Raw genomic sequence first — 72,089 nt, forward strand, 5'->3', positions numbered from 1 at the left:
CGCCATGCGGCCCCGACCACCGCGCCGCCTGCCGGGAGGGCTCCGTGCCGCTCCGGTCGGCGGGGAAGGAAGGACGCGGGCTGCCCTGCCGGGCTTGCTACAGACCTGGCACCAGCTGGGGCAGACGGAGTGCGCAGTCCGCTCCCAGCAGGGCGCTCCCCTCCTCCGCGCTGTCGCCCCCTACAGGGCGGCCGGATTGGCAAACAAAAACAAAACAAAAAGCGGCCGTGCCGCCCTAGGATTGGGCGGAATGCCGCCCTGTAGAATCTGCCACCCCAAGCACGAGCTTGCTCGGCTGGTGCCTGGAGCCGGCCCTGGCGTTATACAAACAAATACTGATAGACAGCCCCTGCCTTGAAGAGCTCACAGTCTAAATAGACATGGCAGACCAGGCTGGCAGGAAGTATTATTATCCCCATTTTACAGATGGGGAATTGAGGCACAAAGATACTAAGTCTGGTATTTCCAAAGAGTTGTAAAGGAGTTTGACACCCAACTCCCATTTAATATCATTAAGATTTGGGTACTTAGTTTCCTTAAGCTCTGAAACTTCCAGCCCAAGTGACTTGCCAAAGGTCACACAGTAAATTGGCAGAGCCAAAACTAGAACCCAATTCTCCTGAGTGCTAGACTTAACCCCAAGATCATCCTTCGTCTCAAGTGTTAGATATTCCACTCCATACCAAAAAGATTAGACATTCAGACTAGTGTTTAACCTAAGTAGAGAAGTTTTATTTAGTTACTTATCAGTTAAAAATCGGATGGTACTTGTAAAATGTAGTTTCACTTGTCTTTTTGACTAGACTTTTTAGGTGTGAAGATTTTCTCCTACAGGGCACTTTCGGACAGTTTATCCAAATCCCACTCATAATCTCAGTTGCATGACGGGATTACTTATGATGGCGGGGGGCGGGGCAGGGCCCCATAGACCTGGACTCACTTCTAGTTTATATCTGATGTTCTGAAAGCTCATGCTTCAGGATTTCAGTCAGCCACCTGCAGGGCTCAGGAAGAGATTCCCCTCCTCCTACCCCACTGTATTCTGAGATGGGTTTCTTTTCCCCTCTCCTTCCTCGGAAGCATGAGCGAGGGCCAGAGCTGGAGACTGAGCAGTGCACCAACACTGAGTGGGCTCTGAGGTGGCACTGAGCATTCTCTCTCTCAGGTGCTTGGCTGGCTGGTTCTTCCTCAGGGTCTAACAGTTTGCCATATGTGGGGTCAGAAAGGAATTTTCCCCCAGGTCAGATTGGCAGTGACCTTGGGGGCTTTTTACCTTCTTCTGCAGCATGTGGGTGTAGGTCACTTGCCAGGATTATATGGATATTTCTCACTTAATCATTCCCCTGTCATCAGGCGTTGGTGCACCTCAGGCCTTCCTATTCTCTGCCTGTGGCACATAATAGTCTAGTCTCCTGTAGGCTGTGACACTTCAGTCTGATTTCAGTTGCTGGGTTTAGTGTGGGGATGTTGGGTGGTGGTGGAGGCCTGTGGTACACAGGACGTCAGACTAGATGTTCTGGTGGACCCTTCTGGCTTTAAAGTCTATGAGTCTACTCCAGCTTTTTAATCTCCTTTCAGTGGCTGCTTCCAGCCTTGAACTTTGTTGCAGTTATCAATAGGTTAAGCAGGATTCACTGAAGAAACAGCAGCAAGGAAATCCAATACTCCACTGATTTCATCTGTCAGCCCTAGGGACCTGTAGGAAGGACATTAAAAAGTGAGTGATGTTACTTTCTTTCATTGCCTGTCAACCAGGTTGGATTGTCAAAGGAGCTGAAGGGAGTTAGGCACCCAGCTCCCATTGAATTTGGATGAGATGAGGGCACCTACATTCCTTAGGACCAGATTTTCAAAGATGTTTAGGCACCTATAGATACAGATAGGCACCTCGTGTGATTTTTGAAAAGCACTGCAGTGCCCAACTCCCACCAAAGTTAATGGAGTTAGGAACCTAAGGGCTTTTGAAAATCTTACTAGGTGCCTATCTGAATCATTAGGCTCCTAAATACCTTTGAAAATCTGTCCCTTAGACACCTCTGAAAATCCCAGCTTCAGTGTAATGATGGAAGTTGTATACCTGGGCCCTGGAAATTCAAACCCATTGCATCATGAAAAGGGATTCTCGAGCCACTGGAATCAGGGGTGGCTCCAGGCACCAGCGCAGCAAGCGCATGCCTGGAGCGGCAAGCTGCAGGGGGCGGCGTGCCGGCCACCGTGAGGGCGGCAGTCAGGCAGCCTTCAGCAGCACGCCTGCGGGAGGTCTGCCGGTCCCACGGCTTCGGCGGCAATTCGGCGGCAGGTACGCTGAAGCGCGGGACCGGCAAATCACCAGCAGAAACGCCACCGAATCCGCATGACCAGCAGACCGCCCGCAGGCATGCCGCCGAAGGCCGTCTGACTGCCGTGCTTGGGGGCGGCAAAAAACATAGAGCCGCCCCTGACTGGAATGTAAATCTGGATTCTTTTGTTTCCATAGGGCAATGGCTGGTAGAAGTGTTAATGTAATAAAACACACAACTGAAAAAAGCTCATTAACCACTCAAAAATCAAATTAAAATCCAGGCAGTTGTTTATGGGACTAAATATAGTACTCACCTCAGTAGAGAAGGTATTTAGAATCCATTCATAGTGAATTTAGTAATGGCAGTGTTTATCAGTGTGCAGATCAGTTTTCTGCATGCATGATTCGCAGCACGATAACTGACATGCAAGCTAAGGGAAAATGTATCTCTGCTGTAATTCCATCAAAGTCAACACAGTTATGCCAGGAGTAAATTCAACCTTCAGTCTCCAACCGCCCTAGAAAATAAAAAAAAAAGCACAAGCAAAGGCCTCTCTTATTCAGAGAAACTCTCTTCTCAGAGGCAAGTCACTTTATCAGTCCCCAGCGTCTGTTCTGTCCTCATTCCCTTAATGTTCCAGAGAAGCTCACCAACACAAATAATGAATCACACATACTCTGTAAAACCTCCCTTGTTGTTGAAACTGTGACTAGTGTCTTCCGCTCTGTGGAACAGACAGTGTTCCTCTTGTGTTGTGATGTGAAGCTGGAGATTGACCAGAGGCCTGTTTAATGGTGCCTCTATCTCCCAGGGGTGGGCTCAGCCAGGAGGCAGCCTGGTGCCCTCCCTCTGTTCAGTGTTTCTCTCAGGGATGACTAAGGTTCAGCATGGCCCACTTTGATGGAACATGGTCTCAGTGAGGCAAGGAAGGAAGGAGTTACTACTGGGAAAAAAATTGGCCCTGAAATTATGGGGAAGGGGGGACACCAAGTCCTCAGGCTTGATCACACCTGAACCTCCTCTCATGTCTTTGAAGAGCACAGAAAAGCAGCCTTCTAAATATAGGATTTTTTCATGACTCTACTGCTCATGAACGGTACCTTCTTGACAGCCCTGGAGACCAAAGTCCTCTCCCCACAGAACAGGAACAGCATGGGACCCAGCAGTACACATACCTCTCAACCATCTGGTGGCACCTCACTCATTCTAATCACAAAGTTCCCTGTGATCCACATGTATGTGGTACCCCAGCACTTTGACTGATGAAAATTATTTACCTCCAAATTGCACTCATAAAACGAGTGTACTGAGTTATTTACACTAAAGGAATGAAGCCCACAGCATTAGTCTCTTACCTGAATCAGTTTTGAGCCTCCTCACTGTGTGTCTCTGTCACACATTGCAACCGGTTCCCGGGCCTTGGCAAGTTGTGAGGTATAGTGGTGCAAGCCTCCTCCATGTGGCCTTGCTGACATGCGTCAAGCCTGGCTTGGGCAGGCCAGCTCTAGGATTAGGTGCAGTCTCCGTGCCTATTCAGTCCTTGGCCTCAGAGCTAAGAATGACAGCCATGGTCCCAACTGGGCTGAGGACACTAGCTAGAAAGGGTCTCTTATTTTATTTTAAATCTTGCATGATCTAAAAAATAAAAAGAAGTCATATAAAAAATGGAAACTAGGACAGATTACAAAGGATGAATATAGACAAACAACACAGGAATGCAGGGGCAAGATTAGAAAGGCAAAGGCACAAAATGAGCTCAAACTAGCTACGGGAATAAAGGGAAACAAGAAGACTTTTTATCAATACATTAGAAGCAAGAGGAAGACCAAAGACAGGGTAGGCCCACTGCTTAGTGAAGAGGGAGAAACAGTAACACATAACTTGGAAATGGCAGAGATGCTTAATGACTTCTTTGTTTCGGTCTTCACCGAGAAGTCTGAAGGAATGCCTAACATAGTGAATGCTAATGGGAAGGGGGTAGGTTTAGCAGATAAAATAAAAAAAGAACAAGTTAAAAATCACTTAGAAAAGTTAGATGCCTGCAAGTCACCAGGGCCTGATGAAATGCATCCTAGAATACTCAAGGAGCTAATAGAGGAGGTATCTGAGCCTCTAGCTATTATCTTTGGAAAATCATGGGAGACAGGAGAGATTCCAGAAGACTGGAAAAGGGCAAATATAGTGCCCATCTATAAAAGGGATATAAAAACAACCCAGGAAACTACAGACCAGTTAGTTTAACTTCTGTGCCAGGGAAGATAATGGAGCAAGTAATTAAGGAAATCATCTGCAAACACTTGGAAGGTGGTAAGGTGATAGGGAACAGCCAGCATGGATTTGTAAAGAACAAATCATGTCAAACCAATCTGATAGCTTTCTTTGATAGGATAACGAGTCTTGTGGATAAGGGAGAAGCTGTGGATGTGGTATACCTAGACTTTAGTAAGGCATTTGATATGGTCTCGCATGATATTCTTATCGATAAACTAGGCAAATACAATTTAGATGGGGCTACTATAAGGTGGGTGCATAACTGGCTGGATAACCGTACTCAGAGAGTTGTTATTAATGGTTCCCAATCCTGCTGGAAAGGCATAACGAGTGGGGTTCCGCAGGGGTCTGTTTTGGGACCGGCTCTATTCAATATCTTCATTAACGACTTAGATATTGGCATAGAAAGTACGCTTATTAAATTTGCGGATGATACCAAACTGGGAGGGATTGCAACTGCTTTGGAGGACAGGGTCATAATTCAAAATGATCCGGACAAATTGGAGAAATGGTCTGAGTTAAACAGGATGAAGTTTAACAAAGACAAATGCAAAGTGCTCCACTTAGGAAGAAAAAATCAGTTTCACACATACAGAATGGGAAGAGACTGTCTAGGAAGGAGTACGGCAGAAAGGGATCTAGGGGTTATAGTGGACCACAAGCTAAATATGAGTCAACAGTGTGATGCTGTTGCAAAAAAAGCAAACATGATTCTGGGATGTATTAAGAGGTGTGTTGTGAGCAAGACACGAGAAGTCATTCTTCCGCTCTACTCTGCTCTGGTTATGCCTCAGCTGGAGTATTGTGTCCAGTTCTGGGCACCGCATTTCAAGAAAAATGTGGAGAAATTGGAAAGGGTCCAGAGAAGAGCAACAAGAATGATTAAAGGTCTTGAGAACATGACCTATGAAGGAAGGCTGAAAGAATTGGGTTTGTTTAGTTTGGAAAAGAGAAGACTGAGAGGGGACATGATAGCAGTTTTCAGGTATCTAAAAGGGTGTCATAAGGAGGAGGGAGAAAACTTGTTCACCTTAGCCTCTAAGGATAGAACAAGAAGCAATGGGCTTAAACTGCAGCAAGGGAGGTCTAGGTTGGACATTAGGAAAAAGTTCCTAACTGTCAGGGTCGTTAAACACTGGAATAAATTGCCTAGGCAGGTTGTGGAATCTCCATCTCTGGAGATATTTAAGAGTAGGTTAGGTAAATGTCTATCAGGGATGGTCTAGACAGTATTTGGTCCTGCCATGTGGGCAGGGGACTGGACTCAATGACCTCTCGAGGTCCCTTCCAGTCCTAGAATCTATGAATCTATGAGTCTATGAAAAAGCTCCCCTTTGCAATGAGGCTTCAGTTCCCAAATCACCTGCATCATCAGCCAAAGCCACCAACAATGCCCAATTGAGTAGCGGCTTTTACATTGAAGTCACAGATACCAGTGGAATCCCACCAATTTTTATTTCACTCGTGACATTTGAACTCAGATCTGCAGGAAGTACAAGACCAACTTTTTGAGTCACATACCCCACTGCAATAGCTGTCTCAGTACCGTGTGATGGATCTTGAAACTTTTTATATATAGGCTGATTTTTTCCCCTCCCTACCCCATGAAGCAGTGCAAAGGCAATTGAGTGCTTAACAGTATAACACTTTAAACAAACTCTATTGTTGGCAGGGTTCAGCTGTGGTCATTCACTCAGAATCCCCTTTCCTGGCTTTCCACTTCTGCATGATGGGATGCAAGTATGCCACAGGCATCCCTGTTCTAGAATGTTGAGACCTTAAAAAGCTCACCACTTCCAATTTCCATTTTTCCATCTATTTGCTTCCCTTCCAAGCTGGAAAAAAGACTGATTTAGTCATAAGCATCTCTCCTCTCACAGAATCGCATTCCTCGCCTTCACATTAAAGGGATTTTTAACAATCCAGAGCAGAGTCAAAATAACAAACACAAACAATAACAAATTATGGCATACTCAGTAGTTTCTGTGACTCGTGTGTATGGCCTAGTGAGATCTTGGTTCATTGCCTAATCTTGGACTCCGAGAAAGACATCTTTAAGTTTAAAGCATTATTGGCCCAACTACAAAGGATAAACTTTCCCTTAAGCATTTGCCCAGGGCCTAACGCTGACTCCAAAAATAACAAAACTCCCCGAGGTTGGAAACTTCAGTTCAGAGGGATTTTGTTCGTGTTTTTGTAAATGATACACAAATATTCATCCAAGTGAATGGAAAATGCTTAAAAGGTTTAAACATGATGTAGTGAACAAGACCAACACTAAGATGGAAATAATTTACTTAATTCTTTGCAGTGCTGCTGTCATTTCCAGGCAGCTCTTTGCTGAGACTTCACTGATAATCTATTACTAACTTGGGAGATGGAATTCTATGAAAGCACAGATCACAGACAGTTCATTGATTTCTCTCTAGTAGAATAGGAAGTGGGAAGGGGGATGGGGAAGAGAAAGAAAGGAAGAAAGAACCATACAATTCATGCTGCTTCAGTTTCGGGGGTCAAAGAATTGCACTTCCTTTCAGAGTGAGACAGCTGCTGATTGCCTTCATAGGTAAAAAGTGACTTTAGAGATAAGAATGTAGGATTTGCCATTTTTGATCAGACCAGTGGTCTAGCTAGTCCAGTATGATGTTTCTTGACAGTGGTCAGTAACGAAATGTTTCAGAGAAGGGCGCAAGAAATGCTGTAGTGGACCATTATGGAATGACTTGCCCACGGGGGAAGTTTCTTCCTAACCCGGTCACTAAATGGGTTGTTCATACATTGAGGCATAAGGGTTTATCCTGCTGAGCTCTTGGTCTCAATGATATCTTGTGGCAATGAGTTCCACAGGTTAATGTATGCTGTGTACAAACCATTTCCTTTTGCACTTTTAAATATGCTGCATTTCGATTTCATTTAATGTCCCCTTGTTTGTGTATTATGTGAGAGGGAAAATAGGAACACCCAATTTCCCTTCTCAGTTACCCCATTTATTATCTTGCATACCTCGATAGCATTTCAGAAATACACAAAACTAATTCCTCGAATTTTGCTGACCAAAAATAGCTGGTATATGTAACACTGACCATTGTCTGTTGATTGTCTAAACACAGTATCCATACCTTGCAAAAAGTAAAAGTTCAAAGCATAGAAAGTGAACAGTGAAAAACCTTGTTCATCAGAATGTCCCTACATTCCATGAATTGCATAGCACACTCCTACAGTCTATAGGCTGGTAATTCACTCCAGCCGCACTCGTACTGAAAAGTGAGGATTACATTTGCTATTGTAGAAACATCTTTAGACTGTGGTCTTAATGCTGGGTCACACGTGCAGAGTGATCGCTACAGTTCTGCAAGTAATGCTGGAGTAAATGACCATCCTGATGCTGCAGGAAGTTTATTCCAGAAATGAACAGGTGCCTTTTTTTAAATAAAGGGATATCTGATCTTATGACATTCCATTTACTCCTTCAGCATATAGAGCATCAGGATCATTCATATTCATTAGAGAAGAGCAGAAGTTTTGTGCCCCTGGTACATCCCTATTGGTCACATAAATTTCCATAATAGAGTCTCTTTGAAATGGATTCAATTCAGGACACATTACTGGGTAATACTTCCCTATTTCTAACCAACATGGAGTTACATTTCTCAGCTAGATTTTTGTAACACAAAATTCTGATTATCATGATTAGACAGCCAATTAAAAAAGCCTCCGGAGACCAGATTGGATCACAAACATGCAGATAGCTATATTTTTGCTCTTAAATATTTTACATCCCGAACAGGGAAAGCAATGAAAAAGAGCAGCTAGGAGAAATAAGTATTTAATAGCATTTAATGGATTAATTTTATAATGTGTATAATTTTTGTGGTTAACAGAAATCAGCATACCAGTCACTCTTTACTTTAGGAAATGTACTGTCATTCATAGATAATGTCAAATATAAACACACACAAACACAGGCAAGGAGAGAACAACAGTGGAAAAACAAATGCCAACCCAAGTCTAACCTTAGACTTGGGTTGGCATGTATTCTATGTGGGTCTAAATTATACACGTTACATTGTCAGCTTCAAAAAAGAGTTTTTATTTCAGTTTTCATGTATTAGGAGATACACTGGAAATAGCAAAGTACAGAAAAATGTCAACCCAATGTACATTTTATTATTATTATTATCCATTACCTTTCAATAATGAACTGAGCAGCCTTATTGTACCTGGACAAGGTGAATTCTAACTAAGCAATAAATATATTGATATTTCCACCACCTTTAAGAAACAAACAAAACACAGCTATGATCTCTCTTCATTTGCTGCCTTACTATATAACCTTATCAATATTTCACAAAAGTTATCTATTTTATTCTTTCAGCAGCCAGTAGAGGGTGGTGTTAAATTTGGCAATGATTTCCTTTCCCAGAGGCCAAACAAACCCTGCAATATACCTCTCTTTATTTCTTCCCTCATACCCTAAAGGGCATGAGATTTGAGCTAATCTGCAACTTCTAGTTTTGACATGGCAACTGCTCATCTGCCAGGTCAGCTAAAACAAAAGTATTATCTATTATTGATTTAAAGCAGGGGCGGGCAAACTTTTTGGCCTGAAGGCCGCATCGGGTTTCGCAAATTGTATGGAGGGCTGGTTAGGGGAGGGGGTCGTGGCCTGGCCCTTACCCCCCATCTGCCCCACCCCAGGACTCCTGCCCCATCCAACCCCCCCTGTTCCCTGACGGCATCCCCGGGACCCCTGCCCTATCCACACACCCCGCTCCCTGTCCCCTGACCGCCCCCGGACCCCCGCCGCCCCATCCAACCTCTCCTCTCATTCCTGACGGCCCCACCGGGGCCCCTGCCCCCATTCAACCTCCTGTTCCCACCCCGACTGCCCTGATCCCTATCCACACCCCCACCCCCGACCACCACCCCGAACTTCCCTGCCCTCTATCCAACCCCTCCGCCCCCTTACCGCACTGCCTGGAGCACCAGTGGCTGGCAGCGCTACAGCCGTACCGCCCGGCTGGAGCCAGCCACGCCGCTGCCGCCACGCCGCAGCTCAGAGCACGGGGTCAGGCCGGGCTCTGCAGCTGCGCTGCCCCAGGAGCTCACAGCCCCGCCGTCCAGAGTATTGCGCCGACGACAGAGCGAGCGAGCTGAGGCTGTGGGGGAGGAGGGACAGCAGGGGAGGAGCCAAGGGCTAGCCTCCCGGGCCAGAAGCTTGGGGCCCATCAGGACGGTCCCATGGGCCGGATGTGGCCCACAGGTCGTAGTTTGCCCACCTCTGATTTAAAGGCTCTTAGACTTTATCTTAATAAAATCGTTATAGTTTCTATGCTGCAACAATGAAAATTCCTGAACCTGCTGTCAAGACATTGTATTAATTATTAGTAGTATTACTGTAGCACAGAGGCGTCCCAGTTATGGACAAGGTCCCATCATGCTAGTTGCTTTACAAGCACATAACAAACAAAATGGTCCCTGCCTCTCACCTCCAATTCACCAGTTTAATGTGGTAGCCAGGTACTGTGTTTGAAACAAAAGGATGCAGGAGGAATGCAGTGGAATCAAGGAAAGGAACAGAGACAAAGAAGGTGAGGTGCAAGAAGTGCCTCGTGGGGTTCATCAGTGACCCCTATTGCTATTTAATGAAAAGTATTCACTACCTCTGAAGTGAGTCCCAATCTAGCTATCTGCAAATCTAAAATGTCCCCATCACAGTAGTATCTAGGCACCAGAAATGTTGGTGATGGGAAAGTGAGAGGACACAGGCTCCGAAGGCCTGAATCTAGAAAATGGGCAGAGGGGCACATCTTACACTGCAGCATCCTCCTACCTAACTGGTATTTAAAACATCAAACAAGTATCAACACACAGCTCTTGCTTATTTGTAAATGAGTCTCATTTTAGTTCAGAAACATATGTGAGGGTAGCCATTGGGAGTTTTGGAAAGAGTTAGCTCTTATGATTCCCATGTATTTCAGACTATGTCACTTAGAGAATTGGGATGGAGATGTGAAGCTTGCAGTCACTGTTCGAATTAAGGTTTTATGCAAATGGAAATTTACATTGTTTTAGATCCATGCAATTTGTATCAGCCTCTTACTGTATAGAAGGGATCTGTACATGTTACAAAATTAATATGGTAAGTGATATGCAGCACTAACCCAATGCAGCTTGTTTGTTGTCTATTATTACTTATCTGTCTTGTCTTTCAGACTGCAAGCTCTTGGGGCAGGGACTGTGTACCACTTAGCATGATGGGAGGGGTTCCCCCAACTTGGGACCTTTCAGCACTACTCTAATGTAAATAATAATAATAACGAGAATTATAAACCAAAGTCCAAACTCTAAATGTTGGCAGATTTCATCTTTCCTGAGTTCCAGGGGCTTGGTTTGGGCCCATCACTCAAAAGATTTGATAGGCAAACATTTGGACAAAAGCTAAATTTCATCCAATGCCACCCTTCCTCTAAAAGATTAAGAATAAAATGCACTTTCTAATCATGAACATGCTGAATCTGGCCAATGATTTCAGCATGGGAAGCCCAGCTCATTCCATCGAAGTTTAAAAAATATTTTTGCATAAACTGAAAAGTTTAAGTAAGTCCTGTCAAACAAAAATAAACTGATATATATGACCTTAGAAGTAGATTGTGGGTGACATCTTGGCTCCACTGAGGTCAGTGGGCCAAGATTTCACCCTGTGTTCTTTTGGGGGTAGGATGTAGTGGTTACATAACCAAAAATTATTTTAATTAGAAGATCTAGTATGATAACAACTGGCTGCAGAGGGGGATTATAACTACTCACCCAGTCCCCAATGCAGCCAAGCATTTAAGCATGTGCTTAAGTACATTCTTATTCAACAAAGCATTTAAATACGTGCTTTACTTTCAGCATGTGCCCACGTCCCACTGAAAACTGATGAATCATGGTCCTAAACCTTTGGTTCTGCCATTTTCTCCTTTGTAGATATGATGGGAAAATGTACTCAGTGCATCTGACCTACAGCTCAGAAAGTGCAAATTGAAAGACTGCCCTCCTGCTCAATTCCCTAAAAACTAACAAATCTCTTTATCCCTTGATAAGTTTTCAGAACTCCCACTATCATTATATGAATGGATTAAGTGGGAGATTAAGCAGCCATTTTCTTTAGACATAGGCTGTAAAGGTGGTTTAGAGAAAGACAGTGTCGTATGTCAGAAGGCTATATAGAGAGTTTTCCTCCTAGAAAATTACAACCTAGCCCTGGCTTTTAAGATGTTGATAGCAACAGTAGTATATAATATATAACTGACCTTCCTGAGAAAAAGAATTTTAAAATAATCAAAAGCTATTTGTGCAATCTGATTAGACAGCCCATAAACACAAGCTCAAGAAAAGCCTGCACTAACACACAAAAAGAGTAAATAGTGAGTCAATGTGAGTCAGAGCTAGACTACACATGGCAAAGCTTGTAAATAAAACATGCCAGTCAATATGTTCTCCCAATTCTAAACGGCAATTTAGTACCGTAGTTTGGCATTGAATTAATGAATTCAAAAAATATAAACACATTAAACATTTATGCCAAAATGCTTTTCAGTTCCAAAACTGTTCCAGGCAGACAAAGAGAACTCTTTGGTGGAGATTTCCACCAGCATTTTCCTTTATTATCCTAACATTTCATCATTGCACATTGATCTTCTCAGGGCAGACATAAACTGCCCTTCATCTCAAGCATGGAGTGGGAATGGCTAAAATCACAATGCGAATTCATAGTTCTGTTGGACTTCCCAACATCTGTGCATAGGAAACCCTGAAACACTTCTTGGGGGAAAACAAAATCAGGTAGTATGTGACCAATCGATTTCAGCAAAGCCAGACTGAAAATGAAAACTGTTGTTTTGTGCCTCTGCAGAAGGACTCCTGGCAGCCAAGGCACAATTCCTCAGGAAGACTGGGGAAGACCTAATGCTTACTAGTACTTGCATGTGACTTCAGAATAAGTGTGCTAGCGGCTGAAGTGCTGAGCCCACCTGAAGATGTGATGCCCAGAAGTGGGCAACAGGTATCAGTTCTCCTCTAGCTTTTTGAGTGCTTTGAAGGGATCCTTCCTATTTTGATGCTTTTGTTCCATTATAGTTTAGGTGCTATGAAAACACAAGAGGTTTTATTGTGTTTCTAAAGTTGACATGTTGTTTCTGTCAAAGCTGGCGATTAGCCTCTGTCATCTGAAGAAGCTGATTGGCTGTTGTGGGAAACATTGTGAAATCAAAGAAATACGGTCATGAAAATCCTGACTAAAAAAAACAAGCCTTCTGCTTCAATAATAAAGGCAAACCCACACTTCCCAAAGTCAAAATTGAAATTGCCTTTCAAAGTCTCACAGACAGATTAGTTTCAAAGAAGAGATTTACGTTTGGAAGGACTGAAACTGGGTTTTATTAGGAGTAACCCTACATGATACTGCCCCCTAATGATAATCATTGTATGACTCATCCACAGAGCTATCGGAAATGCTACTCTCCATTGGCTCACAACAATTCACAAACGTACATACAGGATAGCTATAAAATCAGAAGGCAAAAGCAACCCTATTTTCCATTTCTCATGTTCGTGATGCCTCACAAAATACAGTGATTGGAAAACATTTTAATTTGTGAAATATGGGATGTAATTCATGCTACATACGGATACCTCAGCATTTTAGCCTAGGAAATGGTCTTTTCAAGAGTGTTTGGTATTAGCCATCATGCAAAAACAATTAGTTGTTCAAGCAATTAAGAAGGTAAATATCCCCTAAAAGGGTTTTGTGCTTTTCAAGCCTTAAATGCAACAGTTATAGACCCAAAGACTGTTCCTGAGAGTTAGGTTATTTTTTGTTGCTTGTCTGAATGGGTTTCTTTGGATCATGTGTTGTAAATCCTTGAAGCTCTTTTAGCTACGGATTGAGCTTCCGATGAATTCTCTTCTTGTTCCTCGGCCCTCTTATGTTTTAAAAATATGTCTGACTTTAAGAAGCGGCTGTAGCTGTCGTACTTCATGAGATTGAATATCTGGGGGAGGGAAACAAAACAAAAACAATGACTCAAATAAAATAGATACTAAACCAGAAAGATAATAGGAAATTTCTAAAATTTTGTTGTCAGCAAATGCATACACTAAAATGTATTGGCCAGAAAGCATGTCATTAAAATAAATCTTATATACTCTAAAAGTGATTGTGTATAACAAAGAGTATTATGGGGTTCCATGTTCATTAATGTCCATATCAAATTTGATCAGCTTATGGGCCAAATGATGGTTTTCCTGCCTGAGAACACGGCAAATGCAACCTGACGTTTGAAAGATGGACTCTCACATCACCATCGGTAGTAAAGAGTCTGCAGCTGGCACTTAGTTACTAATTGTATATGATGTACAAGTGAGGACATAACCCAGCTCCCACCCATAGCAAGGTCGACTCTGCAGGGTGACCAGGAGAAAAAACGTAATGAAGATGGCATTTGGTCGGTGCAGTAAAAAGATGTGACTCAGAATGCACAGAGGGGGCAGAGCTGGATACATTCACCTTTCTGATCATAACCACACTTGAATATCACAGTAGAGCCTGAGTGCACACACACAGCACTGAGATATTAACAAAAGAGCCTCTAAATAATTTAAGTAGACAAACAGTTGCAGGTGCAAATGTGTCACTGATTGAAATAGCTGGCTTGTCCAACACTCCTGTAGCTTAGTTCACACTTACAACTGGCTTAGCCAACACTTGTTACTCACACGAGGGGTGATACCCTGGTTCCATTCAAGACAATGGAATTTTGTCATTGACTTCAGGGAGACCAAGATTTGACCCACGGTGTGTACAGGGGCACAAGGCACTACATAATAATAAATATTTCACCTGAAAATTCTTCATGCTTTTTGTTTCAAAATAAATATTTTATCTCCATTTCCTTTTTTAAGGTATTTTTGGGAGCTAGTTACATTGTCTTTTCTCTTCCAGGACTTCTAGTTCCCTGCCATTCTTGAACTCAGCTTCATCCTCCAACGCAGTTGTTTTCTCCCTTCCTACTTCCATCTATTTCTAAGCAAACTCCTACAACTTACTTGGATTTTTACTACCATCACCAAAAAGTCTCTAGTGTTCTCAATTGTCTAGGTCGTGACTATTTTGCTTGGGCTAGAAAAGCTAGGGGAGAAAAAAAATACTGCAAACCATAACTGCAAACCATAATTGAAACAAAACAAAAGCATACATCACCCTCTGGCAATGAATGCACCAGAGTAGCCTCTCTGAGTCACGCTTCGTGACTGATTACATTATACGGTGCCCAAAGTCACTAAGCTAAGCTTCCAAGAGGAATTTTTGGATTCTCAGCTGCTCCAATAAGTAGGGTTACAAATTCCATGTGTGGATAATTGCAACTGTAGCTTTATGGGTCTCATTTCTAAAATGTTTCAAACTGTTAGTGCAACTGTAGCTTACTGCCTTGTAGAGAAAAAGCTTGTTCTTTTCACCTCTGCAGTAATCTTAGCTACTAAAAACCCTCAATCACATAAAACATGTGCGTGTATGAGCTGTAATATCCTGCTTGCAAAATAAATGACACAGGGGCTTTCATACTCACTGTTGTTCATTTTTATATGTAAACCATATGAAACCTCTCTGCTTTAATTTAAATGCTAAATGGATTTAAATGAATTTTAACTCAAGTTAGCTACCTCAAGGTAGAATGCTAGCAGTGACAAGGCGCAGGTACTCTTTACTTTGATGTGGCTAGTTGAGGTTAACCCTATACCTCCCACCTGCAGTTGACCTTGACTAGCTACATCAAGATAAAAATTACCCGTGCCGTGTGTCCACTAGCATTCTACATCGAGAGAGCGATCTCAATGTAAAATACACCTTTTTTTTTCCTGTGAAGACATAGCCCATCAGAGGTTCATGAGCCAGAGTTTGGGACTTACATTAACAGACCCTCCTTTTCATGGTGACAACAGGGCACCTCTCATGGTGGGCAAACACTATAAAGATCAAAACCAAGTTGGTAACAGTCCTGGAGTGTGACAACTACACAGATTGCTGAGTTTTTTTATACTCATGCAGAAAGGGAGTTTTCTCTCTCGTTAAACTGAATGGATGAGATTCGTTGGCATCTCTGCACAGTACAGGTGCATGTACCTGGGCAAAGAGTTTGAAATTCACAAGGGTTCTATGAACCACTGTAGTCCCACTTCCCCATACTGAATAGCAGCCTTTGTCCTGAAGCTGTATCCAAATAACTACATACACAGGGCCAAATACTGATACTCTTACTAATATTTAATAGAACCTTACCCCCACAAGAAGTCCCAGTGAAATCAATCGATCTACTCAAGAAGTAAATTGCTACTCGCCATGAATAAGGTCAGAGTCTGGCCTTCAAGCTATGCCCTTGTATACTTTATAAACACAGTCAGATCTCAGATTGTCCTCGTGGGAGCAAATTATACCATTCCTTGTAACTTAATAAGGATTCAAGCCAGAGAAGAGCATAATTGCTGCTGGAGTACTATGTAGCAGGATCAGACAAAAGCTGCATTCCATACAGTGGAAATCTGCAGCAATCCCCAGATGTCCTCTGTTTAGTTTTAAAACATTTACAGACATTCTTGAGTAGCACATTAACGGGACTCCTCTCGAACCTGGTTTAGTATATGTCTCTAATTCATGCTTCTTTGGCTGTTCCCATCTATGCATAGATCCCTCTGCTGAAATGGAGAACAGTTAAAGTCTTTTGTACTCTCTCCAATTTCATTGTTACAGTCATGTAATCACCTACTATGTATAGTAACATCAGGATTTACAAGGACACTTTCTTTCCCATCTCCCCCAAGTCAAACAAATTCTTCCATGAAAGATTTTGCTTTGTCACATTGAAATTGGGCTTTAGACATTTCCACTGTTAATCATTTGGAATCCACTTCAAGGGGAGCTGAACCTTTGCTCATCAGCCCACTTCAATACCTGACAGATGCATTCAGCATGTGATGTCAACTCTGTTAAATATGCTGTTTAAATGAAAGAACTGCTTTGCTGTAAAAGACATGAGCCAAGGGGAAAATACAAATACTCAAAAGTCCTGAGGAGGGTGCAACTGGAAGTGGCAATGGCCATACTCTTTGGAAGCTGCCGATGAAAGTCAGTGACTCCACAGTCTATGGCAAAGTAGGTTAAAAAAATGAAGAGAACCTGTCTCCAAAGTGGACATCTACAAAATTCTGCCCAAAGTTTTGCATTGCCAGATGGGCTGGGATTGGAATCCTAGGAACGAGCCCTCTCAAGCTCTGAGGAAGTTCAGATCTGCACTAGCAGATCCAAACCCTTCCTCGAGCTATAGAGATTTTTGGATTGGGATATAGAGGCTCACTTCCCAGCTCAGCACCCCTCTCTAAAGCACAAGGAGATGAGAAGGGGTATTCCAGGACATCTGTCTCATTTTGAGTCAATGAGCAGCTGAAATCAACCAAGGAGAAAAGTCCTGAAGCAGACTCCAGCGACCACAAGGCAGCCAGTAACAGAATTCACTGTTACTGAAATCAGCATCACTGGTGTCTCAGTCCAAGTGAGTGCACAGCAAAACGTGGGCATGAAATCAGTCAGCTGATGGGTTCTCCAGCTGCTGACAAAAAACACAGAGGCAAATCCTACCAAGCTTCCACTGAAAGCCCCTTCAGTGGAACAGGTGCAAAGGTGGGGGCAGCACATTAGGGGTCTGTGGCAGAGGTGGGGAGAAAGGATGTGACACTTCACACATCCTCAGATACTCACTCCTGCATGATAATTATTTCAGCAGAAGTAACCTCCACGGAAGGGCTGCGGCACCTCTCCATGCCTGATGGGGATGGGACTCCTCCACTTCCACCTTCCATGCATCTGCTAAGTGCCCAGCCCAGGAGTTGGACTGAGGATCTGATCCATAACAAATGCAGAGTGGCATGCAGTCACCAGCTCCCAACTTTATTAAGGAACCTTATGCTATCACAGATGGCTTATGAGTTTTCCCTGAGCGAGGGCTGCAGCAGCAGGCACTCTGTAGAGAGTGCACAATGTATAATGTTCCCTTTAGGGTACCGAGTGCAGTTGAGAAGAACAAAGAATTTACCATGCTGTTTTATTCTTAGCAGCTTTTCACTGTCATTTTTTAAAAGCTAACTAGGCCAGAATAGACTGAACTGGAGCCCGGGCTCTTCTGTGCTAGCCAGTATGTGGGCAGTGTCCTCTCCATCACATTGCCAGGATAGGCTGCCAGAGCAGGATTCCTCTGCCCCCTTTTGCCTAATTCACCTTCCCTCAGATTCAATTCTGTCCTTTGAAGCGCCCAACTCAGCAAGCCACCACAGAGTACAGCACACGGCATCCAACCCTTCATTCTGCCCTGAGTCCTGTGAGCGTGCATCACTGTGTATCTTGTAAGATCATTTGCTTTCATACATACATGGGAGCTCATTTTACCAGTTAGCTGGCAATGTGCATGCAGAACCGACACTATATACAGCAACAGCCCAGGCCCTATGGTCCTGCCACCTCCCTATCCCTGCCACCTTCATTGCATCCTTCCGCACCAACCATAAAATATGTCCTCAAGTGAGCAGGGTAAATGTAATAACTTTACCTGATCCTGCAGCTTTTGAAACATTAGTGGGTGAGGTTCTTCCAATATTGTCTCATTCAAACGGGATTGCCCTTCAACATTGACTTGGCAGGAAGCTTTACTGGACAGGAAAGTCATGTAAATTTCTTTAGCTTTTTCTTGCATCTGTGAAAGGTCAAATATTTACAATGGGAACATGTAACTTTGCCAGAGTCCTCCTTCAAGTCATGCTAACAGCATGGGAGATGCCTCTATCAGGGGCAACATCTTAGAAATAAGATATTTAGTCAAAAGAAAGAAAGTGTGCAGTAAGTCAGTTTTTTCATGTACATTCTGGCTGGGATTTCCAAAGGATCACAAGGGAGTTAGTTACCCAGATCATATTTGGGGACCTAACTCCCTTATGTTCCTTTGACTATCCCAGCTCCTGACTTCTGTTCTGAAATGTTTATGATTAAATACAAAGGACTTGATTCTCCTCTCACTTACACAGGTGTGAATCAGGAATAAAACAGGCAGGAGAGGAGAATCAGGCCCCAGAATGCTACATCATGCAGTAAATTCGCTTTCCTCTTTTGTATTGTAGAAACAACCAGGCAAAGAGAGAAACCAGACAGCAATCATATACTTGTGGCCACACTATATCTAATAGTGACATATACATCATTTTATTCATCATTTAGGAAAGAGATACTCAAAGAAAGGCCCAATCCTGAAACATGCTGAGTGTTCACTGACTTTAATGGGAGCGGACAGAGCTCAGCACTTCATTCAAGAAGTCAGTACCTTGTAATTATCAGGCCCTGATCATGCAATTATGTAACTGCACAGACAGGGCTTATCACTGTAGCTGAAGAGGTTAGGTGTGGCTTATTTGAGGTAATTTATTTTTCACTGTTTGCTCTGACAGCAACATATGTTCTGTTTCAGTGGCCTTCTCTTCATAAAGTAGGAATAATAATGATAATGCTTAGACTCATACAGCACTCTTCAACTTCAAAGCACTTTATTAAGGACCCCAATCCTGCTCCCACTGAAATCAATTACAAAACTCTCCTTGCTTAGGAAGTTCATGGAAGCAGATAAAAGAATGAGCACAGTGGGAGACTATATTTATTTTAAAGCCATCTGAGATGTAAATCTCAAACTGGTGTTCTAAATTTTTCATGCTTGGAGCTGCATACCAGCAGACACTAGAAGATAATTAGCAATGGGTAACCATAAATATTCTGTATTGTATATTTAATGAGGAACAGTATTCATAGAGCAGCACAAGCCAGAAGACTGCATCTGTGATGGGAAGTGAGACTGAAGAGGAAAGCACTTAAACCGTTGGCCAGGAACAAATCACAGGAATACTTTTATGTTTTACAGTTCAGAATAGACATGTGGGGATAATTACAAACAAACAAACACCTATACACGTCTGACTATCTTAGTGTATTCCTAAGGTCTAAAGAATTAACCCTCTCACAGCTGATAGCACGCACATGTTGTGCGGCAGCATTTCTTTTTAAAAGAGAATATTCATTCAGGAGCAGGAAACATCAGGATATAACAGATACAGTAGCTCATACTGAAGGAGTATTTTTGGGCGCCATACTGCCTAGGGCTGTGATCTTTGTCAATTTCACACTAAAGAGGGTAGGGTCACTCAGGCCTGCTCTCCATGCATCTGAAGAAGTGGGTTTTTTACCCACAAAAGCTTATGCCCAAATAAATCTGTTAGTTTTTAAGGTGCCACTGGACTCCTTGTTGCTTTTATTGATATAACTATGTCCATTAGATGTGTTTTTTTAACCAATACAATTATATTGATATAAACACTACTCGAAATGCAGTTATACTGGTATAAAGGTGCCTTTTACGAGGATAACTTATTTCACTTCCTCAACCAGAATAAGCTATACCAATATAAGCACTTTTATATCAGTAAAACTTCATCCACACTGGGGCAGGGAGGGTAGGTAACTTTAATTATATCGGTATAGTTAAAGCAGCAACATTTTCTAATGTAGAGGAGCCTTCAAGGCAGGGGTAGTCAATTATTTTTTATCAAAGTCCAAATTTCTTAGTCAAGGTATAGTCAAGGTTCAGACTCCGGAGAAAATAATAATAAGAAATAACAATAATGGTGATAATAAGTAAATAAAAAGATTGCAGAGTCCATTGAAAAGTGTCTGGTGATCCGGATTTGACCCATGGTCCGCCTATTGACGACCCCCTGCTTCAGGGTATACCTACACTGCAGCTGGGAGGTGTGATTCCCAGCGCGAGTAGACAGATTCATGCTACCTTCACTTGAGCTAGTGCACTAAAATGGCAGTGTGGATGTTGTAGCACAGGCAGCAATCCAGGCTAGCCACCCAAGTCCAAGGTCACCTGACTCCCTGGATCCCAGCTTAGGTGGCTAGCCCAACTGCAACACCTACACTGCTATTTTTAGCATGCCAGCTCAAGTGAAGCTACTGTGAGTCTGTCTATCCGGGCTGAGAATCACAGCACCCAGCTGCAGACATGCCCTCAGAGACCTTCCAGGAAAACCCACTGCTGAGCAGGAAGAAAGGAAGCGATGTCAGTGATTCAGTAGATGGCACTCTTCCTTCCTTCTGTGTCAGCTGGGTGATAAAAAAGGACTGTGTTTTCTTATAAATAAGATTTAAAACTGAGATCTTACTCATGTGTGGTCATTAAAGATCCCTTGGAACTTTTCATTAGTATACATGTGCTCGCCCCACTGTCCTGGCCAAATTCCAATTTGGACAATAAGGTTCTGTCTACAGAAATCCCCCTTGCTGTTTCAAATGGATATAATATTCCTCTTTACTTCCTTTCCCAGAGTCAAGTTCTGCTCTCAGACACATGAACGATTCCCAGAAGAAATAACTGGGGAACCCCAGATGTTCATCAGAAGCTAGACTCTGGTATTTAAACTGTTATTTAGCATTGCTGAGCTCTGTTTAACCATTGGCACGTTCCAGCCTAGAAGTGGCAGCAGAGATTCCTGAACATACGAAGGTTGCAAGGTGCTTTGAGACCCTTTGAAATGAAAGGTGCTATATTGAAATGAAAGGTGCTATATATATTTCTGCTACCATATGCAACAGGAGAATCTTCACTGTAGCATTTTGCTAAATTTTCCCTGGTTTAAACCAAAATAAGAGTGTCCACACAGCCTTCTGTGCCTGTTTAAACTGGTTTAAAAATGACATCATAAGTTAAATCAGTGCAGGTGTGTGTAGAGAAGCCATCGGAGAAGACAAATATGTAAAATGTGGTGGGAGATGACTTTAATAAATTTTGAATACACAGACGTAGAAAAATAGGGACAAAAGACTTCGGCGGCTAAGGAAGGAAAGAGCAGGAAAGTCTCATTCTTTGAATTTTTTGAACAGATGTGGGACTGATCCGAAGCCCATGGGAGCCTTTCCCCTTCTCACTAATGGGCTTTGGATCCGGCCCTATAAGAGTGTGAACCGGACTTCTGAATTTATAATGAAAACTACTGCCCCAGGGGTAGAGAATGCAAGGTACCATCCTGCCACGTCAGGCATTTTAATCCATATGAAGGAGCAGAGCAGGCTAGCAGTTAAAGCCCTAGGCTGAATGCCAGGAGTCCTGTTCCTGGTTCTGCCACCAGCTTGTTGTGTTCTCGTCGAACTTTAACGTTGTAAGCAAGTGGCACTTATTTGCAACTCTAATTCTGTCCTAAACGTTTTTGCCTGTGAATAGCATTTGTTGTGAGAGAAAACACTGCAAATTATACAGGGCCAAATTATGGCTGCTCCAGTGTGTGTGGCGGGGCACTAGAAGAGGAAGGCAAAAGACACTGTTGTGCACTAATTTAGCAGCTGGCATCCTTCAGGTAGAGGATAGGAGGCTCCAGAGTTGCCAGCTAGACACACTGTCCTTGCCCACTAGACACACTGATAAGAGTAGGCAAGGTGACGATGCAGGAGCATACATAGTATGTGTCATAGATGGTAGTAACTGTTGCTCGTGAGCATACTTTCCACAGTACGCCTGGAGGTACCATGCCAGCTCCTGGTCTCTGCAGGCATAATGTCTCCAGTAGCTGTTGCTAGTAAGGCCTCCTTGGGTAAGAGACAATAGTCTGCAAGTGTGTTTAAAAAAAAAAAAAAAAAAAACACAGCAGGAGGGACAAGATTTTATCCTCCACTGAAGAAGCAAGCTGATGGTGTGGCTGTCTCGTGAAAAGAGGGTCACAGCCCGACACTAAAGCACTGATCTGCAATATTTTATTAGACATGAGAGTATCTTGTTAATTAAACCTAAGCTCTAGAATGCATGTTATGATTTTATTTCATATGGAACAATTTATTTCCAATAGTTCTACTTACTGTTACTTGAATCTGTGTGCCTTGTTAAATAACCCTATGTTTGTTTTCACTGTAAACACACCACAGCCTACGGCTAGCCTACAGCCTATGTCGGCATAACTTATGTCACAAAGGGGTGTGAATAAACAACCCCTGAATGACATATGTTACACCGACATAAGCACTTGTATGCACAGTGCTATGTCGGCGAGAGCGCTTCTCCCACCAACATAGCTTCTGCCCTCTCTCCCATCAGCTTAGAGCGTCTTCACCAGACACGCTGTAGCGGCACAGCTGTGGCCCTACAGCACTGTATGTGTACACATACCCTAAGTGCTGTGTGTTAAGCGGAGTGGTGATCTGAGGGGAACTGGTAAACTGGGTGTACTGCTTCTTGGAAGCAGCAAATCTGTGAATACTGTGATTGTCTACTGGACCAAGGCCTTGACACTCCAGGGAGGCACTCGGAGGGCTCAGGGTTGGAGTGGGCCTATTGTTAACCTGCAGAGTGACAGTGAGGGCCCCAGCAGACACAGACAAGGCCTCCTCACACTAAGGGCACATTGTTGCAAGGTGCCTCACAACCCTGGGTATCTCTGGGAAGCATCACATTAGCATAATATACAAATTAACTCCCTCATTGATGTAGTATTACAGTGATTGCTGCAGAAATCACTTTCAGGAGACAAATTAGTGTTTCATGCTATAATAAATACTGTACAGAATGATTTCTATCTTTAAAGTTTCTGTTTAATTCTGTAAAGGAGATAGATAGATAGATAGATTGATTGATCTGCAATAACTTTTAAACCCTACTGCAAATCCATAATGTATTATAATTCTTCTAGCCTCCAGAAGCTTTGTTAGTGTTAGACTGCTGACTGCATATATTGCATAAAGACTGGTACTGAATAATTGAAGGTAAATGGGAACTAGTTAATCATTGTCCATTCAATATGGCAATTCATCTGAGGATTCATTGCACTATTATCTCTGTATGTCTGTTTACCATTTCCTGTGTCTGTGTGCACAATCCTAAAATAGAAACAATGAAAAAACTATGCAGATTATTTTATAAAGGAAAAAAGTGTCATCATCCCACTGCAAAATCCTACAGAAGGACTTTTCATGCAGTATCCATCTTAGAATACAATTTGGTACCTGTTTAAGCAACAGTGGAGGCTACCTAACTCCTGAGCAGGGCCTGGGCCACTGTGCATCATACAGACAGAAAACAGCTAGCCTGTGTGAAGAAAAATATACTCCCTATTTGCGAACCAGCTGCAATGCCAGATCCACATCCACCAGTGAAGAAAGTAAGTTCTCTTGGCAGAAGAGGGAAGGGAACAGGCATATCTAGACACCAGGTGTTACACACTGCACATACCATACCAAGGTGATACTGTGCACAGTGGGTTACTTTCAGCACTGATTTGTAATAACAAGGACCAAACAAGTGCTATGTGTAATGGCTTTTGTGCCAAGGCTAAATTAGGCCCCGTGAGTCTTGTCTTGCAATTAGCATGTTGAGGTGAAGACAGTGCAGAGACAGCTTCTCAACCATGTGGACAACAGCCAGGCAGAATGCTGCCACTTGTGTTAGGAGGGCTTGAAGTGAGAGCTAATGAATGTACCCAGTGCCAGTCTATCTAACTTAAAACAGCTGCCATCATGGTAGTATCTGAGTGGCTCCCACATATTCATAGCTTTCAAGCCCTGAGGGAACCATTGTGATCATCTAGTCTGGTCTCCTGTATAACACAGAGAACTTCCCCAAAATAATTCCTAGAGCAGATCTGTTAGAAACACAACCAATCGTTATTTCAAAATTGTCAGTAATGGAGACTCCACCACGACCCCTGCTAAATTGTTCCAATGGTTAATTATTCTCACTATCAAAAATGTACACCTTATTTCCAGTCTGAATTTGTCTAGTTTCAACGTACAGTGTTATATCTTTCCGAAAGACTGAAGAGTCCGTTATTCAATATTTGTTCCCCATGTAAGTACTTATAAACTGTAATCAAATCACTCCTTAACCTTCTCTTTGTTAAGCTAAATAGATGGAGCTCTTTGAGTCTATGGCTAGGTATGTTTTCTTATCCTTTAATCATTCCGATTGCTCTTCTCTGAACCCTCTCCAATTTATCAACTTCCTTCTTGAATTGTGGACCCTAGAACTAACTGGACATGGTAAAACAGCAGCAGTTGTACCAGTGCCAGACGAAGAGGTAAAATAACCTGTCTACTCCTTCTTGAGATTCTCCTGTTTATGCATCCTTCCTGGGTCAGCATTAGCTCTTTTCATCATGGTGTCACATTGAGAGCTCATGTTCAGCTCATTATCCACCACCACCTCCAAATCTTTCTCAGCATCACTGCTTCCCAGGATAGCGTCCCCCATCCTGTAAGTCTGACCTACATTCTTTGTTCCTAGATGAATACATTTAGCCATATTAAACTGCATATTGTTTGGTTGCAACCAGTTTGCTAAGTGATCCAGATCACGCTGAATCAGTGACCTGTCCTCTTCATTATTTGCCTCTCCCCCTATTTTTGTATCATCTGCAAACTTTATCAGTGATTATTTTATGTTTTCTTCCAGGTCATTGATAAAAATGTTAAATAGCGTAGGGCCAAAAACTAATACCCGTGGACCCCACTGGAAACACACCTACCTGATGAAAAGTCTCTTTTTACAGTTAAATTTTGAGTCCTATCAGTCACTTTTTAATCCATTTAACATGTACCGTGTTAATTTTATATTAGTCTAGTTTTTTAATCAAAATGTTGTGCAGTACTAGGTCAAATTCTTTGCAGAAGTCTAAATATAACATCAACACTATTACTTTAACAAACTTATAATCTCATCAAAGAAAGATATCAAGTTAGTTTGATAGGATCTATTTTCCATAAACCCATGTTGATTTGCATTAATTACATTGCCCTCCTTTAATTCTTTATTAATCCAGTCCCATATCAACCACTCCATTATCTTGGCCAGGCTAACAGGCATATAATTACCACGGTCATCCCACTGACTCTTTTTAAAAATTAGCACAACATTAGTTTTTTCCCAGTCTTCTGGAACTTCCCCAGTGCTCCAAGACTTATTGAAGATCAACATTAATGATCCAGAAAGCTCTTGGATGCAAGTTTTTGGGACCTTCTGATTTTAAAATGTCAAACTTTAGTAGCTTGTTTCACATCCTCCAGAGATACTAGCAGAATGGAAAGAGTGTTATCATCACCATATGATGAGACGATATCATCTGTTTTTCCCCAAATACAGAACAGAAATATTTAAAATAGAAACAACAATCATTCCCTCCTCGTCCCAATCTCTCTCCTTTCCAGACTGTAGGAAAAACAGCCTGATTAGTTGTTTCTGTTTTGAGTATGTCCATCTATATGTGTATGCATAGACCTTACTGAGGGAAAACCAAGCCCAAGACATTACTTCTGTGTAGTTCTAGGTCTGTTGTTGAGTTGGTTGAAAAATGTGTTTCCTTTGCTGCAGAAATTTTTTTGGAAGAAATTTGAATACTGAAAAATGTTTCGGTTTTCAATTGTTCATTTTTTCTTTTTATGACAAATCAAAATTTCCTGTGGAAAGCAGACATAAGAACAGGTCCATCTAGTACCCTGTATTCCAACAGTGGCCAGTGCCAGGTGCCCCAGAGGGAATGAACAAAACAGGTAATCATCAAGTGATCCATCCCCTATCACCCATTCCCAGCTTCTGGCAAACAGAAACACTTTTCACAAAAAAATTAATTTTGCTGAAAACCCAATTTTCCACTAAAAAACAGTTCCAAGGGAAAATTTTCAACCAGACTTGATCTACACAGTCATTCCTGTGTCTTGTGGGAGCAAACATCATAATCTAGATCCAACCTTGACTTACACCTGCAAGACTCCCTCTGAAGGCTAACAATTTCATGGTACCAAGGGTACCATGGGGATGAGACCTGTGTCCCCATTCCCTCCTATTTCTGATGGTTCCCAGCACACTGGGGAGTGTACAATGCACCTTTCTAGAGCAGGTGTAAAGAGTTCTTCTCAGCAAACTCCCTAGCGCTATCTCCCTGCAGAGTACCATCACTTGGACTATCCAGCTGCAAAGTGCTCGTCCAGCAACAAAGGCCATAATTTAGCCCTTGATGTCCACATAGAAAGTCTAAAGCTGGGATTCTCAAAGAGGCCTAGGGGAATTAGTCACCCAGCTCCCACTGACATTCAATAGGATTTTGGCATCTAACTTCCTTTGGACGTCTCAGCCTAAAACATTAATCAAATTACATGTTTTAATTGTCGAAACATTCTCCAATATTTACAGGAGCAAACAAACAGAAACCCAGTACACATTTCAGGCCTGATTCCACATAACATGATTCTGATCCCGCAATCAGAAAATGCAATTAGACCCCTGTGCTCATGTGAATCCAATTGCAGGACTGGCACCCATGCAGCAGAAAGAGGTCATGATTACAGCTGACCAAAAAATATTCAACAGAACAGTTTTCTGTCAAAAATGCAATTCAGTCAAAATCTAAACAAATCACAGGAATATGCTGATTTTGAAGAAATTTTTGAGGGGGAAAAGTCTAAATAAATGATTTCCACTGTTTTAGTTCCATAATGTCAAAACATTTCATTTTGATACAGTAAAAATGTTTCAACTTTCTTGTTTTGATTCATTTTATTTAAATTTGTATATGGTAAAATAATTAATTACATGTATTACATATAAAATATTAAATATATTATAATACAGTATATATTGTAAAGTTACACCATTATTGAAACAAAACATGTTTAGCTTTATCAAAGAACAATGATTAGACATTATCAAAACAAAACATTTCAGTGTTTCCAAACTGAATTTTTTTGGAATTTTGGTTTCACAGGAAATAGCAATTTTGGCTTTTCATTCTGATGCAGAATAAAATTTGTTTACTACAACTATCTCTAGTTTTGATGATTTCTGATACATTCCTTCAATATATTTGTTTGCACGTACATGAAATGCAGCTGAATAACTACGTAAGTAGGAGACAGGTTATATCCCCTAATGCTACCATGGAATCTTTGTTGATAGGTAAAGTTTAATTTTGAAGGAAATACCTGTTTCTTGTCTTGCATTTTCTTAAATTCTTCACATGCTAACCAGAACAAAACATTTTCTTCACTAAATTCTTTCTTTAAAAATTCCTGGGGGGAAAAAAAAAAGTAAAATGTTAGGATCTGATTTTTCAGATGTCTGTTTCCCCTCCCACTATTAGTCTGTAGAAACTAGATGCTCTTCGGGCCCAGGATTGTCTTTTATTATTTTTTGTACAGCACAAAATGGGGCCACCACTTGGGAAGCAACAGGTGCTACTGGACTATAAATAAACAACATATTCAATGCTTTAAAAAATACAATCCATAAGAACTAGCCTAGCTAAATTCTAGTCTTAAATTCTGTCAGCCAGCTAATGAGAGGAATGTATCTATCATCATTAAATAACTTGAGCAATTTAAATTTGTTACTCAGAAAGAACACAGGAAATACACACACTCAGTAGTAATAAGTATAAAGATCTGTTTTAATGAGCTCCATAGATCACTTGGGATTCTAGTCTACTTTCATTTGACATTCTTTACCGGCAAAAACTGCAAATGAAACTGCTTCTAAACATGATCATCAGTAACAATAAATTATCTTAAAGTAAATTAAATCAAAAGATGTATCTGCACTCTCCAGGCAGTGTTTAAACAAACCACATTCCTCCTAAAGCGAAGCATTTTTTAAAATGGAAAAAATATATATATTTAACATGTGTATAAAAACAACGACTGAAATATTTATAGTTCTGGGATGTTCAGTTTTCACTGTCAAATGTGAAAAAAGAAAGATTAAATTATTTGCTGGTACCAGGAATTCTAAAAGCATTTGGATCAGTCTAGTAATAGTAGTAGCACTTTCCAGAGTGGTCTTGTATAAAATCACTTCACCCCAGCCTCTGGGTTTGATTGTGCAAATCATTACTCAAGCAAATAGTTTTTATTTATGCAAATAGTTACACTGATTACTAGCATGATAAAAGGGTTGCAAGACTGAGGGCTGATGGGCCACCCCCAACATACTTGAGTCACAATCCTGCATTGTGATCTGTGTGGGCAGACTGCTGCTCCCACATGGAGCCCCACTGAAATTAAAGGAGCTCTGCTCAGTTCACCTGCCTGGGTCACAATGCAGGATCGGGCCGTTACTCTTGCTCAGTTGCAGTCATTGGAATAATTTATATGGATAAGGGTTACAGGATCAGGCCCCAGTAGTGGATATTACATGACAGGAGACAGTAATATTTCAGAAAAGACCAAGTTTCCTTCTGCTCCATTATTTAGCCCACTGTGGCTTTCTAACCCTTACTCCTGTCGTACCCATGACATTGCCTGTCATCTGTTCTCTGGTTAGAAAGGTGCAACCAAGCTTTTCCCCTGTACCCAAGGATAGGCTGTTGGCAGAGGATACCATCTGAGACGCATAGCAAATGCCCCAACTCAACTGTTCTGTCACCAATGCTTAATTCACACATCTAGTTATATACAAATGTATACCCTTATGCCATTGGTACACCACCATTATTTAATGCGGATACATATTAAGCTTCAAATGCTGTTTAAAGTCTATGCAAACATTAATAGTTAAGATAGCAACCCTAAATCGTTTCACTCCTTCTGGATCTTCTAGGAGGTTCTCTAGTGACGTAGTCCATCTTGAGGTTCCTTTTAGGGTTTGTTGGCTGCTGCCTGGTTTGCCATCACTGTCATTTATCTCTGAAAAATAAATACACCAGCTTTAAAATAATGAATAGTCTCACATGCATTTCTCTGATCCCATCACTACCCTCCTCAACACCTTCAAGTCATAGCTGCTTTCTTAAAAGGAGATGTGATCGCACTGAAAAGAAACATGTATTTTTCCATTCTGCATCGTCTCTAAGAGCTTGTCTTCGCTGCTACAGTTTGCTCAGAGTTAGTACACTCATAGAATATCAGGGTTGGAAGGGACCTCAGGAGGACATCTAGTCCAACCCCCAGACAGATTTTTGCCCCAAGATCCCTAAATAGTCCCCTCAAGGATTAAACTCACAACCCTGGGTTTAGCAGACCAATGCTCAAACCAGTTACTCCACTCGAACTAACCTTGTTCAAGTGGAGCGACCACACTGCAAAACACCACTCAGGCTACAAAGAGCAATTTGATTAGCAGCTGATGCGCTCTTGTAACTCCTGCTGCTGCATCCCCACAGCATTACAAGTTCAAGCATCAGCAGCACTCAAGCTTCAACCCACCCTGACAGCCCAGTTAATGAGCTAGAATAGAAATTGTTGTGTGCGGATAGAGGTTGGGGTTGGGGTTGGGGGTAAAACCTCAAGCTAACCCTGCAGTGAAGGGAAAGCCTAAGAAATGTAAAAGCTGCTTTATAGTCAGGGAACTCAAGAGCGGATAATGTCACTGTCTTATCTGAGTTAATTTGCCTTATGGACATGGAACATTACTACCAGAGCATCAGCTGTAAAAGGGCTGCGAGCTTGTTTCTGGCACTGTCGGTGCTATTGGCTGCTTTAGATCACCCACACCGAAGTTATGAGACAAATCTTGGTAAGCTGCCTAGATGAGATTTCTTTTAGAAATTAACACTCTGAGGACAGAGTGGGGGCCCCAGATGGAGAAAGAAAAGCGATGCTTTGTTTAGGAGGAGATGAGGCCTACAAATCAAACCATGTTACTGGAAGGGCAGCTAGACAGGTAGTGGAATGGTCTCGTGCAGTCTTGGAGTACACATACTGTTGGGCAGTTTACTTTTGATTTTCTTAAGTCAACTGGAGTTTTGCCTGAATAAAGAGTGCAGGGTTGTATCTGACTAATACACCAGCCAGCATTCTCACAAATGTTCCGAAGTCTGAGGAGAAGGAAGAGATGGTCTAACTGCTGAATCTACATCTGACTGACTAACAAGAGTTAGTTTATTAAACCGTAGGCTGCTGAAGCCAGATAGAAACAGATTCTTCACTGGCTACCATTCTGCAGTCCTTCTTCTTGGAAGGGCTCCAAGTATTTTACTGCTGAATTGAAAAGCTTTAAAATAAACACACACACAGTGTGATCTTCCATTCGCTGCATGCCCAAAACTTCCAATAAAGACAGTGGGAGTCTTGGCCATTCAGGGTCAGGTCTAAAACCCTATCCAAGATTGCTAGACATTATAAGACTGGGAGTCTAATTACACATTCCTTGCACACTCAAAACCCCACTGTAATCAATAACGCTCTTACTTAGGTCACCTTATTAATAATAAATACAAAAGGGCATTTGTAATTGAAAGCTATGCAAGTAGCGACCAATCCTGCTCACTTTTCTCACCAGAGTAGTCCATTGAAGTCAATGGGACTATTCATGTAAGGCATTTGAACAGGATCAGACCCCTATTCTATTAACAGTTTGGTATCTCATTTCTATTTATTGGCATGTTTATTTTTATAAGTCCTTCATTTCACCTTAACAAAGCCACTGTTCAAAAATATGGATCTTCTCAATACATATTTGGACCCAGGTTAGGGCTCCTCCTCAAGTGTGGAGCTAAAACTATTATAGCAGTTGTCCAAAAAGAAAAGAAGAAGAAGAAAATGAAAAAGCAAGATGTATACAGAGTAGAGAGTCAAACATCAGCAGATAGCTAGAATGATAAATGCCAAGACTGAAAACCTATGGAAAACTGGCATTCCAGAAAAGCCTATTATGCTAAGTGGCTTTTGGTTGTGGGAGGCTTTTTTGAGGTCTTTTGACGAGTTCTCTCTGATAACAGTCAGATGGACATCTTTCATAGGAGTTTCCCTTTCCATGGGGAATAAAACTCTGCAAGAGGGTCAAGGCATCTAAAGTTGCACAGAGTCCATTCACGTATTGCTGCGTAAGGAGGAGAGACCCACCCTCATGCACCAAATCAATCAAATTTAAAGAGAATAAAAGGAGGATATTTTAAATTAACGAAGCAAGTGGCACACATACTAAGAGTATACTATAATATACAAGCCATGTCATTAGCATGTCCCTCCTTCACCGGTTGTGATCTCTCTTTTTGTCATCTCTAAGTAAGCCCCCAATCCTGCATTTCTTTCATAGAGATGCAGAAGTCCATGCATAAGAAGGATCTGGACCTTGTAACCTCTTCAGACCAGGACTGTAACTTATTTGTCTGTAAAGCACCAGGAACATCTATGATGTTGTACATATAAATAAAAAGAAAAAAAGGTTTCCCCTGAGATGAACTGTGGTCTAGTGGTGAAAGCACAGGACTGGGAATCAGAACATTTAGATTGTTTCCTGGCAGCTGCCACTGACTTGATGTGTGAACTTGAACAAGGCACTTTAACTTCTCCATGCCTCAGTTTCCCCTTCTGGGAAATGGAAATAATAATACTTCCCTCCTCAAAAGGGAGTTGTGAGGTTTAATTAATGTCTACAAGGCATGTCGGGATCCTGGGGTAGAATGTACAAAATATTGTTACTTGTATAGAGTCAGATTCTCATGTTCTGCAAATATCCACTGTCTGTACACAGTGACCAAATCAGAATGGCAGTGTTTCCCACCCACAAGTGTAAATAACTACACAATGGGCAGAGCAGTGATGAACCAGACCTATTAGATATACTCTTTACGGGAGTTGGATTTTATGTCTAGTCTTCTTTTGCTCTACCAAGCAAAATGGACTGTAATGGTTATTCATCCATTGTTTTTTAAAAAGCATGGCAGAAGCATATAACTTGAGAGATGAGTGGCAATATGGATATTCACTTCTAAGAGGACTCTGAAGCAGACTGACTTTAGAATCCCAAGATAGACCTGTGCTTCTGTTTTTCCATGATATCTCTAGAACACTAGATGACAGACCACATTGTGGCCTGCCTTGGGGATGAGGAAGGGCAAAGATCTTCCTCCCCACCTGATGCCTCTCTGAAAGGACAGGGCACAAGGATCACACCAGTCTGGTGACACTGGCAATGCTAACTTCCCCCAAGTGGGAATGGAGTGGTGGGGCTACGGTCCGATGCAGCAGCCACCTTCCCCAACAAGCCTCGAGGGTGTGGGCAAAAAGAAATTCAAGGGAGGACCCAGCCCGCCTGGGCCAGAGAAATTCTCTAGCCAGAAAGAGCAACCGCAGCAGGCACAGACAATGTCCTCAGACTGCTTTCTACAATTTCTCTCCCCTGTGCTCACTGGCCATTCACTCCAATCCCCTCCTTCACAGTCTCTTCATTTCAGCCTTACTCTACTTACCCTCTAAGTTCCCCTGCTTTCTACCCTCCTCCTTTTCCCCTGCCCTACCCTTCAATGTCCCCTCTCCCTTCTCTTGTCTTTTCATTTAGTTATTCTCCTCCTCCTTAAACCATACCCAAAGAATTTTAAAAATGTAAATGAGATATACCCACTCCTCCATTCCCCCCACCCCTCACAAAAATACTGTGGCACTAACATGATGTTTGCAGACCACCACTGTTCACTCTGCTTGCATGTTACTTCCCTTTCCCCCTTCCCTTTGTCCTTCCTGCCTATTTTCACAGAAGCTCTTCGGTGCAGGAACGATCCAATACTGTGGTGCACAGAGTTTAGCATAATGGGGCCCCATTTTCAGATGGTCACTTCCATAATACACATAATAAATAATAGGCCCTTTCCCCTTCTACACAAGTGTAAACATTTACTCAAGGTACAAGGCCGTGGGGAAACAGGCCCCAAATACTTCTGATAATATTAGAATCGTTGTAGTTCTGTATTTCACTATATACAGTTCTAAGGAACCCCTCATCTCAGTTACTGAGCACTCACATACATATTTCTAGTATAAGAATTGTCCCCAATAGGATCATAGCTCTCCACTCTATGCACAATTGCTTAAATCCGTCTGATCAACAGGTTCATGTGTATCATACAGAGAATACTTCTTTATGTCTTAAAATAGGCAAAAGGTTTGCCTGGACCTTACTCAAGGAACTAATCTCTACATTTCTATCTATTAAAGTTCTACTGAACGGTCTTGAAAAAAATCACACTTGTAATGGAATTTATATACAATTCTTCACAACTAATTTATTTTTAGAATGTAACGGTGAAATATATTTTAGTATATGAAATATGCTCTCTGATCCTTAGTTATCCCTCTTCTTGTCATTAATAAGATCATCTTATTCCATCAGAAGCCCTGCAATTATGCTGACCTGTAGTTTACATACGAACTGCATGCTTGCCAGTGCCACCAATACCTAATATCCAAATGATAGAGTAATTCACTTATTTTTTAAACAGCAGATAGTTATGTGCACCAGTAAGAAGAATGCAAAGGAACTACAGAAAAAGGGAACTTTTCTATTTGAACTTTTGTAGAAGATAAAAATGTACAGTAGTAGATAAAGATGTAAAATAACTCTGATCTTTCTTGTTTTGGTGGAAAAAAACTCACTTATCTTTTCAACAGACAAGGAAACCAATAAGTGGAGAAAATACTATTATAAACATTCACAACATAGTTGTACACGGGACCCCACCATACAGTCTTTACCTCAACAAAACTTCCACTGACTACAGGATCACAGTGCATTTTCTTATATTATGTGCAGTGGCCAGCTGCTTGTACAAACAAAGCTAATGTTTGGCAGTTACACTAGTTGCAGCATTATTTTAGGGAACAATCCTATATTATCTGTTTTTGACCATCACAAAATACTATTACACAAGACGCAAAAACACCTTGTAAATAAATATTTTTATAAGTGATAAATGAAAAGGCAAATGTAATTTTTTAAAATGTTCTAACTACCACACTTGACACTATCAGTATCTGAAACAGCAAATATTTGTATTATACAAACAAGAAGTTCCATGCTAACATTAATTAGCAAATCAGAACTCCGGGCTCTGGACCTTGCTTTGAAAGGATAGTGTTAAAAAAAGAAGAAACCACCAAACATTAGCATTACAGGCTTACTGTTTCAAATAATAAGATGATTCAGTACCTGAGGTGAGATGTTCACACACTCCTAAGTGATTTAGCAGCACAAGTCCGTTTTGAATTTCAGTGGAAACTTGAGCACCTGTTAGATAGGCACTTTGGAAAACCCTACCCATAATTCTGAAGTGTTGCAACTACAAACATATAACAAATCTTTAATAAACTGTGACTAGCGGCAACATATCACACAGCAAAAATTCATGCATCTTACAAAACTTTGTTACATCAGCCATTTAATGCCTGTTCTTTGCTTATTCTTTTCCATATATGTTTTCTGCAAAGTTATTAACAAAAGACAGCAGACATGACCAGCTAATCAGCCAAGTATGTACCCATATAGCACCTTATAAATAGCATTTTTTCCTTTGTTCCCAGTAATTTAAACAAATAGCATCAATTCACAGAACAGTTAACAAAATTCTTCCCATTCTCCTATAAACTTATCTTGAGAGAACTTTGATTGTACCACATGCATTTGACCCTTCTTCACACAGAATCAGGCCTGGGTCCTTTGGAAAGCTGTGAATACTGACAGATGGGCTTTTTATTTTTAAAAGTGCACTTAGCCCATTGCATTTCTCTGTGATCATCAGAATGTCATTCCACTCACAAGCAACAGTCCTGAATTAATAAACCAAGTTTATGAAACAATGAGAAATTGTTCTTAACTGTTCTACTTAACAAGGGAAAATCCCCTTACTTTCCATGTATCCAAGTGCCACTTGATGAGTCCAAGAGATCAACTTTTTCTAGTAGCTGCTGTATTTTAAAGGACCTATGGGCTACAAAGAGTTGTCCTTTGCCGTTTTGGTTTGTTCAAAGTATAAGCCTTAACATCCTCTTTTGAGTGTCTCCGACAACAGATGGCAACAGGATTCTAGTTTTAACTATACGGAAGGAAATTAAAAGTATGTTCTGCATTTGTAGCATCTCTGGAAGCATTCACCAAGCACATAACTTAAAAAAAAAAAAACCTAGACTAAAAGCCACACTCAATTTTTCTTTGGAAGACTTTAATGAGGAACTTGCAAGTTCGTAATCTTATTGTACATTCCAGAAGTAATGCTGCTACCGAGGATCCTTAGTTTGTTATTTTTATCCAAATTATTTCACAGAGAATAACATAGGTTATGTTAGTTTCCTTGAGCCACTGAACCTGCTGGGTCAGTGAAATTCAGTTGTAAAATGTTCTGTATTAAAGTGCTGTAATATTCTGAAAGTGTGTCTGTAAAAATGACATTCTGGGGTTCCATGTCACTGACTTCCATATCAAATGTAAGAAGTTGGTCTTTCTAGATGACAGCTCTCCAAAGTCAACTTGGGATCTGAAAGTCAAACTAGGTTCTTTCTGGTTAGGACGTCACCACCAGTAACACAGATTATCTAATCTGAATTTAATTAAAATTTTGGTTGATGTATGAGCTACAACAGAATCCAACTCCCTCCTGTAGAGCCTCTACAATGGAAAAGACTATGCTACACCTAAATTATAGTTTCTGAATCTTGTGCTTAAAACATAACCTATCAGTTTTATATTATAGCCCCAGAAGCAAACAAAGCATTAAAAGGTGCATAAAACAGAAAAAGCTACATGGGCTGTGTCCATCTGCATCAGTGAGGGCAACCACAAATGTCAGAAGTATGTATGCCCCCCTCCCATGGACAGGTCCACAGCCATATGAATCATCAATAATGCCCTGTACTCAGTTAGTTTAAGTCTAATTAACATCATTATATTGAATATTGTAAAAATCCAGTTACACTGACATGTTTCAGATATGAAACTTGCCACCACTGCTTTTGGCCACTGCATATTTTGATTCACTTTATAAGTATTACCAAGTCCATTACATGAGAAATAGATAGCTAAAGCTATGTATTTGCTATTTTAGAACTGCACAATTGCATACTTTGAGAAATTATAGTGGACTTTTACAGTCATACTAAACCTCATAAAAAGCTGTCATTGTTCATGCATAACTCAGAGGAAAGGCAGTAAACATTCAGGTTGATACAATGAAACCATACATTCATACCTTCTTTCTATTCATCTGTATCATCCAGCTAGTTAAAGCACCTGAATGAGACGTTATCTACTTGATTTGTAGAGGTGCTGAGCACCCACAACTCCAGTTAAACTCAGTGGAGCTGTGGAGGTTCAGCACTTCTGAAACTCAGGCCCTATTTGAACCTAATGTCATTTGGCACTGTTACTTTCACTGGTGTTTGTTACAGTTTCTTATAATGTAGCCTTCCCTCTGTCACACAGCAGCTATGACTCATGTGCAGAGAGGAAAAAAAAAAGACAGTTAGCAAACCAAAGCACATCTGGAAGCTGGGCTCCGGATTCCACTTCAGCGTGCTTTATTTTTCAGACACTCTAAAAAGAAAACTCCATCCTTCCTCTTTCAGCTAAACTTCCTCTTCGTCTTGAAGCAGCTTGCGGCCGCAAGCGAGAAGTGGTTGTGTCTTCTCAACACAAAGCCAAAGCTTCCTGGGCCGAAAGCAAAGGCGCCTGCAAACTAGAAGAGTCTGGAGAGAGAGGCACCAGCACCTCTGGCTCCTGCTTTGGGTTAATCATTGGTTTAAAAAACCATCAGAGGGCAAATCCTATAATCTGGACTGAGACAAAGGTGCCGGGGGAGCTTCACCTCCAGTCTGGCCCCGGCGGCAGAAGGCTGGGGCTGATTCTGGGGGTGCTGGTTCAGGTCCCGGGGTTAGCTCGCTCTGACGCACCCCGACCGCTCTGAGCCTGGCGCCGGCATGAAGGTGCCCCCAGCACGCGGTCCCGCTCCGGACCCCGGCTCGCCCGAGCCCTCCGCGCAAAGCTCTCCTTACCTGACGGCGGCCGCTTCCTGCTGAGCCTGCTCACAGCCCGGGTGAACATCTCGGGGGCGGCTGCCCAGCTCCAGCCGGCCAGGAGCAGGAGGAGGTGCCCGCGACGGCAGCTCCCTGCGCCCCAGGAGGCGCCTCCAGTTGCGCGCCCTCTGGTCCCGCGGCGAGGGCCGGGCGCTTCCTTGCACTTCCCCAGCCAAATGAGACGGGCCTGCGGTGAGCGCCCTCCCTTCGCTGGGACACCCCTAGGAGGCGCCCCGCGTGGGCGCTCCCCGCTGCTCCTAGGAGACCTCCGGCGGGGCGCTCTCCCTGTGCCCGGCCATCCCAGGGAAGCGCCCGAGGTACGTTAGCTCTGAGCCCTCCGCCTCGGGCTGCCAGGATGATGCGCCCCCCGTGCGCTCCCTCCAGCTGCCCTAGGAGGCGCCCTGGCGCACGCGGCCCGGGCGCCCGCGCTCTGCAGCTGCCAGTCTGACTCTGGGCGCTGACTCAGGGGCTGGGCGCATCCTCCTCCCTCCACCCGCGCACAGCCGCTGCCGCCGGGCTCCCTGCGGTTAGGAGCCGCATGCGAAGCGCAGCTGCCGCCTTTTCCTCCTCCAGTTTAAAAAAAAATCAAGCCCAGCAAAGGGGCGAGCAAGGGCAGGAAAAGCACCAAGGAGCCGCCAGGGGCGTCTGCAAGCGGGGCCCCTTCCCGGCTTCCCAGCTGTGCAGCGAGCACCCACCCCTCCAGACGCCTCCCCACTCCTCCTCCAAGGAACCTGAGCTGGGTGATGGGGACCAATCAGGGATTTTTCTACACCCCTCCCAGTGGGGGTGTAACCCCCCCCCGAATTTCCCCAACACCCTCCCTCCTACCCCAGTGGTCAACTAGTTACATCAGTGTTGCCAGTGTAGTCATTGGTTGGAAATTTGAATTGAAATTGCAACACTAATACACACTTTAAAAGCAATTACAGTGTATGATAAAATACTTGTACCTGGAAAAGTATAATAGGTTTGAAAAGTATGAACACAGATTAGCGTCTTCACACAGCTGTTGTTTTTTCTGACAATGTCGGCACATTTGTTTCAGCAATCTTGGCCAACCTAATAATTTATAATTATGATTGGTAAGCAAGGTGTGAATGAGCTCTCCCCTGCCAGCTAGTGATGAGCCCGGGGAGGGGAGAAGGCTTCAGGACCAGACGGTATTTACATGAACTCACCTACTCTGCCTAGGTATCCGGCAGACAGAACTGTGTTGCCCAAGTGATCAGTTTTGGCTGGTGCTGGGTTACAAATCACTTTAGTATTGAATGTGGGGGTCATGAAATGTTGTTATTCTTATCATCTGAGTAAAAGGCAGCAGAACTGTGCTTAGACTGCCTGAATGAGGGGGTCACCCTCAATTAGGGTGACCAGACAGCAAATGTGAAAAATCGGGACAGGAGGTGGGAGGTAATAAGTGCCTATGTAAGAAAAAGACCCCAAAACCAGGACTGTCCCTATAAAATCGGGACATCTGGTCACCCTACCTTCGATGCTTAATTTTTGCCAGGGCTTGGCAGTTCATAGCCCCGGGCTTGCCACATCAGTTATGAAAGTAAAAAACTTTCTTGAGCCCTGGCACCTCTTAATTACAAATTAAGCACTGGTCACCCTCAACTGAACTTCACTCGCTAAGCAAAGGGTTTGGATGGCAGATCCCAGTGGAGGAGGGGATGGGACAGGGGTTTTGCTTGGTGGTGTGGGCTTTGCCTAAGAATCACGGGCATTATTTGATTGCCCCTCTCCCCTATTTATTAGGCTCCATAGTCTTTTTTGTTTTGTTATGGGGTCACTAGAGCTGAAATCACTAATAATCAGGTCTAAGTGCTTAGACCTGCTGCAGGACAGCTTTTCTGTGGAAAAGACAGCCCAGCCTGCACTTGCTGTGAGGTTCCCCCACTGAGCGCTGAAATCACCGAGAGCTGGGTGGAACCTCAAGAGACCAACTTGCAGAGGTCACAGTGGCAGGTGGCAGCAGAAGGTGATGGCACACGGCCATTGGCAATGGAGTGGTGGAATGAACGGTGCATGACAAACAACAGTGGCCAGAGTGAGTGGTGAGCAGCTAGAGAAACAAGTAAGGTACCTTCTCCCCCACACCCTCCCAGGGTGGGAGGTGAACTCATGCGAAAGCACCTCTGAACTCTGGGTCTTCACTGGCCAAGGACAACAACTACGAGTGGGGTGCAGTAGAGGGAGAAGCATGTTAAAAGAACATTTGTTTGTTGGACTACGTTTTAGTGACTTTGCTCCAGAATGCTAGATTTGTGACTAAGAAACTTATATAAATATACATTTCCTAGCAGGCCAAGATATTTTTTTTAAATGCATTATTTACCAAGGTCATTATCTCACATTGTTGCTATCTTGAGAGGTCGTTGTCTTGGGGAGTTTCTGTACTAAACATTTTTATTATATTATAATTAATTTTTACATATGAACATAAGAATGGACATATTGGGTCAGACCAATGGTCCATCTAGCCCCGTACCCTGTCTTCCGACAGGGGCCAGTGCCAGGTGCTTCAAAGGGAATTAACAGAACAGGACAATTATTGAGTGATCCATCCTCTGTCGTCCACTCCCAGCTTCTGGAAAGCAGAGGCTCTCAGAGCATGGTGTTGCATCTCTGCCCGTCCTGGCTAATAACCACTGATGGACCTATCCTCCATGAATTTTTCTAGTTCTTTTTTGAACTGTGTTATAGGTTTGGCCTTCACAACGTCCTCTGGCAAAAAGATCCACAGATTGACTGTGTGTTGTGTGAAGAAGTACTTCCTTTTGTTTGTTTTAAACCTGCTGCCTATTATTTACTTTCTCCACACCAGTCAAGTCATATCCTATCTTAGTCCTCTCTTTTCCAAGCTGAAAAGTCCCAGTCTTTTTAATCTCTCCTCATATGGAAACTGTTCCATACCCTTAACCATTTTAGTTTCCCTTCTCTGTACCTTTTCCAATTCCAATATATCTTTTTTGAGATGAGGCAATCAGAACTGCATGCAGTATTCAAGATGTGAGCATACTATGGATTTATATAATAAAAGTGGAGGAGCTTGGTTTGCCAGACTGATCTGCAAAGCCAATGCTGACAAACTATGTGAAAAGGCTGCAAAACACCAATCCTCTGGACTGCATCGACATGCAGAAAGCCTTATGAGCCAGTCATTGTCAAAGCCAATTTTAGAAGTACTAAACGAGGCTGTTAAAAATGCTGGAGACACAGTTTATTCAAACAAACATGGCTGTCACATCATACTTTCTCTTTAAGCAAGAGATACCACTACAAACTGGAGGCCAATGTTAAGTGCATTGTCATTTGTTAATCCTGAAGTTGGACACTGGTTCCGACTAAGACCAGCAAATGCTCACTGTCTTTCTGCAAGAAACTCAACTGACTGGTTAGAAGCATGCAGTGCAACAGTGAACTCAGCAGTTGAAAAAGTGAAGAACTCTCTCACCACATTCAGAAAATGTGCATACATGGCTGATGAATGCACCAATGAAAATAGGTGTCAAGTATTAAGTCACTGCATACATTACCTTGATGTCAGTGGTAGGCCCGTAGATGCATTTCTAGATGTTCAGTTTATAGAAGACACATCGACTGCATCATAGAAGAATTAAATGCTTGTAAATTGAACCCCAAAGAGATGGCTGCTTGTGCATTTGATGGCACTGCAAACTTCTCTGGGAGACATAGTGAAGTACAATCTTTGCTCAGAGAAAAGTGTACCTCTAAACTCTCTTGTACACACTGCAGATGCCATCTACTCCAACTAGCACTAGAACAAGCTGCAGAATCTCCAAAAGGCATTTAAAAAGCTATAAATTTAATGTCTTCATTATACTCTTCTTTTTTTTTTCCAGCAAGAGTCCAAAAGGACTGAACGTCTTGAAAACAAATTGAAGATACTCTGGGACTGAAGTTCAAATTATTCCAACCTGGGAAAACCCACCGGCTTTCTCATGAGCGATCCTTGGCTGTTGTCTTAAAATTACTGCAACCATTATTACTGGCTTTGGAAAGTATCTACTGAGATGGGATGGATCTAAGTAGTGAGGCTACTGGACTACTTTTGTTACTAAGTTCAGAAAAGACTATCGCCATTCTCTCTTGTAAGTCTACCTTTGAAACCACTTGGGTCATTAAACAATGCCATCCAGGCATCTGCTACAACAGTAGTAGATCTTTGTCCAGCAATAGAAGCTACACTTGGATCAATCAGAGAGATATCAATGGAAAACATACTGGAAGAAGCAAAGACTTCAGTCCACAAGTTGACTAATTAGGGCACTTATATTGACTCCTTAAATTAAGAGGACAAAAAGTGTTTGTTAAGCCAGCTGAAAAAGTAAAGTACACGGACTTGATTCTTACATCTCTACACCACCAACTTCTGGATTCTATCAACCTCTACATTGCTTTTACAGATGCCTGTCTTATAAAGCAAGTGAGGCACTACCTGCAATGGAGCAGCCTTGCGATCAGGACAGAACAGAGAATTAGAACACAGAGTGGAATATCATACTATGAACAAATGAAGATTTAACTTCAACTTCTTCTTTATCATCACTAGAGGTTCGACCCAATTTTTGTGCTATGCTTCCTGGGATGAAAGAAGTAGGAATTCATCTCTTTCTAGTCCCAGTCACAACAGCTACAGTTGAGCATTCTTTTTTCTCATTGAATAGAATTTTGTGTTCTGAAAGAAGTCGCCTTCTGCGTGACCATGAGCATATCATGAAGGACTGGAGGTACCGGACACATGAGAAGCCACCAAAAATGAATGTGCTGCATTTGAGAAGTTCATTAACAGAGTTGTGCAAAATTACAACAAGAAACCAAGAAGACTGTAGCTATAGTGCTTCATAGTAGGCTTGTGTAGCCAACTTTAATTTGTGTGATGATTTAAAAACACGAGTTAAATCTAATAAAATGGGTGCGATTCTGCAGGAGGCTGAGAAAAGCTCGTCTATGTTCAGCCCCGATGGATCCAGCCCAGTTGCAGCCACGATTACTTACAACCCACAGAAAACATGCCGTGTCACAGCATTTCATTTATCGCAGCGCTCTCCCAAGCTATAACCACCCTCCCCTGCCCCCATCAGCTCTCCGAGCGCCAGGCCTGCCTGGGATGCTTACCGCGTGTTACTGAATCATTCTGCACATCTCTCCCACGCTTCCTCTTTTTCCCCCCTCTCCCTTGTTGTCTCCTTGTCCCTGCAAACTTTGGAACTGCTAAGCTAAGTGTTTCACCCTCGCACATTTTAGATCACAGACTGTGGCAGTTTGGACTTGACTCATATGTTGTCCGGGCTCAGGCTGCAGGGGGGGAGTCTGAAAACCCTCCTTGATGGTGCATGCTGCTGTTGCAGAAACAGTGAAGACAAATTTTATAGCCCATGCTAACCGGCAGTACTATCAGGACGGATTTGACTCTGCCTGCACCCAGTCTTCACTACCTCTGTGTGTAATATAGGGCAGAGAAAGAACAAAAAGTCTCTAGTGGCTGAACTATAATGACACACAGAAACTATGTTCAAAGAATGTTCAGGTTGCAAAGTCTTGCATGTGTCAATTAGGAAATGCCATAATTAAGGTTGCCTGTGAGGCCTTAATCCAGCTCCCTTGTATGTATGCACTATGACAGTCTTTAAATACATGATCACATACTGTTTTTTCCACAGGTCCTCACCCTCATTCAGTGCACAGGCTGGATGGTGCTCACTGAGCAAGCAGCTGTTCAGTATTCTGTGTTGTCCCTGTTGTTCAGTGTGCAGCTCCATGCCTTCATTACAGCACACTATCCCCACGCCGGAATGATTAATTTCCTCGTGGGCTTTTCTGTGGTGCTCATCACTATCGGGCCTGAGTGGTTCACAAACATTAATGATTGTATTTACACAACAGCCCTGTGAGATCAGTTGATATTTTTATCCCCATTTTACACCTGGGGAATTGAGGCACAGAGACATTAAGGTCACAAGTGTCCACTAATTTTGGGAGCCAAATTTGAGACACCCGGGGCCTGGTTTTTTAGAGGCCTTAGCTTATGATCACTCTACATGTTCAAAGCACAGCTCCCGTTGACCGTAGTTGTGAGTTCTCCGCACTTCTGCAGCTCAGACACTAGGGTCTTAGATCAGGTACCCAGAAAATAAGGAACACCGGATTAATGTCCACCTATGAAAGGTTTGGTTTAAATGACTTTGCCCAGCCTCTTACATGGACTATGTGGCAGCAGCAAGGATAGAATCCAGTTTCCCAGGATAGCATTTAACTGCCTTAACCGTGACACCATCCTTTGCTTTCCTGACGTCCCCTGCCTCATTCACTACACACCTTCCAACTTCAGCAACAAATGAGGCAGAGTCCTACAGCCAATAGCCTCCTTCATACACTGATTCACCCCAGAGCACCATCCAGCCTGTGCACTGAATGAGGCAGGGTTCTGTGCGAAAAATAGCATGTAATTAAACTATCATAATGCATACACCCAAAGGGGCCCAATTAAGGTTGCACAGGCAGCCTTAATTCTGGTATTGCCTAACTTCTGAGTGCTTGACTTTGCAAGTTTAAAATTCATTTAATGACATTTTTGTGTATGTAATTTCCTATATTTAAAAAAAAAAAGCAAACTGAAAAAACCATATGCAACACATGGAACCATATGGACACCCACAAGGGGCATCAGCACAACAGTTGGAACCTTTAAATCCACTGCACAGACCTCTGCCATTTTAGCTAATGGAGTAACTGATAGCAGTAGTATGTTGCCATCCTTTATGCAGATCAGGAGCTAGAGGGGGGATGAGACACACAGTTTGCCGATGGGTTTCACAGGTATTTGCTGACAGCACAGGAATGGGTAAGACACTAAAATCTTGGGTTCCATGTCAGGCTCTGGAAGAGAGTATCTAGTCATCCCCCTTCTGTACCTGTTCCCTTCCATGCCTAACCTTTCTGTCCCTGTCCTCTACAGCCTGTCTCTGCCCAGTCTCCCCCCTTGCTCTTCCATCCCAGTCTTCTTGCCCAAGCGGTCCCAGTCTCTCATCCCCAGGCTCCTCATCCAATTTATCTCCGACCCCATCTCCCTCCCACTGGACTCAGTCGTTTAGGCTCCTGGTCCCACTCTACTCTCCCAGCCCTGCCCCATCCAGCTCTTCTTCCCTCTGCATTTGAGTCAGGCAACTTCCTCCTGGACATTGCTTCGGCACGAGCAGGAGCAGCACTGAGCACATGGCTGGAGCATCTTAGCACGGCCAGACTCTTCAGAGAATTCACCTGCCAGACTCTACGTAAAGTCTCTACTAAGCACATATAAGCTGAGACCTTTTGGAGGATTATGATTTGGCCAAATTTCAGCAATTTTTCATGGGAATGGCAAAAAGCTGGTACCAGGGCAGCCCCCCTGCCAAATTTCAAGCCCTACCTCCAAAATGTAATAATTAATGGACAGTTTCCATTCAGCATGAGGATTGGAGGTGAAATCCTGATCCCACTGAAATTAATGACAGTTTTTCCATCGACTTGATTGTGGCAGGAATGTCACCCTGGGAGTCTGGAGATACCAGAATGCTGACTCCAAGGGTAGATTACATTTTATGTCCCTATTTGGCCACACAAATCATAGCACTTTACCTGCTATCTGCAATGATTTGCCTGTACAATACTGGCCTTTTGCCTTGAGTACCAGGGCCAACAGCAGTACTGGTGATTTCTTAGCTCCTCAACATGGACTGAAAACAAATTGCGGGGGCAGGGGAATATGAACAAACAGCTAGGGACACCTGCAGAAGAGCTACACAGTAGCATTTCCAAGCAGATGTAAGATTGACCCTGGCACATATAATTAGAATATAATTGCAGCTTCTGTGCAACTGTCAGCCTAATGTGTGAGACGGGTACTTACCCAGAACAATAAGGTATAAACAGTGCCCATAGGCCCAGAGTAGAGTTACATCCAGAGGAGAAAAAAGGAAGAGGAAATGTGCATCGTACCAATGTTTAGGAGCCCACCATTTGGAGACATGGCCTGGGGCATTTTCCAGCTATATCTATACCTAAAGGTGTGCCAGATGGTCCAAAACACCAAGTACTGTACCTTGCTTCCTGCCTATCCGCTCTGATGGTACCTTTCTAAACAATTCAGGTGGCAAAATCCAAATGCTTTGCCTCAGCACTTGCCTGGCACATCATCTCAACAAGGAAGCACTCTTTCCATCAGTTTAAAACTTTCCTCTTGTAAGATATTCATTCTCATATTAATATTCATAGCCAGAAAGTGAAATTCTACTTGGAAAAGTGACCATATATCAATAGCACTTTCTTACTCATCACAAATCTGCACCCTGCATCACACATCTGATCCACTTGAGTTATCAAAAAAAAAAATAGATCTTACTACTTTTCACTCCTGTGAGCATTCAGAGCCAACACAGTTATCGAAGAGCGAGTTTGATTATGTTCCTGCTCAAGGGCCAGATCCAAAGTCCATTGTAATCAATGGAAATATTTGGGCATTGGATTCAGCAGAAATATCAACTAAGAACACAATCTCATTCCCTTTGTAGTCAATAGTCAAGAAGTCTTAGGTCCCCTGATCAGAATGCAGGTCCAAATTCCATCATCCTTGACAACTCTGCAAACCCTCTGAGGTTGCACCGATGTAACTGATGGCAGTTTTATGCCAGCAGAAACTTTCTTTTTAGTGATGATGATTAAGAATGAACATATCTTGATTTCCAGAGCACAGATGGGTTTTGCAGGATGGGCAGTTAGGAAAAATCGTTTTCTTGTAAACTGAGCATGCAACTCTTGTAATTGCCAGCCCTACATCTTTCCTGAATAGAGACTGGCAGTGGCACGGAACTGGTGCTGCATGCATTAGAAACTAGTTTGAGGCTGTAAAACATATTTTAGATATGGTTTAATGTCAAAATTGAACTAAAGTCTATGGAACAGAAAGCTTTGTGTACTAATACAGTGCACCAACTTGCCGTCAAGATCTTCCCTTTATGGGTTTAGAGAAATCTTATGGTTTAGAGAAATCTCCTTTTGTGTTTTATTTCCCTAGGTCAGCATTTCAGTGGTGTACCATATCACAGCTAGTTATTGTGTAATCTTTTGTGATTGGGCAAGAGAAAGTACAGAAATAAACATTTCCAGGCATTTTTTTAAAGCTTCAGTAATAAAAAAGAGTAGTTAAAAAGACAAAGCTATTTTTAAAATATTTTTTAACATTTATAGTTTTTAACAAAGAAAACAATAATAGTTTAGACCTTCCACAGGTTCTAGCACATGTTCACAATCCATATGCTGATCTTGCAAGATTGGTCCTTATGCCTCTGCGGCTCTAAATGCAGAATGACAGTGCATCTGCAGTTCCCACTGAAATCAACGGGAGCTTTTTGAAAATCAGGCTTTCTATATAGGTGCCTAAACACAGATTTAAGGGGCATAACTTTCATACACCTTTGATTTTGAACAAATGATTTAGTCTAGGTGGTTTTGAAGACATACTTCTGACCCCTTGCAGTATAATTAAAAATGAGAGTACTAAGGATAGCATCTGTGACTATTGAAAGAGGATCATTAGAAATATTTTTGTAACATTGGATCTCATCACTTCACCTCAGTTTCTCCATTTTATTGATAATCATACTGACCTTCTTGGCAAAGACCTTTGAGACCTACTTTTGAGAAGCACTTAATAAGAGCCAGGGATTATTCTTATAATCAATGTGACAAACAGGACTGTAAGAAGGTTTAATTTTTAGGGTTGTTCATGTTAATTGTGTATGCATACCATTAACTACATCAAACAGTATGAAAGGTCAGTAGTTTTAACAAGGGTTTCTACTGGCTTTATAGACTTATGCCGTGTCTACACTACTGCTTAAGTCAATATAAGTTACGTCACTCAGGGGTGTAAAAAAACCCACCCCCCTGAGCGATGTAATTTACATTGATTTAACGCAGTGTCTACACTGCGCTCTGTCCACAGGAGATGTTCTCCCATCAACATAGCTTCTGCTTCTCATTGAGGTGGAGTACTGAAGTCGACGGGAAAGCGCTCTCCCACTGACTTATTGCATCTTCACTAGACCCGCTAAATCGACACCGCCGCATCGATCACAATGGTGCCAATTTAGCCCCATAGTGAAGACAAGCCCTAAGAGTGAAGAGGGGTTAATAAATATGATTGTATTAGGTTTATGGAGACATGTATTACTTGTCTTACTGTAGTGCCTAGGAGCCCAGTCATGGACCAGGACTCCACTGTGCTAGGTGCTGGGCAAACACAGAACAAAAAGATGATTCCTGGCCCCAGGAGCTTGCAATCCAAGTATAAAATAAGAGACAGATGGACACCGACTGGAGAGTACAAGGAAACAATGATTCAATATTGGTTAGCATCATCAGCAGTGATCTGAGCACTCCAGCAATCGAATCATGGTCAAATTGCTTATAGGCATCATGGCAAAGGAGAATTTTAAGGCGGGTTTAGGAGGAAGATAATTAGGATCCTTTGTGACTGTTAATGGGGAGCGCCTCCCAAGTATGGGGAGCAGCATAGGAGAAAACACAAAAGTGCTTGTTGGAAAATTTAACAAGCGGGCAATGGAGACTGCATCATTGGACAGTCAGAGGCAAGAGTCAACATCATGATTGTGAATGAGAGATGGTAGGTAGGGTGGGAATAGGCTGTGAAAGGCCTTGAAAGTGAAGATAAGTAACTTATATTTGATGCGATAGTGAAGGGGGAGACAATGCAGGGACACAAATAGAGGGGTGAGGCAGTCAAAGTATTGAGATAAGAATATGATCTTTGCAGCACCATTGGGAATGGATATGAACAGGGCAAGACTATTTGTCAAGGCCAGAGAAAAGGATGTTGCAGTAATCAAGACATGAGGTTATGAGAGCTTAGATGAGTCTTAGCTGTGTTGAAAGATAGGCAAGGCCACATTTTAACAGATGCGATGCAGAAAGATTTAGACAGAACCTGGATGTGAGGATATGGAGGGGGGTGAGTCAAAGACGACGCCCAGGTTACAGGCCTCAATGACAGACAGGATGGTGGTGTTATCCACAGTGATTGGGAAAGAAGGTAGTAGGAACAAATTGGAGATGGGAGGGGTGGGGGATGGTGAGCAGGATCTGTGGGTTTTAGCCGTATCAAGCTTGAGCTGACAGCTAGACATCCACAAGCAGTTGTCAGAGAGACAGGCAGAGATTTTAGTTGGACAGAACAAGACAGCTCTGGAGCAGAGAGGTAAATAACTGAGTTGCTAGGGTAGAGATTGTTGAATGTGTATGCAAATGAGATTACCCAGTGATAAGGTGTAGAAGGGAAGGGGACCAAGGACAGAGCCCTGTGGAACCCCCAGAGAACACCTTAGAGGGAGGTGAGGAAAATCCTCTGAAGGCCACACTGAAGGAGTGATTAGAGAGGTAGAAGGAAAACGAGGAGAGGACAGAGTCATGGAAGCCAAGCGAGGACAAAATTTCAAGAAGAAGAAGATGGACAGTGGTGTAAAAGGTGGCTAACAGCTCAAGGAGGCTGAGCACGGAGTAGTGGTTCTGAGCTTTGGCTAGGAAGAGATCATTAGTGACTTTAGTGAGACAAGGGTCGGAATACAGATTGAAGAGGGTCCAGGATGGAACTGGAAAAGAGGACCTCCAGACAGCAATTGTAAACAGCATGTTCAGTGAGCTCAGAAAAGAAAGTGAGAAGGGAGACAGAGCAGTAGTGGGAGAGGCAAGTTTGGTTGAGGGTTGGGTTTTTTTAAGATGGGAGAGGCTAAATCTTGTTTATGAGGGGGAAGAGCCAGAGGAGAATGAGAGGTTGAGGAGAAGAGGGAAGGCATGAGAGTGGACACAAGGGAGATCAGGATATGGGATGGGGGTCACTGGGCCAAGTGGAGGGTTTAGAGCAGGACAACTGACCAGAGGCTTGTCTGTGATGGGAGAAAGGAGAGAGTTGTAGGTGGGGAGGGGAAAAGGTCACATAGTTTGTCCGTTCTCTCATGGAAGAAATGGTGAGATCCTTTGCAAAGAGAGGTGTGGAGGCAGGAGGAGGGGAAAGGCTGAGGAGTGAGTGAAATATGGCAAAAAGGTGGCTGGGATTGAGGACATGGGATTTAATTAAATTGGAAACGTAGAGTTGTGTAGTTCAAAAGATAGCAGAAGTGAAGTAAAATAGAATGAATTTGTAATGGAGGAAGTCATCCTGGACACAGGACTTTTGCTAGAGAATAAGAGGTGGAGTGGAGGAAGCAGATGTTGGGGGTGAGCCAGGGCTGGGGGTTAGCAGGATGGACCTTGCAGTTGGAGAGAGGCAAAAGAGTCAAGGTTGGAGGAAAGTAAAGGATGGAGAGAAACAACCATATCAATGAAAGAATGAGACTAGAGCAGGAAGGAATGGACTGAGAGCAGAGAAGTCATCAGTGCTGATGGATTAGAAGTCACAGAAATGCTGAGTAACAGGATATGAGTGGAAGGGGAGGGGGGTGCTGATGGGCAATGCTGAAAGAAACCAGGTGACAGTCAGAGAAGGGAAACTCTGTAACACAGAGGAAGAGAGAGAGAGAGCAGTTCTTGGTGAAGACCAAATCCAGTGGGCAGCTCTTTTGGTGAGTAGGAGAGTTCACCCAGTGTCACCGGGCAAATGAAGAGGGGAGGGGAGGAAATAGGCAGTCATGCTTCAGATGGTTCATCCGCATGGAATGAGTGTGGGAGAGTGTGAGGGGAGGAAAAGAGGGAGGAATTGAGATCAGAGAAGGTGGCTGATAGGGAAGCAATGGGCAGATGGTAGATGACAGCAACATGAACGGAGAGAGGAGAGTCAGATGCAGTGCTGTTCAACCAAAAAGAAGGGGAAAAGGGAGGCAGGGAGGTTGTATAATATATTTTTATGTTTGCAATAAACATACACCTAAGTTAAAAGGTTTTTTTCATATTACAGTTCCTTACTTGCTGTATTTTTGTTTGATCTTCTATCTGTAAAACAGGTATAATATCGCCTTTCCCAATGGTAGGGTTGTGAGGTTTAATTAAGTTTATGTAAAGCACATGAAGATACTGAAAAAGTACAGAAGGGCAAGTTTTATTTAAAAAATTCTCTAAATTCTTGAGAAAAATAGCAAATCTGAAGACTTTTGCAGATACTTTGTTGCAGTGCAGCAACTAAAGTTCACTTAAAATAATCCAGGTTCTAATTTTTATTTCCTTTCCTGTAGCAATATGCTGTAGTCACGCTACACAATGTAAAGCTGTAGAAGCCTGTAGTTTAATTGTACTGTATTCTAAATTATGTACAGACATTTCAGCTGAGTCACAGACACACCTCCATCTAAATACAGCACTTTTCAGTTGTAGATCTCAAAGCACTTTACATGGATAAGCATCAGTATGCCCATTTTTCACATGAGAACAACTGAGGCACAGAGAGGTGAAGGGCCAGATGTTCAGAATTACTGAACACATACCCCTGATTTCCAGAAGTGAATGCTCAGCCCATTTGAGAATCAGGCTCCAAGGTTGCACAAGGCAAACAGTCAGTGACAATGTTCAGAAAACAATCCAGGCAGACATTTGGTACCATTCTGATCAGTATCTACAAAACTCATGTCAGTTTGTGCCTTATACAGCCAGTGTTTTGGGACTAAAGTGCTGAGGTACTTGGTTCTTACAATCTGGCACTTGTACACATATAAAAGTATAATGGAATTATATTGCCTATGTTCAATTTTACATGAGATTTAGCTTACAGTACATTAACAGAGTTCACACATTCTTAAGTTAAATCAATTACATTTTTTTCCGAGTGCAGATAATAAATCCTCTCAAGCCCTCTCACTAAGTTTCGTAGACCTGAACTCACCCTTTAAAAAAAAAAAAAAAAAAAAAAACCAAGCTAAAGCAATCCCAAAACAATATGTTTGATCATCATCAGATGTCATACTGAAATGGGGCTATCCTCTTCACAGACCCTCTGGACTCCAGCAGCCAGGATTTCCCAATTTTACACTGAGAAATCGCAACTGCCATTGACAAAAACAACTTGATAGGTGCATCTTTGTGCTATGGATTTTACAGATTAAAAATGTAGGGCCTTGTCCTGAAAACACAAATGCACAGGAGCAACTTCACTCCTGTAAGTGGTCTCACTGAAGCCAACAGAACTACTCATGAAAGAATATCATGTCTGTGTTCGCAAGATCAGACCCTCATAGCTACAACAACAACAAAAACATAGCTAAACGTAGCTCTATTGAAGTCAATGGAGCAACTATGCCTGTTTCTTCTCCTTCTTCGGCTATCCCTTGATGCGAGGATGTCTGCCAACGGGGTTCATTGGTGAGGTTTTAAGTGGCTGAGGAGCCCAATTCTTGCCCTGCAGATTTTCCCCACAGAAGTGACAGGTGTGATCTTGAAGGAGACAGATGTTGGCTGGAGTGTTCAGCCTTTTCTTTCCTCCTTTATTGCTTCTCTGTTTCATGAGCACATCTGTTCCAATTTACAGCACATGGGGAGCTGGCCCCATTTAAGTCATTATCCTTCTTTACTTATGCTACTGGAAGCATTGCAGATGATTAAAACAAAGCATGAAAATTTAATTTTCTGTACTTAACTCAGCTTACACAGTGAAATCAGACCAGTTGGTCTGAATTTCTTTTATCATGTAGAGTGTACATTTGCAACATTCCTGGGGAATGTTTAGATATGATTTAAAAAAAACACTCCTTAGGATTGTTAGCATTTTACTATTTCATTTAAAATTGTATATTTGTATTAGGTTTTGTAAACCGAATCTCTCCTCCCCCTGCCCCCCACACACACATTTTGGGTATATCGTACTTGACAGCATCCATTGAATCAATACAGTACATGAAAATATTGTAAGACATGAAACTGTGGACCCATTCCTTGTCCCACTGAACTCAATGCCAAAATTCTCATTGACATCAATGGGACCAGGCACTGGCTCCAAGGTTCTCAAATCAAAATGAAGTACATAATCTGAACAATAAAAATATAGCTCATCTACCAACAAAGAGAAAAAATGAAAATGTGCAAAACATCCGCAAGATTGAGCATGCGTTCAGTTCATCTATGCTATCATGCAAGCAGATTTTATTATTTAAAAATCCTACTCGTGTCCTGGATATGAGTTTAAATACTTTCTTTATTGAAAAGAAATAAAACTACTTCTGCTTAGTTGTCTTTCATATAAAATCTAGTGTGGCAATATTTACCATGAGTAAACGTACAGAAAATGTACATAACAGCAGATGGTTGATTTAAAGGCCAAATTCCAATTGGATGATTCAGAAAACTTTATAGGATTCAGTGGCAACTGGAGCAACATGTAATATCAGTGATCGGAGATGTTGGTTTAAGGGCCTGATCTCACTTATACATGTATTACACCAATATAACTCCATTGGTTTCTGTGAAGCTACCCCCCGATTTACACCAGTGTGAGAGCAGAATCAGGACCTACATTTACAATCAGAGTATCAGAGGGGTAGCCGTTTTAGTCTGGAACTGTAAAAAGCAACAGAGAGTCCTGTGGCACCTTTAAGACGAAGGCATTCACCCACGAAAGCTTATGCTCCAATATATCTGTTAGTCTTAAAAGTGCCACAGGACACTCTGTTGCTATTTACAATCAGAAACAGTTTGGTTTTCTTTTAAAATGAAAACAGGTCTTTGAAAGGATTCAGTAGCCCAGTGCTTGAATCCTAAAAAAAAAAAAAAAAAAAGCAGAGTGCCAGAACACCCTTCTCAGAAGTGATAATAATGCAGACTAGGGCAGCTTGCTCTGGCCAAGGAAGCCCAAGGCACCGGGTTCTACATGGCACCCTCACCCCACCCAAAGAGGCCTACACAGGGCCAGCTCCAGCTTTTTTTCTGCCCCAAGCAGCGAAAAAACAAAACAAAACACAATTGAGCTGCCGCCGAAGAGAAAGAGAGGGAGTGAAGGGCCCGCCGCCGAATTGCCCCTGAAGACCCGGACGTGCTGCACCAATAACGAATGGAGTGCCGCCCCTTTCTATTGGCCACCCCAGGAACCTGCTTCCTTCGCTGGTGCCTGGAGCCAGCCCTGAGCCTACATCACAATCCAACACCCACTCAAGCTCCCTGCTAGCACTGGCAGCAGTGTGTCCCAGCAGCTTGTGAAGCACCCTCTCCTTCCTGCAGCTTGGGACAGAGCAAGTGAGCGAGAGGCACCCCCCCCTTGGTGCCCTGCCAGAAGTCTCTACCCATAGCCAGCAGGAACCACGCTCACAGCCAGCAGCCCCTGGCAGCTGGTACAAAGCAGGGAGCTCTGGGCTTAGGGGGTGGGAAATGGCTCCAAGACCCTGAGGTGTGTGTGTGGGGGGGGGGGGGGGGACAGGTGTAAACCATCCAGTCCATGACCCGCCACCTCCCTAGAATAGTGATAATACCAGAAATACTGGAGCACCATTCCAGCTCCCCAAACAAGGGCTGGAATCGCATTGTGGCACAACGAGTCCTGAAGAAAAGACTTCCTTTCTAGACTACATAGAAAATCTTTTAGAGCCAAATTCTGCTGTGACATGGAACAGGGACTCTAGGGGGTAAGTGAGAACTGGGTTTGCGAGAGAGACATGGCACACCCTATGGGTTTGTACAGCACTCTGAGAACATAGGATGGAATGCACGATATGAGCATTAACTGGTTTGTATTACACCTAAGTTATCTGTTCTGCAGGAGATGCTCATACCAGTAGATTGTGTTCTGATGCCAACTTTCCTTCAGGTGCCTGCCAGGGAAGGTTGCTTTAACTCCCACCAGAGCACCCTTGACAGAAGCTGCTGAATCAGCACATTTTCTGGCTGCCTTGCCATACTACCTTCCCAGCTGGAACTGTCCCTTGACAGATTGTCCTCTGGCACCACTTTCACTGCCAGGGCCTATGACAGCAGAATGACAGGTTTCAGAGTAGCAGCCGTGTTCATCTGTATCTGCAAAAAGAACAGGAGTACTTGTGGCACTTTAGAGACTAACAAATGTATTTGAGCATAAGCTTTCGTGGGCTACAGCCCACTTCATCGGCTGCATAGAATGGAACATATAGTAAGGAGATATATATACACATACAGAGAACATGAAAAGGTGGGTGTTGCCCTACCAACTCTAAGAGGCTAATTAATTAAGATGAGCTATTATCAGCAGGAGAAAAAAAAAACTTTTGTAGTGATAATCAAGATGGCCCATTTCAGACAGTTTGACAAGAAGGTGTGAGGATACTTAATATGGGGAAATAGATTCAAGTGTGTAATGGCTCAGCCGTTCCCAGTCTCTATTCAAGCCTAAATTGATGATATCTGGTTTGCATATTAATTCAAGTTCAGCAATTTCTCAATAGCTTCAAAAACAGACTCCACCAAGAAACTGCTGAACTTGAATTAATATGCAAACTAGATACCATTTACACCCATTTTACAGAGAGGTAAAGTGAAACAGCAGTTGTGTCATAACAGATATGATTACTGGTCACCAAAAAAAAGAGAAAAAGTGTACGATAATCAGTTTATGTGGTACCAAAGATATATATATTAATCAGAGATTAATGTCATTTTAATCCATTATATAAAAGAACAATCTTGGTATTTGTTTTATTTGACCAAAGCATTGATATCACAGCATAACTAGATCTTGAAGACACACAGGTTTAGTTATATCAAAATATGCTTCTGGCCCTAAATCTAGACATGTTATTTTTATTGGTTTGCTTCAAAGCATCAAATGTATCTTTGTATTTATTGTTGTTTTGGCAAACATCCTTTAAAACATTTTGTCTTCCAGGAAAGTGAATGTTGAAATATATACATAGAGTCCCTGTATCCAGTGAGACTTTAAAAATATTTAGAGTAAAAAATCCCTCCTGTATATTCTCAGTTTACACACAGAGGAATCAGTGACAGATCACTGCTGGCTCATGGCTTGAATACACTATAGAGTGTGGGTTAGTAAAGCCTACTCCTCTTGAAGAAAGAAGTGTATTCCACAACCCCGGGCGTTGCCCATTTTCCAGTGTCAATGTTCAAGGCCCAAGAGCCATTCTTTGGAAATGTTAACCCTAGAAGAGCAAACCATCTGATGGTAACAGTTTCATAGTGTAGGTCTCAGTTAAATGCATCCACTCCTTTGAGATGCTTATGTAGTTGTACACAAAACTATAACAGGAAAGGAGTAGCTGATACAAAATTTCTTAATTTTAAAACAGTCTTAAAGATGAACAGCATTATCATATCCACTGCGCGATCATTACAGTTGGACTTGTCATATGGGTTTGAGGCATAAAATTATATTCACTTCATGCTTTATTGACATTACACATACAAAATATGTGATATAAAACTACTTACTGAAATGTTAACTTGCAGGAATTTAATTACAGTTTAAGCAGTTTTTAGTATTGTTTATGGTTTGTATTACAGAAATGCCTAGACCGCAACCTAGTGTTCTTAACTCAGGTTAAAATAGCAGAAGACATGGCAACTCAACCTTTAACTCGGGTTAGCAGCTCGAGTTCAACTACAGCCTCCCCTATAGGCTTTAACTCATGCTGCTCACCCGAGTTCCTGTGTCTTCACTGCTATTTTAACCCAAGTTAGCTTAGCTAACATTTTCTCGGCGGCAGCGGGGGGCAGTGAAGACATCTTTATACAGATCCTATGGCTTGGGGTAGGGATCTAATCTCCACAGGCATTCCCCACAAAGCTTGATCATTTTAGCATTGCGCTGGTGTTGGAAGGACTGTGTACTTGTCCTCAAATGCAAATTTGAAAACTGAGTTTGCAATGTTAGTAAATTACTTTTATAAGTGAGTGCGCTGGGTCATGGAGTTTATCTTGGTACACTAAGTTTCAGAAATTACACACACATTTGTTTGGCCTGTGTGACATTGTCTAATTAAAATATAACCATGCAAATTATTATTGCTACCACTGTTATATAATTGCAATGAATCTTATACAAAATATAACTCATGGCCAGCAAGGGTTAAACAGCTTGCTGGCTAACTAACCCAAAGCCAACCTTTAAAGACATGTTAGAAATGGTAATTAGGGCCATTCTGTGGCTAGGTAGGCTAGAACTTTGAAATGTAAACCTATATTGTTAGTTAGAAGTGATACTAATTGTGTGTATCTTAGATACTACCCATGTAAACAGACAGTTCCTGTCTGTCATTATAGCTACTACGTCAGAGATCAAAAGGGAATATTAACATTTAGATGAATCTTGGGTGAAATAATGTCATTGTCTATATGTCTCTTTGAAGTTTGTGATAGACTGCCTAATGGATAAATTGCCCTACGTTAATTTGTGTAACTAATTACTGGTGGTGTTTAGAAAACACAAGGTTACATCAAAAGCCTATTATTTACCCAGGACTGTAAAGTCAAGTGGATGCAAGAACACTGTATAGAAAGACCCTTGGGTCTTGATCCTGTTTATCTCAAATTTGCTTGAGGTTTCATGCAGGGGAAGCCTATTATTTACCCAGGACTGAGATCCCAGTTCTGACTCTACTGCCTAAAATATAAACATTGGACTATAACCTATGAACTAAATTCTAAAGGAACTCTTTGCAACTACAAAGCTCACCATCTGTGCTATGTATCTGAACCTCACAAATTGAACTCATGTCTGTATGTATATTGATCTTTTAACCCTACTCTCCTCCCTTTTCTTATTAAATAAATTTTAGTTTTGTTAATAAGAATTGGCTGTATGCATGTATTTAGGTAAGATCTGGAATATTCAATAACTAGGGAGGTAATGTGTCCGATCCTTTGGGATTGGTAGAGCCTTTTCTTTTATATGATGAAATAGGATTTTCAGAAATCTTCATCATATTTGACTTGGGTACCTGGATGGAGACCTGAGGCTGGGTTACTTCAAGGGAACTGTATTGTTTGGACTTTTGAGTAACCAGTAAGGTATAATAGAAGCTGTTTAGTGCTGACTTGGTAAATCTAAGTATTTGATTATCCACCAGCTTTGGGGTTTGTCTGCCCCATTCTTTGCAGTTCACCTTAATTGAGTGACCTCGGCTGGCTCCCTGTAGGGACCCCGGTCACAGCCTGCATCTTATGCCCATATAGAGATCAACCACATGAATATCTCTTGACTAAGGTCAAACGTGAGACCTCATTGCAAATTGAAGGGAAACGATCTTTCTAATGACTATTAGGCTCAAATTCTCAAATAATAAATACTTGGTTTTGCACTCATGAGAGCAGCATGATGGGGAGCAGGCACAGGATTACTATTCACTCTATCAGCACTTAAATCACACTGAACATGCTCAAGGTTCTAGGAATCTCTAGTTCAGAAAGTCTCTGGATTTTTTCCAGTGTGGAGCAGAGATTGTTGTCTGGCCATCTCTCCTCTCTGAACTGTGCCCTCTCCCAGCACTCATTCACAAGCATACATCACTGTTTACATAGAAAAGTAAAATATCAGGAAAGTATTTAACATGATACAGGTTTTGTCCTTTCCAAAACAAAAATCATACTCCATCAGTTTTGTTCCCCACTCTTTCTGCCGCTGCTCCTTAGCACACAGTTCCCTGCCACCTAGTCTTGCTCTCCTCCAAATGCTTCCTTGCGACCTAACTCTCCATTCCCCTGCAGATGGTACGGTACTCTGGTTTTTCCTCACGTCCTTGTCCAGACCCCTTGTTGCTTTGATCCTTTACCTGTTCTTGTAAATTAACTACTTTAACCTTCCATCTCTTCCTTCACTTGTATTCCACCCCAGTTCCTGGATCCTTTTCTGGCAGATCCCACTAGTGGCTGGCAAAGCTAGTCCCTCTTTTTGGCTTTAGTTTTTGACAAGGTTCTTGTGCCTTCCCCTCAGATGCAGCAGTAGCCTGCAGAAGCACCTACAGTACTATATGGCCTGCCAGTCTGAAAATCCTTTGCGTGCAGAATGGTTTTGAAAAGTTATTCAAATCCAAATGTATAAGTTGTTAGACTTCTACAGTTTGATAAAAAGCAGCCTCCACTCATTTTAATTTTGCATCTACTTCCAGCACACATCTGGTTTGGGTAACAGACAATTCCATAAATATGCTTATCATTATGAATGATAATGGGAGGAACAAGCGTTTTTTAGAGCAAAGTTTTGTGGCTCTTATTTGTGCCTGCCAATGAGGGAAATGAAAAACCTCTATTGGCTAGTTAAGTACTAATTAGTCATGCTCGTTAAATGCTTCACTACTAAAAATAACATCAACCTTTACTTTTCTGTAGCTTCTCTCATTAACACCAACGGGCCTTCATCCATATCCTGACTAAACAGAGGGAAAAGGTTGAGGGGAAAGCACTTTGTTTCTTTTCCATTACTTTTGAATTACAGATGGAGTAATTTTAGACATCTCTCCAAGGATCAGCGATGTCCTTGCAAGGCTGGTCTGTTTCATTTCCTCCAACATACCTGCAAGACTTCAAAGCAACCTTTTAAAAAACTCAAAGTAGCACAATGCACTACAAACAGGGTGGGGAAGAACGAAGGGATAGGGGAGACCTTTGCTAATCAGCTATTTTCATAGTATTGATAATGCTTCAAAGAGTCAACAGAAACCTCAGTGCAAAACTCAACTCTGAGTCAATGCAGTTGCTTCAGCTGTAAATGAATTACTTTAAAGACATAAGAGTCAAATGCTTACACACATTCTAAAGGCCTTTCAATTAGTCATAGGACTGATGACAAAACCATCTCAAATAGGTTTCAGAATTTATGGATTAATTATCATATCCAGACTGATTCAAAGCTCAAGATGTGAGGCATTCCGCTTCCCCTTTTAAAATAAATGTACAAGCATACAGAGCAGCCATAGGGACAGGAATGCATATATTTGTGGGCCAGGGTGGAAGGGACAGCATGGTCTTCACTTACCCTAGGCCTATACTGGAAACCTTACAAATGATCTCAACACAAGCAGTCAATAATGGCTGCTAAGGACATATTAGTGCATCAAGAGTGTCCCTTTTTGTAGACAAATGTTAAGTTTAACTGTGTTGGGAAATAAATTAGTAATCAAAAGGAACAATATAGTATAAGTGGAATAGGCTATACACTATCTGGTAAACTATAGTGAGAAATTTCTCATTGAATTATGGCCCAGGGAGCCACGCAAGCATAAGTGTTCACATTTATTAAAATGCTAATCAAGAAAATATCAGCAAAAATTCCCTATAAAGGGAAATTTATTTGATTAGTAATGGATTAAGTGGTATTTGTAAAATTCTAAGCTATGGTCTTTTAATACACAATGTGCAAATTGAAGATTAAAAATGACAGCTATTATACTTGTATCTAATATGGTATATTGCCTTTTCAATTGTTGTTAAAAAAAGAAAAGTGATCGAATTAGAAAAAAGTCACTTAATACAGGACAAAAGGGAATTCAGGAGGATGTGACAATTGGGAGGATGACTGCACAAACATCTGAATAAGATTCCTCAGTACATTTTCTGACAATGTACATGTGGTCAAAGACAGAAAAAATGATACACTAGATCTGTTGCAAAATGCTTGGACCTTGTAAAATAGGTTCAATATGAGGTTAAAGTTCTGCAGCTGTCCACATTCGGTGGCCCTGAGCAATCAAGTACATGCCTCCTCATCAACAGGCTCTGCAGTTATTTTAACACCATATGGCCAAATATTGAATGGGCTGCTATAAAAATGTCATTTTTCATACCGTCCTCGAATTCCTTGACAAAAAGTTTTCCCGCCCTTAAAAATTGAAAGCTAAAATACAAAAATAGCAAATATAATGCTATCACACTGTTACAAGCACCAGCAGTTGGTGCTGTTATCTATTGTGGTGGAAACAGGGACTTGTAACGTATTATGGATATCAAAATAGTGCTTAGTTTTGCCAAAAGGACTCGACTTTAAAAAATTGGTGTTTTCAAGGGGAAGTTTTAAGAGAGAATTTCTACTGTACTTTCAAGAGTAGTCCAGGGAATATTCAAACTACTAGACTTGTTCATATTTTTGATAATGTCTATTTGAAAATAGCTACAAAGTCTTTTAACAGGCCTGAAAAGGTTTCATTGACCTTTTATTTACCTGTAGAAGGGGTTTCCTCTACAGCAGCATGGCTTTTGATTTCTGTAAGGTAGGCCTTCTCCCTATCCTTAACTGATACTTATATATTTGACACCACTTTTCTAACTCCTAAACATCTATCCCCTATATGTATTTACACACCCTTCAGAGCATTCTGCAGAATGCTGTGCTTCATTAAAATACCAAACTTATAGCCCGTATGATTGCAAAGATAAATGTCTGAATAGGAACCACTGCAGTGGTCTTCACCGGCTCAGGCCTGGTACATGCTTAAAATTTCAGTTAACATTGCTATGGTACTCAAAGGTGTGAAAAATCCTAAGCCCATTTGTTAATACAGCTAGACTGACCTAACTACCGTTGCTCATGGAAAAACCCCTTCCATCACTGTAGGCTAAGTCTACACTACAGGGTTATGCCACCATAGCTCTGGTGCTGTAGTGTAGACATGGCCTCAGAGAAATGGCTGACTCCTAAGATTAGTGTTGACAGCATCAGGGGCAATTGTGTACCCACATCAAGTACTTTCATATGCAAAATGCAGCCAAAAAATGGCAAAATAGCACTCATCACAGAAGTACATACCCCGCTGAGTGATGCTGAATGTAACAATATCTTTCATAACTAAAAGTCTAGTTACTACAGAAAGGATCAGTCTACAACCTCCTACTTTCACCTGTAGGATATCAATTACAGATTGTGGCTGGTATATGGAGCTTTGGCCCACAACCAATTACTTTAATTTGGCCCTTTAATACTCCGCAGTTAGACAAAGGGCTTAATTTGCGGGAGATTAAAACTTCACCGATTTTAAAGATGAGCTACAATAAAAAAATAAATTGAGAAGCATGAATAGATACAAGGGAGCAGAGCTCCTAGAAATTACCTGTCTCCTTGTGGGAACCAAGAACTAGCCACAGGAACATAAGCTATATGTTTATACAACAGCTTGTAAATAACATCTGTGTGTGCTATTTAAACAGCGGTACATGTGGCATTAACAGGCCAGTTTTCATCTAGAAGATGCTAGCTTCATCCCTTACTTCACCTCCCCCCGCCTCTCTTACACCCTCCAAAAAACCAAACGGGTTAGCAGTGGTGCTGCTCTGGTTATCTTACATGACTTTACCCCTACTCTGCTCCAAAGAGAATGCTATATTTTATAAGAATCCTGCTCTGAGGCATTCAACAAATAGACATTCCTGAATATTTCAAACTTCTACCAGTGACTAGGAACATAAGAGCTAGGTGCAAGAAGGTACACACAGACACCAACACACAACTGCAGTTGGATCTATTACCATGACCACTTAACACCATGTTTGTTTGCTTTTAAAAACAGCTGTCCAAAAGCATTTGTTTCCTTCATGTTTCATTAACTCATGCATTCCAACTTGGCTTCCAACCATTAGTTGCAAATTTTCCCAGAAGAAAAAACCACCACCAAGAATCTATAGTTATCTGTTAGTGAAATTTAATCTTGGATTTCTTTTGTATTGTTTAATTAGTTTTGTTTTAAAATGTCTGCAAGATATAGATAAAAATTCCTATTTGAAATCTAACAACCCAATCAGATCAATACTAACTTCTAATTCCTTAAAGCCACCCTACTGCAAAACTTTTTATGTTTACTCCGATACACAAGAATAAGAAGTTTTAGTGGAATTTTAATAGTTTACGAATATAGGCAGAACCCTGGTAGACTGATGCAGTAACCTTTCTTCCCATGCTACATACACAGAGGACTTTTTAAAAACAAAAACAAAAACAAAAAAACCCACAAGGTGCTAGGTAGGTAGTTGACGAGTAAACTCATTTGCTGGATAATGCAGCTAAAGTGATCAGTGGTCAAATAGTTAATACTGACATTAAAGTTGCCATCATTAGACTTCAGGGTTATCAGAGTGAAATGAGGCAGGGTAAGCCTCTCAGAGTCATCATCTGAGATTATTAGCGCTCTCTTTCTGAATCTGCAATCAGTTTACACTCAATAAAGGACAGTTACCTGTTCCGTAACTGGCGTTCTTCGAGATGTGTTGCTCAGGTGTATTCCACAGTAGGTGTGCGTGCTTGCCACGTGCATCAGTGCCAGAAATTTTTCCCTTAGCAGTACCCATAGTGGGGGGAGCACCACTGCGACCCCTGTATATCGCGCCATAAAGGGGGCTGTGCGCTCCCCCCACCCTCAGTTCCTTCTTGCCAGACAACTCCGACAGAGAGGAAGGAGGGCAGGATGTGGAATACACCTGAGCAACACATCTCGAAGAACGCCAGTTATGGAACAGGTAACTGGCCTTTCTTCTTCGAGTGATTGCTCATGTGTATTCCACAGTAGGCGACTCCAAGCTATACCTGACGGAGGTGGAAGGAGTTTAAGGGTTACCCGGGCGGAACACCACCCTATCAAACCCGGCGTCATCCCGTGTTTGGGAAACAATTGCATAATGTGAAGCGAAGGTGTGGACAGAGGACCAAGTAGCAGCCCTGCATATGTCCTGAATAGGGACATGAGCCACATAGGCAGCTGACGAGGACTGAGCTCTCGTCGAATGAGCCTTCACTATAGGAGGTGGGGGAACCCCTGACAGTGCGTATGCATGAGGTGCGTATGCATGAGGTGATCCAGCGGGAAATCTGCTGGGTGGAAACCGGTCGCCCCCTCATGCGCTCGGCCGATGCAATAAACAGCTGGGGGGGACTTCCTAAATGGCCTGGTTCTGTCTAGGTAAAAAGCCAGCGCTCTTCGCACAGCTAACATGTGCAGGCACCGATCCTCATTGAAGGAATGGGGCTTAGGACAGAGGACCAGGAGGAAAATGTCCTGCTCTATGTGAAAAGCCTAGACTACCTTCGGCAGGAAAGCAGGATGCGGGCGGAGCTGGACCTTATCCCTATGGAAGACCATGTATGGGGGCTCAGATGTCAGTGCCCTGAGCTCCAAGACCCGGCAGGCTGAGGTGATAGCCACCAGGAACGCCACTTTCCACGATAAATGGGACCAAGAACACGTGGCCAAGGGCTCAAAGGAAGGCCCTGTGAGGCGGGAGAGTACCAGGTTCAGGTCCCAAAGCGGAACCAGGGGTCTAGCGTATGGAAAGGCCCGATCCAGCCCTCTTAGGAACTGGGATGTCATGTGGTGTGAAAACACCGAGTGGCCCTGCACTGGGGAGTGGAAGGCCGAGATGGCCGCCAACTGCACCCTGACCGAGGAGGGTGCAGGCCTTGGGTCCTAAGGGAGAGGAGGTAATCAAGGATGAGCTGGAGAGGTGCTGAGGAGGGGGAAGCACCCTTCTCCCTCGCCCATCTAGAGAACCGATACCATTTCACTAAGTAGGTTCTACGTGTGGATGGTTTCCTGCTCTCGAGCAGGACCTGTCTAACCCTCTCAGAACACCTCCCTTCCTCCTTGTTCACCCATGAAGCAGCCACACTGTCAAGTGGAGGGTGGCCAGGTTGGGATGGAGGAGACGACCTCCCTCCTAGGAAAGGAGGTCCGGTCGAAGTGGCAGCCTGTGCGGGGGGCCTACGGAAAGCTGCAGGAGGGTCCCGTACCAATGTTGACGGGCCCAATCCGGGGCTATGAGGATAATCCATGCCCTGTCTGTCTTCACCTTCTGCAGGACCCTATCAGGGGGAAGAGCGGGAAGGCGTAGAGCAGGGGGCGCGACCACATTAACAAAAATGCGTCCAAAATCGACCCCTCGCCCTCTCCCGCCCTGGCGCAGAATCGCAGGCATAGGCGATTCTGGACAGTGGCGAACAGATCTACCTGGGGAGTGCCCCAGTGTAGGAAGAGCTGCCTGGCCACCGCCCTGTGTAGAGACCACTCGTGTTGCTGGGAGAAAAACCTGCTCAGGTGATCCGTGAGCGTATTGCGGTTGCCGGGCAGGTGAAAAGCCCTCACGTGGATGATGTGGGCTATACAAAACTCCCACAGGAGTTGGGCTTCCTGGCACAAAGCCGCTGAACGAGTACCCCCTTGTCAGTTGATATAGTACATCGCAGTTGTATTGTCCGTGAGGACTCTGACCACCCTCCCTCCCAGGTGCTGGCAGAAGGCCACGCACGCCAGGAGTACCGCCCTGAGTTCCCTGACGTTTACGTTCAGGGCCAATTCCGAGGGAGACCATCTGCCCTGTGTTCGGAGGTTTCCTACATGGGCTCCCCATCCCAGGTCTGAAGCGTCCGCTACCAGATCTAGTGAGGGAGGGAGCTCCCGGAAGGGGAGGCCCTGGAGCATGTTGCCCAGGAAAGACCACCATTGTAGGTCAGCAACTATATTGGGGGGGGGGGGCAGTGTGACTACCTTACCCGGGCCGTCCCTGGCCTGGGAGGTCAGCCAAAGCTGGAGGGGCTGCATCCTGAGCCTGGCATGTTGCACCACGAAGGTGCAGGCTACCATATGGCCTAGGAGCTGAAGGCACATTCCTGTCATCGTCACAGGGAAGGTCGTGACTGAGGCTATGAGACTTCTGAGCGTCTTGAACCTGTCCCGGGGGAGGGAGGCCATGGCCCCCCCGAGCATCAAACAGCGCCCATATGAAATGTATGCGCTGAACCGGGACTAACGTGGATTTCTCCTCGTTTACCACCAGGCCCAGCCTTGTGCAGGTGTCTAGCAGGAATTGCACCTGCACCTGAGACCGAGACTTGCCCTTGAGCAGCCAGTCGTCCAGGTAGGGGAAGATCTGCAGCCCGTTACTCCTGAGGTGGGCTGCGACCACCGCCATACATTTGGTGAAAACCCTGGGGTCCGTAGAAAGACCAAAGGGGAGGACTGTGAACTGGTAATGGTCTGTCCCCACCAGGAAGCGAAGGAAGCGCCTGTGGCCCTCGAAAATATGGACGTGAAAATACGCATCCTGGAGGTCCAGGGCTGCGAACCAATCCCCCGGGTCTAGGGATGGAACAATAGAGGCCCGGGACACCATGCGGAACTTACAACGAACCATGAACTGGTTGAGATTCTGCAGATCGAGGATGGGCCTGAGCCCGCCTTTTGCCTTCGGGATCAGGAAATACCAGGAGTAAAACCCCTTGCCCCGAAACTCCTGCAGTACCTTCTCCACCGGACCCAGGGTGAGGAGGCACAACACCTCCTGACTTAATAGAAGGGTGTGCTCCGGGTCCCCCGGGGCGGAGGGTAGTTCGGTGGGGTGGAAACGAACTGCAGCCTGTACCCCTCGGAGATGGTACTGAGGACCCACCGGTCCGACGTTATATGGGACCAACGTACCCTGAAGGCAGATAAACGGTTGCCAAAAAACAACTTTATTAACTGGGGGGGGGGGGTTTCCCTGGCAACAGGCCCGGTGACCCCGCCACAGACAGTCAAAACCGCCTCTTGCCCTTCGAGGGGCCGGGGCATGGGGCTGACCGCGACTGACGCTGAGACCTGCATCTCTGGTCCCTAGGCCTCTTAGGCAGGGGCTCGTATCTGCCCCGTGCCGAGGGAGCCGAGGGCTGTGGTCTGGACTTGTCCCTGGCCGGCGGGACATACAGACCGAGAGTCTGCAGGGTGGTGCGGGAGTCCTTCATCCCGTGCAGACGGGTGTCTGTCTGGTCCGCAAACAATGCTTTGCCATCAAATGGCAGGTCCTGCATCAAAGCCTGGGACTCTACCGACAGCCCCGAGAAGGAAAGCCAAGACGCCTGTCTCTTAGAAATTGCCGTGGCCATGGAACAAGCCGCTGTGTCAGCTGCGTCCAAGGCCGCCTGGAGAGCTGCTTTTGCTACCGCTGCACCCTCATCGAGCAGCACCCTGAACTCTCTTGTCCTGGTCTTGGAAGGAGGGTTCAAACTTTGGCAAGGAACCCCACAAGTTAAAATCAAAGTGACTCAGGAGGGCTTGGTGGTTTGCTACCCTGAGTTGGAAACTGGCTGAGGAATAAACCTTTTTGCCAAACGTGTCCAGTCTCCTCGCCTCCTTATCCTTAGGTGCTGGTGCGGGCTGACGGTGCCACTCACAGTGGTTGACCAACTCCACTACCAAAGAGTTCAGGGTGGGGTGGGTGTAAAGATACTCATGCCCTTTTGTTGGCACGAAGTATTTACGTTCTGCCTTCTTGGAGATAGGCGGAAGCAAGGCCGGGGTGTGCCATAGGCCCGTGGAGATGTTTGCCACCCCCTGGTGAAGTGGCAGTGCCACGCGGCCCGGTGCCGAGGAGGAGGGGACATTGAATAGAATGTCCGATGGTTCCTCCATCTCCTCCGCCTGCAGCTGCAGATTAGCAGCTACACATCGGAGGAGATCCTGGTGCACCTTGAAAACCTCTTGAGAAGGAGGAGGCGGTACCGCTATGGGCTCATCCAGTGCTGGCAGTGGGACCGGGACGGCCCTTAGAGCATCAGGCAGTGCCGGTAGGCCACACTCCACGTCAGGGTCCGGTTGCGGTGCCGGCGGCGCGGCATCCGAGGACTGCCCTCGGTGCCAAGATGGGGGATGCAGAGTGGGCTTGGGATGCCCCGGCCACGGAGCGGGGCCTCTGTGGTGCGGGCGCCTGGGGCCACGGTGCCCACTGGCACCACTGTCCTTGCCAGGGTGCCCCTTGCCACTGCACCGCCTGGGGTCCCACCAGGGTTATCTGCTCCTGGGGAATGGTGCGGCCCGGGGAGGGGCGGCTGGGAGCCGAGGCGGAGGTGGCTGAGGATCGCACTGTGCCGTAGGAGCGACTCAACCGGTGCTGTCCACGTCGGGTCCTGCCCCGAGATTTCAACCTCGATGACGAGTAAGAGTAAACGTCGGAGGTCATATCCCTGGAGTCCCTTCGGTGACTCCGGGCACAGCACCGCGGTGCCGGCGAGTGCCAGGATGCACTCTGAACATGGCGATCCTCGCGATATGGTCGGTGGTGCCGTCGGCATCGAGATCCGCTCTCACTCGACGCAGAGCATCGACGCTTCCCATGTCGGCGCCTGCTGTCTCTTCGGGTCGAGGACGACTCAGGCGACTCGCTCCTAGGTGACCCCGACAACGGAGTGGAGGTCTGTCTGGGGCTACGAGAGGGCCCGGCAGATCGGGCGGAGATCTCCACACCCGACGTGGCCGGTGAGGGCTGGGAGCCCAACGGCAGCATCTCTTGGGACCGGGGCCTCACCTCGGACGGCCCGCTCGGTACCGGCATAACAAGGACATCACACGCCGCCTGGGCTGCCTCCGGCCTTGAGGAAACCCGTATCGGCAGGGAGGCACGCGCGGACGGAGCCAGAGTCTGAGATCTGGATCCCGAAGGGGATCATGGGCTGGCCAACTCAGGTCTGGCCTCACCCCATCCTTCTCACAGCATCGCTGGGACTTGCCCTGCTTCTTGGCCGGGGAGCGGTGCCGACTGGTGGATGGGGCTTTGCTCCGCACCGAGGATGCGGTGCGTGGTGCCGGAGCCAATGCCGATTCCATAAGTAGGGCCCGGAGTTGGATCTCGTGTTCGTTTAAGCCCCGGACTAAACACGATTTACAAATTTTACACTGCTCACTTATGTGAGCCTCGCCCAGACAGCAAAGACACTCGGAGTTCGGATTGCTTCTGGGCATGAAATTGCGACAGGAGTCGCACGACTTGAAGCCTGGGGCACGGGGCATGCCCCGAGCCAGGCTACCAACTAGAGAAGCTATCTATTGACGAACAAGTACCACTAAGGCTAGAAGTGCTGCAGCCAAGGCTGGAGCACAAAGTTCCGACTACCTTCACTGGCGGCAAGAAGGAACTGTGGGTGGGGGGAGCACGCAGCCCCCTTTATGGCACGATATACAGGCACCACTCCAGGGGTCGCAGCAGTGCTCCCCCACTACTGGTACTGCTAAGGGAAAAACTTCCGGCACCGGTGCACATGGCGAGCACGCACACCTACTGTGGAATACACATGAGCAATCACTTGAAGAAGAACTAGAGAATTTGTTTTAAATGAAAACTCAATATATTACAGCACAGGATCATAGAATGCATGGGGCCCTGCTCATGGTACTAAACAACCATATTTGAACTCTTTTTAAAAAACAAAGAAACAAACATGCACTACCCATAAGCTATTTAAAGTGGGGAAATGCAGGATTAATCTTAAAACAGCATCATAGCTGCAGTTACTGTTTCCAAATGTAAACAATGCCTTTCCATTTCACAATTTATAACCAAAGCGTCAGTTAATTTTTCCATTGTGTGTTTAATTATTCATTTTTGCATAACCATTTATAGACTGTTGCTTTAATGCCTGTGTACTTAGGAGATCAGGACTAAGCATGTGCTTTTTAACTATCATAGAATATCAGGGTTGGAAGGGACCTCAGGAGGTCATCTAGTCCAACCCCCTGCTCAAAGCAGGACCAATCCCCAGACAGATTTTTGCCTCAGATCCCTAAATGGCCCCAAGGATTGAACTCACAACCCTGGGTTTAGTAGGCCAATGCTCAAACCACTGAACTATTCCCCCCCCCCCCCCCCCCATTGCCAGATGTTGTTTTCAATTGCCAGATTTGCATAGTTAAAACGACGAGAAATTCGACTTACTCTTTAGACAAGCTGAATTCTATATTTATGTTTCAGCTGATGGAAATCGTAGGCATCTCTTTACACAATTTGAGCTCAAACTGTGAGCAGCTACAGCAGAAATTTCCTGTAGTCACAATGAATAGTATAAGAGCTGTACCTATTTTATTACAGGAAAAACCCTTAGTAATGACTACAAGAGGGAGCTACTCACCTTGTGTAGTAACAATGGTTCTTCAAGATGTCCCCCTATCGGTGCTCCAGTGTAGGTGTGTCTGCATCCCTGCGCCTCTGATTGGAGATTTTACCTAGCAGTATCAGTTCAGCCCACACATGCACTCTTCCTCCCTCGTGCTCTGCGTCAAGGCTAACTAGTGCTGCATGGGCAAACCACCCTCACTTCCTTCTCTACTGCAGAGCCCCTATTGAGAACTCTGAAGTAGAGGGGAGGAGGGTGGGTTCTGGAGCACCCATAGGGACACACATCTCAGAGAACCATGGTTACTGCACAAGGTAACTTCCTCGAGTAGTGTCCCTATGAGTGCTCCACTGTAGGTGACTCCCGAGCAGTATCCCCAATGGAGGATTGGGACTTTGGAGTCAAGTCCGTTATTGATGAAAATAAGCCAAAGATAGCACCAGAAGCTGAGTCTCTAGTAATCACATAGTATTCTGCGAAAGTATGAGCAGACACTCAAGTTGCTGTCATACAGATTTCTAGTATGGGAACATTTTAAAGTAAGGCAACGGAGGTGGAAACCAATCTCATGGCATGTATACTGATTCTGAATGCAGGTAGCAAATTACAAGCATGAGAGCAATAGTTAATACCACTGGAGATCCATTTGGAAAAATCTCTGAACGGATATTGCTGTACCTTTTGACCTTTCTGCAACACTTAGAAGAGCTTAGCAGATTTCCTAAAGAGCTTTGTCCTATCCAAATAAAAGGCCAAGGCTCTCCTAACATCAAGCGTATGTAGTATATAGTCTCCCTGTTGCCATGATGAGACTTTAGGTGGGAAGGTGAATGAGCTGGTTCATGTGAAAAGACAAGGTCACCTTGGGGATGAACTTTGAGTGCGGCCTCCAAGTGACTCTCTGTTTAAAGAAAATTGTGAAGGGGTGTGTGCCATTAATGCCGCTATTTCCTCTATTCTTTGTGCCAAGGTAATGGCTACTAGGAACATGGTCTTCATTGATAGATGCTAAGAGAACAAGTGACCATAGGTTCTAGTTAGGCTCTTTAGAACTAGATTTAGGTCCCATTTTAGGTTGGAGCAGGGTTCCTTGTTTATGGAAAGAGGTTTTCTATGCCCTTGAGGAATCTCTGTCAGTGGATGGGTAAAAACAGAATATCCCTCTATCACTTGGCAGAAGGCTGTTACGGCCACAAGATGTACCTTGAGGGAGCTAAGAGATATCCCCGTACTCTTCAGGTCTAGTATGTAGTCTAGCATGAAGGGGACGGAGGAAGATACCGGTGGAATTTGTTTGGAATTACAACAAACCTGCAATCTTTTCCATTTTTTTAGGTAAGTGCGGTGGGTAGCCGATTTTCTACTGTGTAATAATACTTCTTGCACCTACTCAGAGCAGCAGCTTTCTGTGCTGGAACCATGAAGGAGCCAAGCCTTGAGCTGGAGGATCCTTGGTTGGGATGGAGGGTTTGTCCGTCATTCTGGAAGAGGTGATGAGTGGGTTGAAGAGGGACTGATGGACACATTGCTTGCTGTGACAGGTATGGATGCCATTGTGTCTCAGCCAGGTGGGAGCAATCAGTATAACTTTTGCTTTTTCTCTCTTTATTTTTATCAGAACCTTCAGCATCAGAATGAACAGAGTAAAAGCTTCTGTCCCATGGGAGAAAGAGAGCATCTCCTAATGAGTGTTTCCCGAGGCCGGCTCTGGAGCAATAGAGTGGATGTTTCCTGTTCAGGTAAATGACAAACAAGTCTATTACTAGGGTTCCCCAGTGATAAAATATGCAGTAGAGCACTGCTGGGTTAATTTCCCATTCATGCTCATGTGAGAACTTGCAGCTAAGACTATCTGCTACTTATATTCTGTACTCCCGGCAAGTAAGTGGCTGATATGAGAACACTATGGCAAATACACCAATTCCATAACTTTAGTGGTTCCGTGCACAGAGAGGATGATCTGGCGCCACCTTGTCGATTTATGTAAAACACGCACACTATCTTGTCTGTCATGATTTTCGTATGAGTGTCCTTGATTAGTGGAAGAAAGTGTGCACCAGGATTTCTGACCGCTCTTAGTTCTAAGAGGTTGATATGAAGAGTCGACTCTGTGGGGGACCATTTGCCCTGAACCTTGTGGTGGTTGCCCTGAACCTGTGGGGCTCCCCAGCCTAAGAGGGATGCATCCATTGTTAGAAGCAATGTGGGGAGGATGGTGCTGCGTCAATGGGACCACTGCACAGATGTTCATAGGGTCTTTCCACCATTTCAGGGAGTGTTTAACCCTGGAGAGTATCGACAGAGGTTTGTCTAGTCTGTTTATCTGGAGTGTAGACCAACCTGATCCATGCTTAGGCACCTCATATGTAGTCTGGCGTGAGATGACAAAATATGCATGCCACCATGTGCCTGAGAAGCTGGAGGCAATGTCTGGCTGGTGTTTGTGGGCTGGTTTGAACCGTCTCTATGAGAGTTGTCAAGGTGTGAAATCTGTGTCACCAGAGGAGTGCTCTAGCTTGTACTGAGTTGAAATCGGCCCCTATAAACTCCAAGCACTCTACTGGAATCAAGGTAGATTTTTAGGCATTGATTTGCAAAGCCAATTGTGTGAATAGATCCATAGTCCTTTGGGTGGTCTGTAGGGCATCTCTGAAGGAGTGGGCTCTAGGAAGACAGTCGTCCAAGTAGGGGTAAATCATGATCCCTTATATACATAGATGAGCAACTTCTACAGAGGACCTTGGAGAATACTCTAGGTGTGGATGAGAGTCTGAAGAGAAGTATTCTGTACTGGTAATGGTCCTGACCGAAGGCAAACCTGAGGAATTGTCTGTGGGATGGCTAGATT

The 72,089-nt window shown here is 43.5% G+C and overlaps 1 protein-coding gene across 1 annotated transcript; it reads right to left on the bottom strand.

Annotated features, from left to right (window-relative positions):
• Positions 1-9,536: 9,536 nt before the first annotated feature.
• On the bottom strand, positions 9,537-37,949 carry RGS10 (regulator of G protein signaling 10). The gene is made up of 5 exons (XM_024206241.3): positions 37,411-37,949; positions 29,219-29,337; positions 27,640-27,726; positions 18,194-18,337; positions 9,537-13,591 (listed from the first exon to the last, which is right to left on the bottom strand). The coding sequence occupies exons 1-5, from the start codon at positions 37,457-37,459 to the stop codon at positions 13,445-13,447; spliced, it is 546 nt and encodes a 181-aa protein (XP_024062009.1). The 5' UTR covers positions 37,460-37,949; the 3' UTR covers positions 9,537-13,444.
• Positions 37,950-72,089: the final 34,140 nt, after the last annotated feature.

This window comes from Terrapene carolina, unplaced genomic scaffold, assembly GCF_002925995.2.
Source record: "Terrapene carolina triunguis isolate 2854851 unplaced genomic scaffold, T_m_triunguis-2.0 Scaffold95, whole genome shotgun sequence".
NCBI lineage: Eukaryota > Metazoa > Chordata > Testudines > Emydidae > Terrapene > Terrapene triunguis.

Excerpts from the sequence above, each read along its gene's own strand:
- RGS10 (XM_024206241.3), bottom strand. The coding sequence starts at position 37,459 with ATGTTCACCCGGGCTGTGAGCAGGCTCAGCAGGAAGCGGCCGCCGTCA. Across the intron at positions 18,338-27,639 it reads AAATGCAAGACAAGAAACAG|ATGCAAGAAAAAGCTAAAGA; the intron begins GTATTTCCTTCA and ends GACCTTTCACAG. Across the intron at positions 13,592-18,193 it reads TTCAAAAGCTGCAGGATCAG|ATATTCAATCTCATGAAGTA; the intron begins GTAAAGTTATTA and ends TCCCTCCCCCAG.